This window comes from Papaver somniferum, chromosome 6 (genome assembly GCF_003573695.1).
Source record: "Papaver somniferum cultivar HN1 chromosome 6, ASM357369v1, whole genome shotgun sequence".
In the NCBI taxonomy this organism is placed as follows: domain Eukaryota; kingdom Viridiplantae; phylum Streptophyta; class Magnoliopsida; order Ranunculales; family Papaveraceae; genus Papaver; species Papaver somniferum.
The window spans coordinates 146,234,807-146,306,895 of NC_039363.1; the positions used below are offsets into that span (position 1 = coordinate 146,234,807).

General features: G+C 37.8%; 5 protein-coding genes and 1 pseudogene across 8 annotated transcripts; 4 read left to right on the forward strand and 2 right to left on the reverse strand.

The window, feature by feature from the left end:
- Positions 1–6,422: 6,422 nt before the first annotated feature.
- Positions 6,423–7,687, reverse strand: LOC113291625 (translation initiation factor IF-2-like). Its single transcript, XM_026541137.1, has 4 exons — positions 7,678–7,687; positions 7,126–7,269; positions 6,710–7,062; positions 6,423–6,602 (listed from the first exon to the last, which is right to left on the reverse strand). Exons 1-4 carry the CDS (start codon positions 7,685–7,687, stop codon positions 6,423–6,425), a joined length of 687 nt encoding a protein of 228 aa, XP_026396922.1.
- A 7,698-nt stretch (positions 7,688–15,385) lies between these two features.
- LOC113291627 lies at positions 15,386–19,470 on the forward strand (annotated as a pseudogene).
- On the forward strand, positions 15,482–16,862 carry LOC113291626. Its single transcript, XM_026541138.1, has 3 exons — positions 15,482–15,653; positions 16,267–16,273; positions 16,433–16,862. Exons 1-3 carry the CDS (start codon positions 15,482–15,484, stop codon positions 16,860–16,862), a joined length of 609 nt encoding a protein of 202 aa, XP_026396923.1.
- On the reverse strand, positions 19,106–25,456 carry LOC113289706. 4 transcript variants are annotated; one of them, XM_026539046.1, is made up of 2 exons: positions 23,865–25,456; positions 19,106–19,693 (listed from the first exon to the last, which is right to left on the reverse strand). In XM_026539046.1, exon 1 carries the CDS (start codon positions 25,321–25,323, stop codon positions 23,905–23,907), a length of 1,419 nt encoding a protein of 472 aa, XP_026394831.1. In that variant the 5' UTR covers positions 25,324–25,456; the 3' UTR covers positions 19,106–19,693; positions 23,865–23,904. The 4 variants fall into 4 exon arrangements, with proteins under 4 accessions (XP_026394831.1, XP_026394834.1, XP_026394833.1 ...); XM_026539049.1 differs by having other exon boundaries at positions 19,212–19,488; XM_026539048.1 differs by lacking the exon at positions 19,106–19,693 and adding an exon at positions 20,909–21,034.
- Positions 25,457–25,569: 113 nt separating this feature from the next.
- Positions 25,570–27,385, forward strand: LOC113289707 (transcription termination factor MTERF6, chloroplastic/mitochondrial-like). The gene is made up of 2 exons (XM_026539050.1): positions 25,570–25,705; positions 26,127–27,385. The coding sequence occupies exon 2, from the start codon at positions 26,139–26,141 to the stop codon at positions 27,165–27,167; it is 1,029 nt and encodes a 342-aa protein (XP_026394835.1). The 5' UTR covers positions 25,570–25,705; positions 26,127–26,138; the 3' UTR covers positions 27,168–27,385.
- Positions 27,386–50,690: 23,305 nt separating this feature from the next.
- LOC113289708 (tetratricopeptide repeat protein SKI3-like) lies at positions 50,691–59,412 on the forward strand. The gene is made up of 21 exons (XM_026539051.1): positions 50,691–50,868; positions 50,967–51,179; positions 51,261–51,383; positions 51,505–51,588; positions 51,705–51,755; positions 52,206–52,298; positions 53,070–53,210; positions 53,302–53,382; positions 53,517–53,764; positions 53,835–54,006; positions 54,094–54,209; positions 54,304–54,361; positions 54,907–54,972; positions 55,137–55,349; positions 55,490–55,541; positions 55,876–56,249; positions 56,356–56,450; positions 57,038–57,280; positions 57,573–58,216; positions 58,352–58,555; positions 58,830–59,412. Exons 1-21 carry the CDS (start codon positions 50,767–50,769, stop codon positions 59,009–59,011), a joined length of 3,555 nt encoding a protein of 1,184 aa, XP_026394836.1. The 5' UTR covers positions 50,691–50,766; the 3' UTR covers positions 59,012–59,412.
- The last annotated feature ends 12,677 nt before the right edge of the window (positions 59,413–72,089 follow it).

Below are 72,089 nucleotides of genomic sequence, written 5' to 3' on the forward strand. Positions count from 1 at the left end.
GCTTCCATGATGAATGAAACGTTTACACCATTCCTTCTTGTCACTACTAACCGTCATTTTTCATGACACTTTCTTGTAACGGGCGTATTGCACGCCGCACGCTGTAAACCGCCAGACCAATAACCTGATGTGTATCCTCCATTTTGTGACATGTTTGATGTCTCGAGTGTTTTCGTGGAACACATGTAGCACTTTGCTACGTGTGGCAAGTTAAAATCAAGAGGCTTGTCGTAGGAAAATAGTATGCGATGCTATTAGGCTTGTCTTGGATGGTCGCCTGAAACTTGCCACAAGCCTGTCGGCTCGGTGACAAATTTTGATGGCTGAGATTGCATCTCATGATGAAGGGTAGTCGTCGATTATGGATACCTTCTGTTGGCGCCTGGTAATGGCGCAATGGCACATTTGGTGCATGCCAGAGGCATTGCAGCATGGCTGGCATGGCTCGTGCATGTCAGTGGAACGGTGGTGCAAGTGGTGTCTGGCGTAGCCATGGACACTAGATTTAGGCGGCGGGTCGCCTAAAAGTTGCCACAAGTCTGTCGGTTCGATGGAAAACTTGGATGGATGAGATTGTAATTCAGGAGAGAGAGTAGTCGTTGATTATGGCCACATTCTGTTGGCACCTGTTAGTGGCATAATGGCATAACCGCGGTGTAGTCGCATGCGCCTACGGCATGGCCAAGGCTAGGATTTGGCGTCGTGGCCAAAGTTAGGGCTTGGCGGCATGGCCCAGGATAGTATTTGGCGTTGTGGCCAAAGTTAAGGCTTGGCGGCATGGCCAAGGCTAGGATTTGGCGCTGTGGCCAAAGTTAGGGCTTGGCGGCATGGCCAAGGATTTGGTGTCGTGGCCAAAGTTAGGGCTTGGCGGCATGGCAAAGGCTAGGATTTGGCGTCGTGTCCAAAGTTAAGGCTTGGCGGCATGGACAAGGCTAGGATTTGATGCGGTGGCCAAAGTTAGGGCTTGACGGCATGGCCAAGGCTAAAGTGGCTCGTGGCATGTTACGGACTATGACCAAAAATTAGGGTTTCGGCTAACGCTATTGAAGAAAAAATCTTGTTTCGATCATGAAATCCTAATTGGAGTCCGTTATGGCATGGGACACGAACAGAAAGTGGATTAGCACGTAATGGCATCATTTATGGCACATTGGCATGTTACTGCGGTAGAGTGTCATGTTGGCATGACGACGAATATGTTGTTGTGGCAGGGCGCGTTTGGCTTGCCAGTTAGTATGGTGGCGTGGCAAGGTGCGTTTGGCCTTTAATGTATGGTGGCAAGTTTAGAGCGACTTGATTGGTCAAGAAAAGGGGTCGGCCAAACATAAGGCGTGGCCACACATCTAGTGCTCGTGGCGCATTTTAAAGTGACCTGATTGGTCGGTAGAAAGGAGAGGGGTCGGCCAAGCATGGGTGTGGTTACACTTCTGGTGTTAGCGTGGCGGTTTTAGAGCATCCTGATTGGTCGATGGGAAATAGGGCCGGCAAGTATGGGCCCAGCCACAAATTATGTGCGTGTGGCGAGTCTAAGGCAACCTGATTGGTCGAGGGAAATAGGGTCGGTTTAGGATGGGGGGTGGCCAGTGGAAAATGGCGCCGGTTGTCCTAAGGCATGGCCACGCCTCTCTTTGTTGCTGCTCCTATCCTACGGCTCCTTGTTTTATGATTCTGGGCAACATTTTGCATCTGCTAATCCATGGAGGATTAATTACCTAGTTTGCCTAGGCTTAATTTCGACAAGCAAGGTATGATATACTGCGCAAAGCGCAAAACCCTAACTTTTGCAAATTATTCAGGATAATTGATTGAATTTTATGTGTTGACACAGAGTTCTTTTAAGTTCGTTGCCATAGAGCAGCATGCGTTCTGATTGAATACCTTATGCAAAGACCTTATCCTTGATACTTGGAAATTCGTGTTACTCTGCTGCGAGTGAACAAAAATCGTCATGCCATATCAACATTAAGGGTTCAGCCGTGGAACATAGCACAAAAAGCATTCAAAGAAACTTATATTAATTGAGTGTAGGCAAGGTGCCAAAATTTACAGAATGTCTGGGATTGTTGCTACATGCGCCAGTCTGGATAAATTTCATGTAAAAAAAATATATTGAACGGCTCAATAAATATGCCAGTGAAGAGGTTGACACTCATGGCTCCGCTTCCTTACAGAGTGACGTCACATCAGATGCAAGGTTTTACGATTTTAACCCTAAGATAAAAACCACCATCAAAAATAAGTAAACATAATTCTACTCAGCTGTCGTAGAATAGACATCAATACCCGGAATCAACAAACCACAATCACATGTGAATAAATTAAGAAGATGGACATGGAGATAGGTGTTTTGAGAATGTTGACTAAGGTGGACGGTGTTTCCCAGAATAGAATATTAACAGCTTCACACTTATGTCATGACAACACGGAAATGTTGTAACTATCAAAAACAAAGGATAACCCCAAACCTAGTTTTTAGTACACATTGAAGTGCGTAAAGAACAAAATATGGGGATACTATTGGGACTGGGGAAACATCAACCGCTTCATGCACAATGTTGGGAAATATAAGGATACTATTGGGAATGGGAAAACATCAATTGGTTCATGCACGATGTTGGGAACACATACATCCTCTGGGTATTTAGATGCAAAGTAATCCAACAAAATTTAAGAGGAACACAATACTAACCCTAAATTAGGTAACATTTGGAAGTCTAGGGGTCTAGAAACAATCTATAAGTCGGGTTAGTGATGTTGTGAGATAAATTCATCTATGGAATTAGGAAAATCATCTACACAACCATTTATGCATTTTTTATGGAACTGAGAGTCAGCATGAAACTGATCGTCATCAGCATATAACCTCTGGGAAATCAAGAACTCTCAATCTTTGATCCAATTTAGACGATATCTAGTTATAATACTCCTTATATATTATTTTATGTGATAATTAACTTACCATATTCGAAAAATCAACTTCATAGTACTGGGGTTGATACTCATCTAAATAACCACCCATATCGAAATGACGTAGATTTCAAGTTCCACACCTAAGAAGATTATAAGCACAAATTTTCTTATACAGTGGCCCATATATATATATTCCCCATACATCATCACAGATGACGTCTAACGAGAAGGAGTCATCATTCTCAAAAAGGTACCTGAAATAAAATTCTAAAGTACAAAACAAGTCAAAAGGAAAAAAAAATCTAAAATTAAATTAAATATTGTACTCACTATTTTGATGAAACCAGGGGGTGGTATTCGCCCCATTGCTGTTGGGACTATTTCGAGGAGATTAGTTTCGAAACTAGCCACTTCTGCTGTAGGTAAAGAGATGGCACTATATCTTGGTGATTTTCAGTTTGGTGTGGGTATTCCGTACGGTGGTGAGGGTATTTTGCATTCGGTTAATAGGATCCTAGAGTTTAAAGGTTATCAAGAAAACTTATCCATGGTTCTTGTAGATTTCAGCAACGTTTTCAACTTGGTAGACAGAACGACCTTAATTCTCGAAGCCAGACGCAGTTGTCTTGCTATCTCGAGAAGGATTGAATTTTTCTGTGTTAATCCTGCTCAGTTATATTACATAGACCATGTCCTCTCATATACTCAAGGCGTTCAACAAGGCGATACCGCGGAAGAAAATCGATAGCTTGTGTGACCTAGACCTCCATGCCTGGTATTTGGATGATGGTACTCTAATTGGTGATATCGCGGAAGTCTCTAAAGCGCTTACAATTATTCAAACGTACGGACATCTCAGGGGTGCATCCTAATGTGTACAAATCGGAGTTATTCTGGCCTACAGTTGACCCGCGCAACATTATACCAGGTACCTTTCGTGATAACATTGGTGGGCCTTTCAGTGGGGTTAAGCTTCTTGGCGTGACCGTTAGTCTGTACATCTAGTTTTGTGCTCATATGGTGTACAATACCATAATGTTGATGGATTCATTCTGCATGCTGAGGGACCCTCACAGCGAGTTGCTGCTCCTTCGTAGTTGCTATGGTGCCTCCTGATTATACTTCTCCAGGCGTACTACTTGTCTAGCGGACGTGTAACAAGATCAAGATCATTTTGACAACCATCTTTTCCAGCATTTACACTAATTGATCACTGGTGATGGTCCTGGTTTCGGCCCTTTGCAGCAGCACATTGTTCACTCCCTCTCAGAGATGGCGTCTTAGGTATTTATACCATGGCTGATATTGTGTATTTCCTTGCTTCATGTGCTCAAACTAAAAATCTTCAGGACAATATTTTATGCAATGCATATGTTACGGGTACCAGCTCCACTTTCCAGTCCGCTATTGACCAATACATACAATTTTGTGGCTCTCTTCTTTCTTATTTTAGCATCGTTGACACTGCTCCCCATCTTATGAGAACCCTGGCAGTTCCATACTTCAACGCTGTGAAGAAATAAATGCCTTTAAAGTATTCCATGTCAGATCGTGACTTAGTTTTATGGCAATGCAACAAGAAAAATCATGCGCAAACTATCTCATGGCAATTCCTATTAGTGGGCTTAATCAAAGTATTGGTATGCGGCAGTTTGCCTCTGTCTTATGTTACCGTTTGGGGATCCCACTGTTTGAAGAAGGTATCTCTTGTTCTAGTTGCAGTAAGGAGATGGATGTTCTAGGTGACCATGCCTTGTATTGTGCCAGTGATGTGGGCCTTAAGTTTCTTCATGATCTTGTTCAGGATACTTTGGTTGATGCTTGTTTTAAAGATGGTGTACCTTCTAGGAAGGAAGTTTCCTTGGGATTTATTTCCGATGATGGCTCTGCCTTGAGGGATGCTGACATTCTTGTATACAATTGGGAAAACGGTCAAGATACTTGTTTTGACGTCACTTGGGTTTCTCCTTTCACAGGTAAGGGGGTTCGTGCTTTCGTGCCTGACCTTGCTATCTCTAATGTTGTCACTTTGAAAGCGCAAAAAATATTTGGATAAGTGTAGTGCTCAGGGTTATGGTACGGATGTCTTAGCTTTCTCCATCCTTGGTGAGCTTGGGGATGACATGATGGTTTTTCTGAAAAGATTGAGATTATGCGTAGCTAGTCATGATTTCCATGAAAAACTTAGGAATTTTATTTTCCACAGTATACGGATTTTCATTCAAAAAGAGGTCGGCACGCAGCTTGTTACGAGGTTACCGACCATCTCCATTGTCATTAAAGAATTGGATTAAAAGAAAATAAAAAAACAAACTCAACAAGTGAAAACTGCCAACTCACCCATTGTACAAAAAAGAAAATAATATTCCACGACATTTTGTCTTCTATGCTTGTTCATTTTCTTGAAAGTATTATTTCTCATTCTCAATCTTCTTTTGTGAATAAACTATTTCACTCCTTTAAACACAAAAAAGGAAAATCTGGGTGGTTTGCCTTAAAACTAGACTGTGGAAAAGCTTATGATAGGATAAGTTGGGAGTTTCTAAATCTTGCTCTCCAGGATTTTAATTTTCATCCTATTTGGATTAAATGAATTATGTCTTGTGTTTCTTTCTCTTCCTTTCAAATTTTAGTGAATGGTTTTCCTTCTTCTACCTTTTTTCGTACTCATGGCCTTCGTCAGGGTGATCCCCTTTCCCCTTCTTTGTTTATTATTTGTTTAGAGTATCTCTTTACTTTTGGATAATGCTATTTCTAGCAAAGTTTTAATTGGTTTTAAAGCTTGTAGGGGATCCTTTGATTACTCATAAATTTTATACCGACAACAACATAATTTTTTTGAAGGACACTCACTCAAATTTTGTTAATCTTGCTTCTCTTTTGTAGCTGGTCAGGTGAAAAGATTAATTTTCAGAAGTCTAATATCATTTTGGGATATTTTGACTTTGGGTCACATAAATGTGACCAGCTTTGCGTTTGGGTACGCCAAAATTTTAATTAGAGTTTGGGTCACGAGACCATCGTTGAACGTCTTGACAGTTAAGAAATAATTTATTTTTAAAAATTTATTTTTATTTACTTAACACCGTCAGTTACCATTAACACGTGACTCACACATGTTAACTAGAGTATCATTGAGGTACATCTGACGTTTGAGAACAGATGAATCCAACATTCTTGGTTATTTGTCTGTCATTCAGATCGTTGAGCCCACCTTCAAATCCCTATAAACGCACAAATACTGCCATTTTAGTAACCACTTTTCCAACAACTCATTTCCACACCTGCAGACAGTTTTATGCACATATTTTTGACAGAATCAACAGATCTCAACATGGAAAAACTGAATAAAAGAAGTCTTATAAAAAAGCAGATTAAAGTAACATGTCATGTTTCATCAAAAAAAAAATGTTTGCAACATGAAAGAGTTGGATGTCTGCAAAAGGTCCATAAAAACACAAAGATGTTTCGAAAACAAAAAACATTAAAGAAGGGATTAAACCAAATTCACATCATGGAAGTCCTTCATTCGCCCACTGCTCTTTTGTGCCTAGCCAGTACATCATTCTTGGCCTCTTTCCCCTTCCATATGTAGAAGAAAATGCACCACCTCCTCTCATCACTGGCCCACCTCCCCTACCACCATAAGTACCTCTTAAGAAGGATCCATCTAGTCCTGGTATAGGATTTACCTGCATTGAACAACAAGTTAGATATTGTAAGGTCATAAGAGACACAAATTGCAAGTTCATTACCAACAAGAAATTGTAAATTCAAGACAAAAAGTTAAAGCAGAAACCTGCACTGGTGTTGGTTCTCTAGTCAGTGTTGGTCCCTTATCCTGCAGTATTCCAATACCTACAATTCTCCCATTTCTTCTGTGTGCTGTCTTCCCTCTTGCTCTGCTTCTTTCCCCTCTTCCTCTCAGTGCACCACCCCCAGAATTAGTGGATGAGTTTCCAACACCTCTTCCAAAAGCAATTGTTGTAGATGATGCAACTTGAACTGGAGCAACAATTGACAGTGGAAATAGTGCAGTAGCACCACCTCTGCCTTCTCTAGTTCCTCTTCCACCCCTTCCTCCTCTAGTTCCTCTTCCACCCCTGCCTCTTCCTCTAGTAGTTGGTACTTCTGGTTCATATGTAGGTGGAACTGATGAAGCAGCAGTTCAAGATGGTGCAACAACATTTGAAGTTGATGCATGGGTAGCTCCACCTCTCCTATTTCTACCACCACTTGTAGTCCTTGGTTTGTTCCTTGGAGCTGGTGTTGTAGTAGTTTCATATGCAGACGGTGAAGGTGGTGGTGGCCTAGTACCTGGATCAGGCCTTACATGAGGCCCTGTGTAAGTTTTTGGAGCTGAAACATAAATAAATAAACAAATAAGCCCTATGAACAAATATGCCAAACAACTAAGCCCAATAAAGCATAACATACACAAATGTGAACAATAACTTTACCTTGATGTTGATCTTCAGCTGAAGCTCCTTAACTAGGGCTGCACATTCCCGACTCAACCTGCCGACCCTACCCGTACACGACCAAAAATACTCGCACCCGATTCAACCCACCTAGGCATGGGTCGACTATAGGTGAGGCACGCCAGAACCCACCTATCATGGGTCGGTTGCGGGTAGAAACTTCCGTCACCCGAACCGACCCACCCACCCGCCCAAAACTAACATAGGATTCCTGACCCTTAGATTATCTAATCCTAACCTAGAATGAATTATCACAGCCCTTGAATTGATGAATAAAAGACCTAACCTAATCGCATTTTTCACGAACCCTTCTCTTCCGCGGCCTCTTCTCTCCTTCTCAGAGTCTCAGACAGACTCCATTCTTTTTTCTTCACTTAGTCTCAGACTCTCAGATTCGCTTTGTGGATCATCGGCATCCCAGAAGCAAACCAATAACGGAAGGTAAGATTAGGAACCGCTATAAACTTGTAATTTTTTGATGATGTGATTTCTTGTAATTTTCAATTTAGGGTTTATCTGTTTAGGGTGTTGTTTTTTAATTTCAGTTTGGAATGAATTGGTATGATGTTAGAACTCAGTAATGAAGAGTTTAATCAGTAGATTCTAAGGATTCTTTGGGATGGTTATTGAGAAACCCAAATTGGTTTTGCTTATTTTACTGATTCATTGAGATAGTTAGATGAGACGAATACAACTTGTTTGTATAAATGATAATATCAGGGAGAAGTCTTACTGTGGACCTCGTTGTTAATGTTTATGTGTTTTTAGAGGTGTTATTATTCTTCTAAGCTGCAACAATGAGTATTTGGAATTACTCATTTATGTTCAGAACCAGTAGTTTGATTTTAAATTTTAAGTCAATCTCAGTTCTTTAGTACAACCTAGTTACTTTATTTGGTATTTGAACTAAGTCATGAGTATGGTGTTCAATTCAGTATGGTGTTAGTACTTTCAATTGTTGCAAATATTCAATTGAGTATGGTGTTAGTATGGTGTTTGATTGTAATGTGTTTTACCGATGTAACTTGTTTCTTTTGTGCAGGTTACCATGGTTGAAATCTCAGAAGATGATTCTGCTTCTAATCTTCCAATTATACATGGAGTGGCATCACAAATGGGACCTCCCCCTCCACGTCCACCGCGTTCTGGACAAGTGCATGGACCATCAGCAGGGACAGGGAGTACCGCTGGCTCATCTACACCAGCTTCTGAACCTTCACATGCTTGTGCCGCAGGTGAAACATTAGATAATAATCCTAATGCTAGTGTGAAGAGATCAAAGGTATGGTATCACTATGATATTTATGAAAATGGTGAGAGAGCGAAATGTAAATATTGCAAAAAGGCTAATTACAAGATTGGTAAGATAAATTCGGATGGTAAGAAACATGGGACTTCTAATCTCCAACATCATTTGGATAAGTGTCAGAAGTATAAGAATGAAATGAATGAGGCTAGAGATGACGGACAACAAACACTTGACTTCCAGCCTTGCAAGCTTGGAGAGGAACCACAGTTGGTTGGGGTGTCTTTTTCTCAAGATGCGTGCAGGAGAGCGCTGATTAGATTTATCGTTACCGATGAAATGGCTTTTAAAATTGTTGAAGGTGAAGGTTTTATAGATTTTTGTAAGTATCTTGAGCCTCGATTTAAGCTTCCAAGTCGTATGACAAAATACCGTGATGTGTGCAAGCTGTTTTTGACAGAGAAGGCTAATCTGAAAAGTTATTTCAAAGCAAACAAGGTAAGAGTGTGCCTTACTACTGACACTTGGACGTCATCGCAGAATTACAATTATATGGTAGTGACTGCGCATTTCATTGATCATCACTGGAAACTACATAAAAGAATTATATGTTTTTGCTTGATTGATAGCCATGAAGGTACGAAAATTGGAGAGGCTTTGGCGAAATGTTTGCTAGACTGGGGACTTGAAAAGGTTTTCACTGTGACGCTTCATAATGCGTCTGCAAATAAAGTTGATGTTGACTATTTGTGGAAGAGAGTTCAGAGTTGGGGTTCTGCATTACTCGGAGCTAAACATTTACATGTTCGATGTGCGGCTCACGTACTTGCACTTGTTGTGAAGGACGGTATGAAGAAGTATCATACATCACTTCTCAGGATCAGGGCAGTGGTAAAATATGTCACGAAATCTCCCGCAAGATATAAAAGGTTTACGGAGGCTGCTGAGTCGGAAAGAATAGATTGTAAAAAGGGTCTGATATTAGATGTGAGAACGCGGTGGAATTCTACTTACTTAATGCTTGTTGCTGCTGAAAGATATGAAAAGGAATTTGAAAGGCTACGTGAGTTGGATAAGGCATTTTGTGAAGAGTTTTGCTTTGATATTCCAGTACCAGATAATATTATGGGTGATGGTGATGACACTGTTGATCTTGATGCTGATTATGATCTGGAATCAGACAATGAAGAAGAACTTGATACGACTGAAGAAGAAGATTCTGCTGCTGTCAGGAAAGCCAAGAAAAAAAACAGGCCAAAAGTGCATGCTCCTAAACGATACGATTGGTGCAATGCGAGAGTTATGATTAAGTTTCTACACGTATTTTATGAAGCAACTGTTGCATTTTCAGCTTCTACTTATGTTACTTCTCATTCTTTCTTATTGGAACTTGGTATTGTTCGTCAAGAATTAGAAGAATGAAAAAATACACATGAGGATCCTTTCTTAAGCCACATGGGTGCTTCAATGTTGCTCAAGTACAACAAATATTGGGGAACATACCGAAAGATGAATTCGTTGATGTTTATGGCTGTACTTCTTGATCCACGAGAGAAAGAACATGGATTATTTGTGACTGTTGAAGATTTAATTGTGTATTATGACCCAGCAATGAAGAAAAAACTTGTAGAAAAATGGGTTGAAGAAGTTCTGAAAAATTTTGTGGAGCTGTTTGCAGCTTATAAAGCAGAAAATGTTAGATGTGCAGTATCTTCATCAGAATCTGTGGGCGAGACTAATTCTACTTCTACTCAAAGTTCTTCGAGTTTTGGAAGTACTATTTCTAGCAAGGCCAAGTATATGGCGGGAAGGAATAAACGAAAGCATCAATTGAGTAATGTGGAGGACAATGGGAGATCTGAGGTAGAAAGGTACTTGGCTGAACCGATCTACACACCCACCAATGAAAATGTTACTTTTGATATATTACAATGGTGGAAGGTAAATGCTACGAGGTTTGACATTTTGCCACTTATGGCTAAAGATATATTTGCTATTCTCGTTTCTTCCGTTGCTTCAGAATTAGCATTTAGTACCGGAAAAAGAATTTTGGATCCTTTTCGAAGCTCCTTAAAGCCCAAGACACTTGAGGCCTTAATTTTGTTACAAAATTGGTTACGAACACCAATAGACATGGATTCATCTACCCTTGGAGTCGAGGAGGAGGATATTGATATTGCTGAGTCTGGTATGTCTAAATTTTCCTTGGCTCTATTGTTTTTATTTGATTAAGCCAATATAATTTGATTCAAAATTTATGGTACTTTAGCTCTGCGTAAATGATTAACATACATGTTCAAAAAGTACTAAGCACATTGGAATATTGATTAGTGGACTTCTTTTGAATTTAATTAACCAAACATAATCATCTAAACATATGTGAATTAACATACCTGTTGTTGCCACCTCCAAGGATCAAATTCATAAAGGTTATCATAATTCTCTTCATCCATGTGAACTGAACTAAAAGAAGCTAACACACACCATCCCTTAGGAATCAAGTAACCTACAAATTATTAATTCATAAATTCTGATCAGTAGATAAATTAATAATTAAATTCCTATGATCTGTAAATTATTTTTTACCTTTGATTTGAAGTTTTGAACATCCTTGAGAGCTTTTCTCCAGACCCCATTGATTATGTTTGCCATTCTCAGAGTTTCACTAATCACCTGTAATAATAATTTAGATCCAACATAAACTATAAACATCATTAAGAGTTAAACTACTTTAAAACCATATCTGTTATCCAATTTAGAACTCACATTTTGAGTAAAATGGCAATGACATATAATCAGTCCAAACGTAATCTTCACCAAGATTAGCCTTTTGCTTCTTTAAATCCATATTTTCATCATTCGCTTGCAGAGCTATTTTACTTGTTTCAAGAAATTTATCTACCCTTTCATTCATTCTAATTGTTCATTTCGCTTGCAGAGCTATTCGGTGACCTTGTTTCTTCTTCCATCGTCATAGATGATTGATTCATATTGGCTTAGACAAGGTAATGACGCCAAGGGTCATTGTCAGTAGCTTGATCTTTCTGAGTTCATCTTTGTTACTGTAAGTCTGTAACTAATTTACATACTAGGCTTTAGTATAGTAGGCAATACTCAATAGTAATGCACTCTTTTATCTTTTGAGCTTTGAACAATTGAACTCTGTTCCTTTTTATTGTTAGCTTTATCACTTTGGAGTTTGCAACTTTGCATCAACTTTATTATGTAAACAGTAAACACTATTAAGTAAACACTTTCTAAATCTGTAATGTCATTTTATTTTATGGTGGGTAACCCACCACCCACCCGACCAAACCCGTCGTAATATGGGTCGGGTGAAAACTGACCCATTGTGATGTTGGGTCGGTTGCGGGTGACAACTTCTGTTACCCGCCATCAGTGGGTTGGGTGGTGGGTGAGGCCAAAAACCGACCCAAACCGACCCATGTGCAGCCCTATCCTTTACAAGTGCTCCTGTTATGACCATACACATAACATCTCCCACACATGTATTTTCTGCTATTGCCACCTTCATCCCTGTCCCGTCTTCTTAGGAATCTAGGTCTACCTGGTGGTCTACCACATTTAGGAGGCTTTACCTCCCTTGAATTCTGCATAAGTCAGAGGTTACTACAAGTCTAGGTGATCATACATTAAGATTCAAAGAAATGAAAGTTAAGATTACCTTGGCCCATAAAACTTGGTGATTTAGAGGTTCAATTGAAGGAGCATACAAGTCTCTGTATGTGTCAACATGCATGTAAGAGTGCACATACCTGCAAACAAATGTACATACAATGTAAGAGCATACATATCCAAGTGTAATTAAGTAGTTGAAATGACAAAAAATTATAACAAGAATGTAACTTACTTCTTATAACTCTTTAGTCTTGCACGTAAACTTGCACATATAGCATGCACACATGGTATTCCACATACTTGCCATGAATTGCAGGTGCAAGTATGTTGTTTCAGGTTCACCACCCATGATATGTCCTTCTTTGTGTCAAAAACTTGCCAAATATTCACAGATGAAGGTTGTGTGGTGAATTCATGGTAGAAATACAAGTGCTTGTTAACAATTTGTGTCACTCTAGGGACCACTTCATCATCATGCATTTTTTTACCCACTTGCTCTCTATCATAGAAAATTCTCATCATAAGCAAATGAAACTTCTGAACTAACTTACATACAGGAAGCTTCCTTAAATCAAGAATCCATGAATTAAAAGCTTCACAAAAATTTGATGTCACATGCTCACACTTTGATGACCTATCAAAGTAAGCTCAACCTTGTGATTCTTCTTTACCTCAGTCATTAAGTCCCTGGGCTTGTAGTTTTTATGTGCTTTGAAATATTCAAGCATCACCTTGGATACCCATCTCGCATTCGCCAATGGATGCTTGAGACCATGAATTGCCTCACAAGTGTGGATAAAATGACCTGAAAATTCAACAACAAATATAAAATTTAGTTAATACACAAGTTAAACTGACCTGGACATCTTACATTAAACATATATAACTGGACATCTTACATTAAACAAATTACTAACCTTTTTTGCATTCAAATGTTTGCTTATCAGAAAGTACAGAGCAGTAAACCTTCCATGGACAATTCTCATCTTTACATTTGTATTCTTGCTTCTTTTTCTTGTTTCTCACTTGAACAATGGAATGGTTCAGGTCAAGTGCTAGATCCTTCAAATACTCCCTACAATGTTCTTTACTCAACCATTGCTGCCCAACAAACAGTTTCTCCACAAATTCTTGACCTTCAGACAACTTGTGATCTCCATCTATGTTGTCAGTTTCTATAACATATTCCTTGAATTCTTCAGTTGACTCTACTGTTGCTTGAATCTGACAAGTGAGGTTGATCTCTTCATCGTAATCAATCTCAGGTTCATAAAGAAGTTCTTCATCATCACTCTGATCGGGTTCATCAGGAAAGTCATTTATATTTACTGTCTCATTTGCTGAGTTGCTTTCATTGTACATACATGCAAATATATCTTCATCATCTAGCTGTGAGATCACTTCATTAGGGTCAACAACTGTAGATGCTTGAATTTCAGATGTGCTTGACTCAACTTGAATGGCCTTTGTAGAAGTTTTCTTTGGGTCCAAAATGGGCAGAAAATCCAAGTCTTCTTCAGGTCTATAGTCAGGCATCTTCTCCATGTCAGGATGCTCAGCCCTTGCACTTTTTCCAACAACATAACCACCTTTAGTGGGATAGTATCTAAATAAATCATTCATTGTACCTGCGTTTAAATACACACAACCACCAAGATTAAAACCTTACATACCCACTTGTCTGCAAGAAATTACTCCAATAAATGTACGCAAACTAAACATGAAAATCGGCTAGAACATTAGTCTAAAAGGCCAGCTACTTGGGTGTATGAGTTAGCATAAGGATGTAAACTATAAGCAGATTAAACACGCTAGAATACATACTAATGCTGCTCCTCTCTATTTCGGTATAACAAATTATTCAACCATCTAAAATTAATTAAACATTTAAATTCTAGTATGTACTGTATATGTACCAACCAAAAATGGTTGATTGTTTCTTATCAAACCAGTAGTACAAATTTTTGAAAAGGACATCATCATTGAATACTTTCAGTTTTGGCTGTATATACCTTTTCATACATATTTTAAGTATGGAAGGTGAGAACCACTGCAACTTGATTTTACCAAGACTAAACACGTAAGAATACTTCTATTGACAACAATCACAGTTCCTAAACTGTTCATACAATTATATACTTTAAGCCATCACTAGGACCACAATATCTCTCACCCACTTGTACCAATTTTTATCATAAAGCACCACTCGACAAAAGTAAAAAAGGAATCAAAAAGAAAACCTAAAAAAATTCTAGAACAGAACAAAACCCTAAAAAACAAAATTGACCCATTAAATTACTATTTCTGCAACGAATAACACTCATAGGTATAATTAAAAAGCAGATAAACGAAAACCCCCAAATTAAATTAAGAGATTAGGGAAATTTTTGTACTTACCTCAACTGAAACACAACTTTTACCACGAAATCCTTGTAGATCGGCGATAATAAGAACTAATACTAACTGAAGTCAACCATTTCCACAATAACACGATACACACTCTCAAATTTTAGGCAAAATCTCCTCTGCAGTCACACCAGGAAAGAGAAGTGAAACCCTAGAACTAAAAGCTCGATTTTGGTTAAGTGAGAAAAGAGAATCTGGTTACTTCTTTTAGCCACACACGTTTTAAATCTCAGCCGTGCATTTATTAATTATTAGGAACCATACAGCTGTCAAACGGAATATTTGATGGCTTGGTTAGTAAATAAATCAAACTCTAATTTTTTTTCTGGTCATTTTAGTATTTAACTAACTTTCCAAACGGTCAAGTCGGTCAACGATGGTCTCGTGACCCTAACTCTAATTAAAATTTTGGCATGACCCAAACGCAAAGCTGGTCACTTTTATGTAACCCAAAGTCAAAATATCCCTATCATTTTTTCATTTAATGTAGTTCCCAGTGATGCTAGGTCTTTGGCTAGGCTGTTGAATGTTAAAATTTCAGTTAACCCTGGTAAGTATTTGGGAACTCCAATCCTTTGGACGAGAACCAATATTCAGACTTTCGAAGATGTCTTTGATAGGATTGTTCGGAAATTTTCGGGTTGGAAAAAACGATCCTTAAGTTTTGCAGGTAGAAATTCTTTGATTAAAGCGTCAATTGACCCGATAGCTAATCATTTAATGTCTACTTTTATGTTGCCAGTGGGTGTTACTAAATCCATTGATAAAATGCGAAGAGACTTTCTTTGGGAAGATATTAATGGTCATCCTAAAATGCATTCCATTGCCTACTCTTTGTCGGCCTACTTATCTGGGTGGTTTAGGCTTAAGAGATTTGTCTTCTAACAATCTAGCTTTTCTTGCTAAAATGGCTTGGAGAATCTACTCTAATATGGATTCAACTTTGGGAAAACTTGTTTCTGCAAAGTATTGTAAGTCAGTTTCTTTTTGGTATTGTGAAAATAAGTCTAGATGTTCATACTTTTGGACTAGTATTTTGAAAGGTAGAGATATTATTAGAGAGAGTATTAGATGGCAGATTGGAAATGGCTTATCAGCTAACTTATGGCATGATGTTTGGATTCAAAATGGCTTATCCATTAGCATCCTTCTTGGGTTCAGATTTTGTATTTGATTCTTTTTTAAAAGTTTCTGATGTTATCAATCACTCTACTGGTCAGGAATCTCTCTTGTGTGGCTGGTATTCTCCATTTTATATTCTGAACCTAATGAAATCAATTCATGTTTTATCTTGTTCTTCGGTTCCTGACAGGGCTGTTTGGCCATATTCAAAGTCTGGCTTACCTATGGTTAAGTCTGTTTATTGCAGATGTGTCTTTAGAAAATAAATCTTGGAAAAAGCTTTGGCATTTGCATTGTTCTCAGAAAATTAAACTCTTTCTTTGGCTCTTATCTCATAAAAATCTCTTGGTTAGGGCTCACTTATCAAATATTGGTTTAGCAATAAACCCAGACTGTCCTTCGTGTCGCGTTCAAGATGAAACTTTGGATCATCTTTTTGTTAACTGTCATGTTACAGTGCAGGTATCAGGTATGGATGAAAATTCAGGACTCTTGGAATATTACTTTCCCTCTTAATGAATATTTCCCTTTCTGGTTTGTTGAATACTTGTTCTTTTTCGTGTTTTACTGATAACCCACCTTGGTCTACTTTTTATCCTTATATTCTCTGGAATATTTGGACTGCTAGAAATAAGTTTGTGTTCCAAAATGTTTCCTTTGATGTTGATAATGTTTTACATTTAGCTTACTCTCAAGCTTTGGAATATTGGATTGTGTCAGAACTTCCTAAAGTCTCTGATGCTATTGGAAAGACTGTTGTTAATTTAAATTGGAAGTTTCCTCCTTCCCCTTGGCATAAGCTCAACTGTGACGGTGCTTCATCTTTTGAGTCTTTTTTGGCAGGTGCAGGTAGTGTCATTTGTAATTCCTCTGGTGTTTTTGTAGCAGCTTTGGCTCATCATCTCCCCTCAAACTCTTCCACTGTTGCTGAACTTTGGGTTGTTCGTGATGGGCTTCTTCTTGCTCTCAAGCTGCAAATCTCTTACTTGATTGTGGATAGTGACTCTTCTTCAACAATCTCTTTTGAAACTATTAGACTCCCCGTCATTGGTATTTGAAATCTCAGTGATATTAGCATATTGCTAAGTCCTTTCAGCATGTCATTTTTGATCATAATCATAGGGAAATTAATATGGTGGCTGATGCTTTATTAAAAAAAGCAGTAGACCCGGCTGTTTTTGAGAAGTGGATTGATGAGCCACCCTCTTGTATTTTGATGCCTCTGTACAATGATCTAACGGTATATGGCTTTGCCTCGTCTTGTCAAAGCCGTTTAGAAAAAAGAAAAAAAACTAGCGCTTCCATGTGGGAGCCCCAGGCCCATCTACTCCAACATTCATGTCAAAGTTTTTAATTTGGTCAGTTTGACAGATTTTGTTGTCATCCCGCTGTTTTGATATTTGGTTGGTATTCCTTGATGAAATGGTTGACTAACCACTGAACCTACTTCCCCCAAACCCCATTAAAAATAAAACAATTGCTATCATGTTATTATGGTGTTTCGTGGGTGTTTGACTTGATAAATACTCAGTTCATCAGCATCACTGTCAAAGGCAACATTTTAATCGGGCTCATAAAATGCAGTCCAATAGTTGTAATACTGCAGAAGAACTTTTACAGGAAATTTCCACGCTTGACGTGGAAATTATGCATTTGGAACGATATCTTCTATCAATGTACAGAGCAGCTTTTGACGATATAGTAGCAGAATACAACTTTGTCCCTGCTAACATGCCAAAGATCATGGAGAGTCAAGATGGCGGCGCTGCTAGTAGACCCAGTTTGCAGGATCTAATGGATAACGATCAAATTAATACATACATCAATCCTGCTGATACTCAGGGCTACTTAATGTCTCCTGATAAACTTTCTGAAGACATTGTCAGATGCATGATTTCCGTTTACTGCAAGCTTGCCAGCAATTACTCCACATCCACCACCCCTGCTGCTATCCCTGAAAGTACTAATAATAGTACTATTATAGGATTTTCATCGTCGTCGTCTTTGTCGCCATCTATGCTTTCTCTTAGTCCACCTTTGGGCACCTCCTCAACTACACTTTTTTCTCCTCATCATCGCCGCCATTTTAATCAGGATTACAGCTGGGAAATCGAAGAATATGCTCCCTCTTCCTCTTCGTCTGATTTCTTTCAAAATGGAGGAGCAGCAGCAAGTAGCTTAGCTAGTGGACCATGTACTTCTGATACGGTAGTGGTTTCAAGAGCATGTTTAGAATTAGCCGATGAGAGCAGGATTGGTCATGTTGTTCCCATGATGAGAAAGTTCAGGTACGAGTTATTAATCCCAAGATTACCTCTTGATTAAGCGGTTTATCTATTAAGTACTAATTATTTGTTAATCAGGTCAATGCTTAAATATCTTGAAGACATTGACCCGAGGAAAATGAAACCAGAACCTTCTGGGTCAACATTCACAATGCCTTGGTTATGCATGCAAGTGCTCTTCTCCGCAAATTAATCAATTTTATAATCAACTACAGTATGTGTATGATTAAAGACTGACTTCAACCATCATGATGCAGGCGCATTTAGACTATGAAATTCAGCATCAGAACCACCTAAAAAGCAGTGGTATTACCTCCCTGCTTCTCCTGAAGGTACTAACTGACCGCCCGCTAATTTTCTGGATCTTCACATGAATGAATTGTTGCTCTGCTTATTCTTGCAACCCTTGTTGATAAATTTGATTCACTCTTTCAGGACGCCACTTACAATGTTGGGGGACATTTCACAACTGCCTATGAAATAAAGAGCTCCATTCTCGGGTGCTCACCCTCATCACCAGCTTCACACATTACAACTACTGTGACTACTTCCCCAACGGTATGCCTGCATCAGATACCTTTTTTTTTATACCTACTTAAGCTTGTTAGTGCTTCATCCATCAAGACTTCTCCTGAATTCTAAATAACAAAGTATATATTGGATACAGTGGCTGCAGACATTTTTCACACCAACAGGAGGAATAAAGCTCAAGAAAAATAACAATAAGAGGAACAGTGGCAGTCGTCACATCTATTCCCTTGATTTCCTGGAGCCACTGGTTTATTTTGCCCTTTCTTCAGGAGCATACTCTGATCCTGCGGTATATATATTCATACTTTTTAACAGAATTAGAATCTATACAATCATCAGTCACCAGAAGGTGCTTCACCACTACCACATATAAACCTGTCTTCAGTAATCTGTCGATATGCAGGTTCGAGTATACACATCGAAGAATATATTTGCTGAGCTTAATATCGCCAAGCAAGAGTTCATTCGAGCTGCAACTAGTATTAATACTGCTAATACCTTCTCATCATTATCTTCCTCATCATCCATTTACAACAATAACAACTACAAGCAAAAACACACAAAAGACAGGTGGGGAACAAGTGATGAATATAACAACAACAAGGTAATACTTCCCAAGGTTCTGTATTACTTTGCAAATGATGCTTGTCTAAATTTATATGGCCTCACGGAGATGGTCCACGGATGCTTATCAGAGTCTCAACAGAAAGCTATGGAAATATGCCAGCAGCAGCTCTCTATCAATAGCAATAAGCGACTGATTACAAGGATGCTGCAGCCTGATAAGTACATACAATGGTCACCTTATAATTCAGCTTTCCGCTACATCATCCAAACTAAACAGCTATAAGTTCTCAGAACATATGATCTGTACATTTACATCACACATGAATCATTTAAACACACACACACAAATGTATAAAGACGACCAAGATCCCTAAATTCAAATAATGAAGTTTGCAGCATTTTTCTGTTTTCATTTGCTATGTCAACCATGGATCCTGCAGCTCCTCTCCAAGGCAGCTTTATGTGTATATGGACAGTGTGCTATCTAGCTGTGCATGCTCTGCTATCTATTATATATAGAAAGGCAGCAATATTAAATAATTAGATAAATGGTTGCACATGGCATGGGAATGAGGACAGTGAGATGAGAACATTAACCATTTGATTAAAAAGAAATATAAACGAGAGAAACAGAGAAGGCATCAAAGAATCTACATACAAAAACTGATTAAAAGATCTGGAGGGCATAAAATAATCTTAATTAGCTGACAGACTCATCTTACTAGCATACATATATATGGGATCGCTATCAAGTTTGACTTTGCCCATCAACTCACCTGATAAACTATTTCTTCTCCAACTTCTGAACAATCAGAATTATTGAATGATAAGAGTGGCTACAACTCTGCCTAACTAAAATTTAAATAGTTGATACAATCTCATCACCCCTGGATCTATCTGTATCTATCAAAATCTATTTCCTAACTGATTAATCAGCCCATAGTAACGTAGCTATATATAGCTAAGCTAAAAATAAAATGAAGTCAATTTTCCACATAAAAATTTGAAATCCACACTAGTAAAATCAGCTAGAATGCTAGATACTCATATACTACGAAATTCATCCATGAATTTAGGAATTTGTGATTATTTTACTTATAATTTATTTTTGGTAAAAAAAATCAATTCATCAAAATTTCTATGTATAACTTACACTGTAAAAAGAAAAAAGAAAAGGCAGAGAGAGAGAGTAAAGAAGATGAAAAAAAAGAACACGACCTATGGAAGGAACACTAATAATACCACAGTGCTTAGCTAGGGCGAGTAGTACTATACTCGCCTATATATGTATGCAGTGTAGTACTATATATACGGAACAACGGCCAGATGTAATGGATGCTATCGCAAAAATGTGCACTACTCAGTACTGATACTAGAAGAACTGGAGCAGAAAACAGAGGACCTACAGAGTGGGCAGGTGAAGTGGTCAAGTTGCAGCCAACTCTTGATGCACCTTCCGTGAAACACATGCCCACATCCAGATAGCTTCAGTCTCACCACCTCTTCCTCAACTTCTTCATCCCCTCCACTTATGGTTTTGCTTCTGCTTAGGAATAACTCTCCCAAACAAACTGAGCACAATTCATCCTCATCATGATGATGATCTTCACCATCGATTCTGCCATCTACAACTACTACTAAATCATGAAGATAGCCTTCCAAGTACTCCTGCTGCTGTCGATAATGGTCCAGTTGCCAAGTCATCTCCTCCAGGCATTCTGCTGTCACTACGATGGGTGATGATGATGAGCTCATCAGCATCTCCATCTGATGTTCATGATGACGATGAAGATAACTACTGCTAATACTAGCAGTACTGCTACTGTTACTATAGGATGACCATCCAGCTGCTGAGTAGACATGCAGGGTTACATAGAGAAACATGCTACTGACAGATTGTTTCATACGTTGGAATGGGATCCAAATGCAGGTATAGAAAATAATAGTAGCAGCACATAAATGGGACTGGCCTGAGAACAACTCAAGACAAAACATCTTAGCGATTTCTGATACTGGGTTGGCTGGTTTTTGTTGAAAGTTATCAACTATGTCTTTGTGGAGCTGAGTTGAAGTTGAATGAATAAATGAAAGATGGAAGTGAGGGGATCCATCGTTTATATAGTACAAAGGAAACCGAGTTAAAATGGAAGCAATGCTGGTATATGTTTATTTAATCAGACAAGGATTAACGTAATTATCAGTGAGTAATATTAAAATAATTAAGCTGTTTAATATATTAATTAAAATTAATTAATTGTTGTTGTTTAACGAGTTCGATAATATGCCAAGGTGTTTAGTGGCTTGACTTTTTTTGGGAGATGGATCATGGATAGATGGATTTGGGTGGTGTGGGGGCGGGGAAGACTTACAGAGAAAGATTTTAACATTAAGAACTTCAAGAAAACAGAGAAGATGATGGCTAATAATAAATCATCGATCCGTCCCCATTTTGAAATTGAATTGACTTTCTATTATGAATATGAAGAGGGTCGTCCTAATTAGTATTATTGATATTACTCTATGAATGATTGATCAATGATCCATCATTATCATCATTCAGCGTTACTAGTTCTACTTGGCTGCTAGCTAGCTAAGATATTCATAAGGACGGCGCCTACCCCACAATTACGTATCTTACTTAAAATATAATAATGCTGATGATGATAATAAAAGATATAAATTTTACCACTAGCAACATATTATTTTCCATTGAAATTAATTGAACTTCTTAGAGAGTTATCAATTTGAAATTTCAATTTCAATACACATGTATGATGAATTGATGCATCCCCTGTACCAATCAAAAAAAGTATTTGATGCATCTCCCTTCTCCTACTCCTACACACCTCCTAGGTCATCCAGTTTGTCAAAAGTCAGCGCTTATACGATTTGTACACGTGACATCATCAAGACAGGTGGCTTCTATTACATCTCCACTTATGTTTAGTTTTTCCAAAAAGGTTTAGCTGGAACGCATAAATTTTGTTATGTTTGTACCAGATATTACCTATTTCACCAATAATATACTAGATATTACCTTAATGGCTTAATCTATCTCTGTGAAATTACTAATAGGAACTTATCGTACCTTAATCTATCTCTATACAGATTTATATCAACAGATGCACATTTTATACAGTGAAATTCACATACATGCAAACAGATCAGAAACTTCGACTCACATATAAGAATTAAAGTCCAGCAGCTTATTACCTCATTCCATCCCATCCTGGTAGATGATGATGAATTAATTCATGATGGCATTCACTATCTTTCATTATTTATTTGCTTATTGAATGAGAGTATATCATACATGGCCATGTAGGAGCAAAGAAATGCATTTGAGAATCATCTTTGACTTTAAAGAACAATGGGACCGACCAAATCCTCACAAAAAGATCTTCTCTTAAAACTTTGAATTGTTTTCTGGTTTTGGAGTTGGTGGGTGGGTGGATCTCTGACACATAATACAACACCATTTTGCTAGCCTAGCACCATAGCTTAGACAATAATTAATCTATTTCTCTCCCTGTAGGAATTAAAACCAACTGGGAAACCGACCACTTGGTGGTAGCAGTAGTAGTAGTACTGTAGCAGCTGTGGTAATGCTTAATAAATAATCGCTCTATTTTTTTTAACAGTACTAATTTTTAATGTAGCACTTGTGTTTAAAGAAAGAACGACAGCTCCAAAAAAAGAAGACAAAAAGAAGAAAAAAGAACAGAAATACACGAGAAGAAAAAGAGTTAGTTTCGCTCGACGATTTATCTGAATGCTTCGCGACCAGAAGCGAAGCCTGGCCAGACTCCAGAGATCAAGAGATATCAGATACTTTAACTCGCAGAAACGGAAAATAATTTGCACAAATAGAAGTGGTAACCCTGGTGTGGTGCAAAGGAGACACATGTACAAATAGGCAACAGATGAAGCTGAGCCAAATCTGGCAAGTGGCAACGGTACATATCCAGTGGAGACATAAAGTAGAAGAGCTAGCAAATGTTCGTGACCAGAACTAATGTTTTCTACCATGGTCATGTACGTTGAATATGTATGCGCCTGTAAAGCCTATCAGAACCAGCAGCATGGGTTAGGTAGTGGTGATGGTTCTAATCATATATTTTTCATTGGTTCTAAACAATGAGACACAATAAGATGCTGGGAAACCATGTATGGGACAAGAACAATTTACTTCTTGACATGGTTTCTTAGCTCGAATGCCTATTTACTTATGACACAAGTCCCTAGCAAACAACAAATTCATTCTTTACCTTAAGGTAGATGAATTTCAGAGACTGAAAATTTTAATACTATTGGTTGTAAAATAGAATTAGAAACACATTCGAAAATCATGAATAATGACCTTCTTGTGTATTACAGTATTTTACAATCCATTCAGTTGTGTGTTACTCAAACCAAAAAAGCAATGGCCCTAGATCCCAGTTTAATTATTAAAGCACTGCAGTTTGTAAGAAATGTTTCAGAACATGCAAAAATCAAATCCCAAACTGACTAATAAAAAAGCATAGCATCTAATATTGAAACACTGTATATTTCCATCTTTGAGCATGTACGCAAGGTCAAGATCAAAAAAACGGACATACCCTAACAATATTGACCTACAATTTCCCAGCAGAACAGTTCAGAGTAAGAAAATGAGTAAAGACGAGAAGAACTTACAAGTTTTCGAGCAAACTACTAACGATAGGAATGAAGCTGTCTAGAATGGCCTCTGTGAAATTTTCTTTCCAAAGATAGCCTCCCAAACAAATGAAGAAAAAGGCCCCTTCTTGTCGAGGTGTTCTTTGACTGCTTTATCATTAACAGAGAAACCTTTCTCCCTTAATCGTCCGATCATACTGTTAGCTTCTCCCACCCCCTTGTCCATGACATAACCTTCTACCAAACTCACAAATGTGATCACATTCGGAGAATGACCAGCTTCCAGCATCTCAACACAAAAATCCAGTGCATCCTCTAGTCTGCTTGTCATCCCTTCACACTTCTTCTTAGTAAACGGCAGTAGTCCCTGGATCAAGACTGTGTAACTGAATGCATTTGGAGAAATCCCATTGTTCTGCATTTTCTTGAATATCCTCTTTGCGTCATCAAACTTCTGAGCTTTGCAGAATCCTTCAACTACTGCAGTGTAGATGACAACTTCAGGAATAGTAGCTTTCTCACGCATCAAACCAAAAAGTTTCATGGCTTCTTGGATTAACCCATCTTTACAGAGGCCATCAAGCATGGCTACAGCATTTGGGATCATCCCTGTTTCCTTCATTTTCTTAAAAATCTCATCCGCATCCTGCGGTGGTGGTTGTGGTGTAGGGTTTGCAGGCGCTTCCACTTCTTCCTTTTGTTCTGGCGACAATGATGCTGCTGCTTTGGCAACGATTTCTGGTGCTGCAGGTGTATTCTGATTTTCAATGAGGGGGTCATGTTCCCTCTCGTCGTCATTACTGAGGTTGAACTTTTCAAACAAACTACGAACAGATTCTCCATCACCGTTAGCATCATTAACTCTCTTATCGGCACCCATGGTTTGTTTGTTATTAGATTGTTGAACCTGAGAACCTCTCAAAAAGTGATTCATATCCTCTTCCTTTCGAGTTCTGCCACTACTACTTTTATTAGGTCTGACTAAATTTCTACTACTACCACTACCGATGAACAGATCATCAAGATCATCACCTTCTAATGAATCATTTCTCGGTCTTCCTCTCATAAAAGAAGATGATTTATTCTCTGTGTAACGACCCTTTGGAATTTGTCTAGATTCTTTCGTTTTAAAACCAAAATCTTCATTAATATGATCCCTACGTCTTTCTCCTCTCAAAGGTCTATTAGGAATAGGGACTGGAGGATCTTGATTAGCTCTAGTATTCTTCCCAAACGTTTTGTCACTATCAAAATCATCATCAGAATCCATGTTTTTAGGGAAATAATCTTGAGAAGAATTGTTTCTCATTTTTTCCCTTAACTTGTGTTTAGAATAACTAGAATAAGATGAATTTGTGTTAAACCTTTCTAATAATGATTCAACTCCATAACGATTCAGTAAATGAGGAAAATAGGGTTTATAATTGAGCAAATTCTGCTTAAATACATTAAGTTTAGAAACCCTAGTACCTTGCATCACGAATAACCTTGAGGCCGGCCTCTTACCACTTATTTTCTCCTCCTCCTGGTGATGACGATGATGATACAGAGGGTGAAAAATTAAGGGTTTAGGGCTTTAGGAGGAAACCAGGAGAAATGAAGTAAAAACTGTAAAAGGGTTGTCTGGGGAAAAAGATAGGGTAGTGTTGTCTTTTTAAAAAGTTACGAAGGGTAAGGTTGGGAATTGATAATGGATAGCTTCACTTATCAAAAACATAGATAAGGCATTTTCCCCCTTCAAAATTCTATTACACGCAGAGACGGACAGACTCTCTATCTCTGTTTCTTGAACCCCAAATATCTTGTGCTGTCATGGTTGGATAAACCTATTGCTTCAATTTCATAGAGGTATCTACTAGGTAAGCATCACTCTCTGGGAAGTATGAACTTGTCAATTGTTCATGAAAATGTTACCATTTCTGGTTTTTGTTTTATAACTTGAAAGCAATTTTTTTGTGAATTCTCGAACTAATTATTTATGTTATCCCGCATTGTTAGTTGAATCATTTTCTCCGTTGAAAGCATGCCCTTTTCCTTGAAACCTTATAAAGAGGAAGATATATTTATGGTATGGACGTACGGTGATAAGAAATGGCAAATAGTTTGTGTTTGTTAAGTGTTTGATTTTATATCCCTATCGATAATTCAATGTGGTTTAGTAATATTAGCAGTTACACTACCGCTTTCTCACTTTTAGCTAGTGATGCTCCAATTATTTATCTAGCAACTTGCAATTGATACGTCATTGGTATTATGTTTTTGTGCTCGTCTGGTTCGCAGGATTAGAAGAACATGGAAGTTGTTGGATCTCAAAATGGTGGTATCGGTAGTGTTAGTAATAGGAGTAGTATGGTCGGGTTCTTCAAGGAAAAAGGTTTCGACGATAAAAACATTGATGAGTTGTTTACTAAATGTAAGCGTTTAGAAGGTGCAGAAAGAGAGACAGCATCTCAGAATTGGGCTTATCTGAAGAGTATCGGTATTCAAGAGAGGAAGTTACCTTATGTTGTCTCCAAGTGCCCAAAGATTCTTACGCTAAGTCTGAATGATAAGCTTGTACCTATGGTTCAGTGTCTAACTACCTTAGGAACAAAACCGCGTGAAGTGTCGTCTGCTATAACAAGGTTTCCTCACATACTGTCTCACAATGTGGAGGAGAAGCTTTGTCCACTGCTAGGCTTCTTCGAAGCACTTGGGGTTCCTGAGAAGCAACTGGGTAAGCTGCTGTTGCAAAATCCTAGGCTCGTTAGCTATAGCATTGATACGAAACTGACACATATTGTGGAATTTCTTGCTAGTCTTGGCTTGAGTAAGGAAGAAGGAACAATCGGTAAAGTCATGGTAAAAAACCCATTTATTATGGGTTACAGTGTAGAGAAAAGGCTTCGGCCTACATCTGAGTTTCTCAAATCAGTAGGACTCACACTGGTAGATCTCCAAAAGGTTGCAATGCACTTCCCAGAAGTTTTATGCAGAGATGTTGAGAAGATTTTGAGACCCAATTTATCGTTTCTACAGAAATCTGGATTCGGAGATGGACAAATAGCATCTTTGGTGAGTGGGTATCCCCCAGTTTTGATCAAGAGCGTGCGGAACTCTTTGGAGCCGAGGATCAGGTTCTTGTTAGAAGTTATGAAGAGACAGATCGAGGAAGTAGTAGAGTACCCAGATTTCTTTAAGCATGGTCTAAAGAAGAAACTGGAAGTGAGGCAGAAACTTTTGAAACAGAGGGAGATCATTGGCTGTAGCTTAAGTGAAATGCTGGAATGTAACGAAAGAAAGTTCCGTCTCAAGTTTGGTGCTATTAAAGCAGTTAACTAAGTCAGGTTTACTTTTTTTGTCAAATTGCTCCCTTCTCTTCTAATGGAGATAGATGTGCAAGATGTTCTTCCACCCACCAACCTTCTTCTTGTTCTGCGGTATTAATCAGTTAAAGTAATGAGGGGTTAAGCTTTTGTATCAGTTTGGTTTTATGTTTTCCTTTAGTTTTTGTAAGCAATTTATTTCGAATATATCAGTATGCATTTCTTCTTTGTCCTTTTCCTTGCCTCTATAATTTTAAGCAGCAGATTAGCCATGAAGTGTTGATATAGTTTAGTCATCTTTGCGACAGCTAAGTGCAATTCCTATGGGAATGAACGAATCCATTTTTTTGTTGAGCCAAGTGGATGGCCAAACAGGTTTCTCCACTATGGAACATCAATGAGCGGTTGAACAGTAAGCGGTCGGACTAGGAACACACGCCAGCTTGTGAATGTCAAACGCCGGCGTTGAAAGCACAAGCGCCAACGTTCGAAACATAAACGCCTTGTTCAATCTTCGAGCGCTGGCGTTTGTAGCAAAAACGCCACCAGGTAGTTTTTTTAAAATTCAAAATTCACTTTTTACCTCTATAAATTACCATCATCTTCAAACAATTCACTTACACCAAAATTCACTTCTCTTGAATTCTCTCCTAAAATCTATTTCATTTTTTTAGTTTATTGTTGGTGAAATGGCTGAAAAAGCAATCACACTTTTTTGCGATGCAAAACCTGAAGCTGATGTTTCTAAGATATGTGGGAGTTTTAAAAAGATTGAAAATTGTAAGAGGGAAGTGCAAGTTTTTGAAGTTGCTCCAAGAAAATGTTCCGATAAAAAGCAAAGAAGAGCTCCAGTTTTGAAAGTTAACAACAAAAAATTCAAAAACAAAGGTGAAACTATCAAAGAGCACGTTGAATGGAAGATAAACGTCAAATGAAGATAAACAGGAGGCCAAAACTTGTACTTGATTTTTATTGAAGTTGTTTAGTACCTTTTACTATTTTCTAAGTTTATATTTTGTAAAAGAATTGGCAGTAATAACGATGAATGAAAATATTTAGATTTTAAAATAGATTTCCACTTCAGATTAAGCGAAATCTATTACAATTTAAACTTGCAAATAACATCAAACTACATTTTAATAAACCACAACAAAAACACCAAACTACATCAAATCCGGCGACATTGTCTCTGTAGAGTTCATAGCATTCAAAATGCTTAAACTCTCTTCCGCTTTCTTCAGTAAACTTGGTTTGAGCGACGGTTTTCTGTAAAACAGATAAATAACAAGTTCAGATATTTATGATGCAGTTGAGTCCATGAGGACAAAGGTAAGATACTCACCAGCTCTTCGTTGAATAATCCAGAATTGCTATGGTGAACCATCCACAAAACTTCTGTATAATGTTTGACTTCCTTAGTGATGAATGCAACTCTTAGTTCTTAGCTCTTACTGTTTCTTATGGTTTCGTTCCGCGATGCTACAAAATGTCACAATACTCTTTCCCGGAAATAGTCATTGTTCATTGGTCTCATCGTACGATGTAACCAAGATCGAACAAGAGTAACATCTTCTTCCATTATAAATACCGGGAGAGGCATTCGAGTGCAGTACAGATGTGCTTGATATGGAGCATCTTTTAGAATTATAAAACACGCTTCGTAACGAAAAGGTTCACCGTTGAGCTTATTTATGTGATTTTCCATTAGTAAAGCGATGAATTCCGATACATGACTACTAATTGAATTAAAACGATGCGACAATAAGTGAGGATCACGCCCATTGATGTTTCATGTTTCAGCGGCGAACGTTTCATGAATTTTCTTCCACATCGTCGATTGGGATGCATTCCTACGGATAGCGGCAACATCTTATGTGTGAAAAACGTAGGCTATGCAAATAGCTAAATCCTCTTGTTGAGTGAATCTAACACCACGAACTATGGGAGGCATTTTTGTAGATGATTTGAGAGTGAAGAATGTGTAGAATGTGTGAATTTAGAATTGAAATGAGGAATATTTATAGAACTCAAAAATTATAGCCGTTAGATCACAAGAGTTTTCAGCCGTCCATATTCATCCATTGGCGCTTTTATGAATAACGCGGCGCATTTAGAAAAAATGCTGGCGTGTGAAGTAACAACGAGCGATGTAAGGACAAGCGCCAATGTTGGTGCCAATCTCTCATAGTCTTATATCGCGTGCGCGCTACATGTTCCATCTCACTCAACAAACCAAAATCAACAAATCCTTGTCTTGTTGAGTCCATACGAACTCCTCTAACTAATGCATAAACAACAACAACTGCCCCACCTTTATCCCCAACCAAATTGGGGTTGGCTAGAAATAGAAATGAAACCCATGTCAAACTAACCAAAATAAATAAATAAAGAATAATGGAAAATAAAATAAAGTTAGAAACGAAAAACCCTACTAAAGGTCCACAAATTAACTATACTAATAAATTCTAAGGACCAAAGTCCTATGCTCCAGGTGCTTGATCCTGGGATGCTAAACATTGTCCTGGCCTTTAAATGTTATCGTAAATAAATTTTAGTGAAACTTCATATGTCGTGGTTATGGTACGTGGATCGCTAACTACCACGTGTTTTTGTCTACAGCCAATTCTTTGGACGCATTTTATTCTTTTAAGTATTTCTTAACCTCCTCCACGTTAATTGTGGTCGGCTTCTACCTCACTTTATATTTACGGTACGACTTACGGATCAGAATGCAACGGTGCCTTCGGAAGTCTCCGCCGGAGATGTCCAAGTTGTCTCAGTCAGTGTCGCATAAGCTTTTTATCTATAAGCGTCACCCCAAGTTTACCGCATATATCATCATTTCTAATTTTATCTTGCCTATTGTGTCCACAACTTCACAACAGCATACGCATCTCTACTACACTTATCTTTTGAATGTATTATCTTTCAGTCGCTCAACATTTTGTACCATACGACATTTCCAGTCTTATCTCGTCCTATAAAACTTGTCTTTAAGCTTTTGGAGAGTTTTTTTGTCACATGGGATGTCGGTTGCGTGTCGCCATTTCACCCGTGCCACTCGATCTTACGGCCAATATCCTCATCAATTTCGCCATCACTCTGCAGCATCGATCATAGATTTCGAAAAGTATCCTTCCTAGGTACTATTTTTGAAAATTAGAGGGTATCAAGCAATGTAGTTGATTTCGGATTCCGGTTTGTTTCGGTCCCTAACAAGACAGTGGTACAACGTTGTCTCGGAGAGATTCCGTTTCCAAATCTCGGTATAATTTTGGTTCCAACTTCTATATATAAATAATTTTTATATATCAAGATATAATGAACACAAAATTGGTTAAAAAGACCAAAATCAAAAATTCTTGGATGAAAAAGACTTGTACATTGATATTGTTTAAATGGACAAAAATTAAAAAGATACTGTTCAAATGGACAAAAATATAAAAATAGCCAGGATGTAACCAGTTTCATCCTACCCATTTTCAAATATTTTTTCTTATTTTTAATTTATATCAGGATGCATCCAGTTTCATCCTTGCTATTTTTTAAGTTTAAGCCGCGATGAATCCAGTTTCATCCTTGCTATTTTTTTTTGTCCATTTCACCCATACTAATTTTTACTCATCCATTTAAACCATGTTTTAAATTTTTTTGGACAAATGACCCATTTTCCGTATAATGAAATGCTATCAAATTAGCCAAAACAAAAACTAATATTCACTAAGAAAGCACAAATATTCATTAAGAAAACAACCTTTATACTGTATAACTAACACCTGTAATCCAATACATAATTCTCATGTACCACAAGTTAACACCTGTTCGCATGCCTTTCTGTTCATTTGAAAGGAAGCACCGTTGTTAGCATTAAGAAAATGAAGGAGAGGAATGAGAAGAGGGAATATACAATTAACTGTCTCATTTTTCTTTACAACTAAGTGTCTCTCTTTCTTTCTTCGAACCCTTTCACATGAGTAATTTATACGGAAGCAAACAGAACTAGATATTCTAGGTAATATTTTCCACACTTAATTTGGTGGATATATGTAACAATATATAGAGATTTACATACCCAAAATAGGGTCAATTTACAATGAATGAGAATATTACAATTACACAATTAGTTGTGTTAATTGAGGCATGAGAAGATAAAATCTTGCAGAGGATCAGCTACAATTATGTTGATAGCTGTATCCTTAACATCCCTTCTCAAGTTGTGCATGAGTTTGCCGAATGTTCAACTTGTTGCGCAACGAATCAAACCGTGAGTTAGCCAATCCCTTCGTAAAAATGTCAGCAACCTGGTCTTTGGTAGAGATGAACTTGACTTGCAGCTGTTTATTCGCCACTCTTTCTCTGACAAAGTGGTAATCAATTTCAATGTGTTTCATACGAGCATGAAACACAGGATTGGCGGTTAGATACGTGGCTCCAAGATTATCACACCACAACGAGGGTGATTGAACTGTAATGCCTAGTTCTTTTAGAAGAGATTGAAGCCACATTAACTCAGAAGTAGCAATAGCAATACCCCTGTATTCAGCCTCCGTGCTTGATTTTGAAACAGTCTTCTGTTTTCTGGCAATCCATGAGACAAGATTTCCTCCAAAGTAGATGGCAAAACCACTACTTGATCTTCTGTCGTCTAAATTACCGGCCCAGTCAGAGTCGGAATAAGCATGTAATTGAGTGTCAGATGATGGTCGTAACACTAAGCCATAAGTCACAGTGTGCTTTAGGTACCGTAAAATTCTTTTCACAAGCTCCCAATGTTCTTCAAAAGGATTTGTCATGTATTGACACACTTTATTGACAGCCACAGCAACATCTGGACGGGTCAGATGAAGATATTGCAATGCTCCACACACACTGCGGTATAAAGTTGGATCTGCAAATCGTGTAGTTCCTTGTCTGCTGATTTTTGCATTTACTACAAGTGGTGTAGTTACTGGCTTTGCTCCCTCCATTTTCGTACGTTTGAGAAGATCAGAGACGTACTTCTGTTGACTGAGTAGCACACAGTTGCCTTGTTTGATCACTTCTACTCCTAAGAAGTAACTGAGTTCACCTAAGTCTGTGACTGCAAAAGCAGAATTCAAGTCAGTAATAAGTTTGTTGATAAGTGACTGATTTGAACCTGTGATGATGATATCATCAACGTAAATAAGCACATAGGTGATCTCATTATGTGATTGTCGTATGAATATAGAGGTGTCTGCAACTGATCTTTTGAAACCAAGGCTAGTCAGATGGGTGCTGAGCTTGGAGTACCATGTACGTGGTGCCTGCTTGAGCCCATAGATGTCTTTGTTCAACTTGCATACATGATTTGGATAATCTGGATCCACATATCCAGATGGTTGCTTCATAAACACTTCTTCTTTTAGTACCCCATGGAGAAAAGCATTTTGAACATCTAATTGACGCATATTCCAGCCATGTGTGACTGCAATGGACAGAACAAGACGAATAGTGCTAGGCTTTATGACAGGACTGAAAGTGTCTGCATAATCAAACCCTTCCCTTTGATTGTAACCCTTAGCTACTAGCCTAGCTTTTCGTACATCAATGGTGCCATCTGGTTTTTGTTTTACTCTAAAGACCCATTTAGAACCTATGATGTTCATCCATTTCTCATAAGGAACTAAACTCCACGTTTCATTGCGTATACGAGCATTGATTTCTTTGTCCATTGGAGGTCGCCAGTTAGGATCTTTAGAGGCTTCAGTGTAACAAGACGGAGCCATAAATTCAGGTAGCTCCAAAGGATGTTTTGTTGTAGCTAGACAGAGTTTCTTAATTGGTTTTCTGATGCCATCCTTTGCTCTTGTCACCATGGTGTGCTGCTGTGGTGGTCTTTGCGACTGAACAACTATATTCTCAATTACCTGTTGCTTGGCAGCAAATGGGAATTCTGTTTCAACAAACTTGACATGATGAGAGATGTAGATCCTGTTTGTTGGTACATGAAGACATAGATATCCTTTGTGTGCACCACTATATCCAATAAACACACAAGGAAGAGATCTTGGTTCTAGTTTGTTTGACACATAAAGCCTTAGAAATGGGTAACATAGACAACCATAGACTTTAAGAAGAGAAAAATCTGGTTTCTTGTTGTGTAAAAGCTCTAAAGGTGATTTAGATTCATGTTGTGAAGCTGGGATACGATTAATAAGATAACAAGCAGTGGTAAAAGCATCTGACCAATACGACTTAGGCATGGAAGCATGAAAGAGTAAAGCAAGACCTGATTCAGTGATATGTCTGATACGACGTTCGGCAAGGCCATTTTGAGCGGATGTATTAGGACATGAAAATCTGTGGACAACACCTGAGATGTTTAGGAAAGCTGTAAACTTCTTATACTCTCCTCCATTATCAGATTGAAACACTTTTATTTTGTGTTCAGTTTGATGTTCTATTAGCTTTTTGAACTGTATAAACACAGGCAACGCATCTGACTTTCTAGCTAGGGGATATATCCAGGTATAATGAGAAAAAACATCAAGTAAAAGCATGTAATATCGATACCCAGTTCTTGAAACAGTTGGGGAAACCCACAAGTCAGATACAACTAAGCTCAAAGGCTTATCAAAAATAGAAGAGCTAATGGGAAAGGGAAGTTTATGGCTTTTTCTAACATGACATGAATGGAAAAACTCAAACTTTTTATTAGAAACAGGAAGAGAAAAATTCTTGATAACTTTCAAAATCGTACGCAGCATTGGATGGCCAAGACATTGATGCCAGATTGGAATTGTAGGTGAGACAAGAGCAGTTGGTGAAGCTTTAGCAATCTCTCGTACACCATCAAGTATGTATAACCCATTTCTACTGCTGCCTCGCAACAGGATTGTCTTGGTGAGTAAATCCTTCACAAGAAAGAAACTAGAGTGAAACTCAAAATAAACTTGATTATCTTGGCAAAATTTTGAAACCGAAAGCAAGTTTGTTTTGATTTCAGGGACATGGAGCATATTATTGAGGGTAAAATTTCTATTATTATGTGAGAATGAGGCATTACCAATATTTTCAATATGTAACGCATTACCATTACCCACATGGACTTCCTCAGTTCCATCATATTCATGACGAATATCAAGATTATTAAGATTTGCAGTAAGATGGTGTGTTGCTCCAGTGTCCGTAACCCAATTGTTGTCAGTAGCTCCACCAGGTAGAGCAAGATAGGCTGTTGGACGACCATTTTGTGCTGGTCCATTGTTTTTATTGAACCAACAGTTGTGTGTAGCATGATTTCTCTTCTTGCAGACCTGACATGGTCTGTCATCATCTCTTTGATGATTGTTGTTGTTGTTTCCCTTGGAATAGCTTTGTCGATTGTTTTGAGACTGATTCCTTCTCTGATCAGATCGTGAAAAGGATCTTGTGTAGCTGGAAGAAGCCACATGAGCCATTGGTTGTTGAAGCAATGCAAGTTGCTGTTCTAAGCGCATATCAAATGACAGAAGATGCGCATGAAAAGTGTCCATATCAGCAACTTCAATCGTGCTGAGTGTAGTAACAATGGGGTCGTACGCCTGATCTAGGCCACTTAGGATAGATTGCTGCATATCTTCCTCACTTAGAGGGTTACCAGATGCTGCAAAAGCATCAAACAACTGCTTACATTTAGAAAAATACTCTTGCATTTTGATGTTACCTTTTTGGAGACTGCGGAGTTGTCTCTTGAGATGCAGAAGATGAGATTTGGTCTTTGGGGCATATCTTTTCTCTAGAGCGTCCCATACTGCCTTGGAAGTTTTGAGTCCAGTGACCCTTCCTAGAACACTTTCTGTAAGAGATGAAAGAAGCCAACCGAGCAGGATTTGGTCCTGTTCTTCGAACTTGATATAGGCTGGATTTACTGCTTGCATGTTGGGTAGATGTTGTGGTGGTTTTTGGTAAGTACCATCAACATATCCTTCCAGTCTGTAGCCTTTCAAAAGAGGCTGAAACTGAGCTTTCCATAGAGTGTAGTTCGAATCATTAAGCTTGATATTGATTAAATGGTTAACATGGATCTGATGCAGAGTTGAAGTTTCTGGACCTGACATTGAAACTGAAAAATGAAGATGAAGGTGAGGCGTGGTTTTTAGAATCGATTTGGCTGATACCAAAACAGAACTAGATATTCTAGGTAATATTTTCCACACTTAACTTGGTGGACATATGCAACAATATATAGACATTTACATACCCAAAATAGGGTCAATTTACAATGAATGAGAATATTACAATTACACAATTAGTTGCGTTAATTGAGGCATGAGGAGATAAAATCTTGCAGAAGATCAGCTACAATTATGTTGATAGTTGTATCCTTAACAGAAGCATTGGGGTTAAGACTTTGGTTCTGCTTACTGAGATCTTCCATGGAAAAGCTCGTTTAATGGATAATGGGTTTGGAGAAATTAAAAAGAGAATATAAAAGGAGATCAATGAAACAAGATTAGTGAGATATTTTTAATATCAACAGGGTTATGACGGTGTTAAATTAGAAGAAATCTTCCTCACTGAAACATACGAAGGTCCTGCAATAGAGGTTTCTAGTGGGGTTCATCGATCTGGAAGTGGTTATATTGATTCGTGTATGGTATTTTTTTTTGATTATTTTTGTCTGTCTATTTCAAGAATATTAGTATTATTTGACTTTTAGTTCAAAAAATAAAATAAAGGACTCATGAAAACCATGATACCGTCAAATTGAGGAGATTCAATTTAATGGAAACCATGGAACAGTTAAAGGTAAAACGAAATTCCGTCCGAGATAGCAGCCGAGATTGAATAATTCCGGCAAGATTCCCGGTGAGATATCGTCTCGGCGAGAATGTGCTTATCGGCTGTCCAATGGCGGAAAACGGAAAAATCGCCGAGATCTCGGCCGAGACGGCCGAGATTGACTACACTGGTATTAAGTACACCATCAATTATTTTTTTCGGTAACCTGTATGGACATAACCTAATACAATTGCAAACATACAAACTTAATGATCCTTGACAATATGTATATAAAGTATATATCTCCATTTATTTTTAATCAGAACATATAGACTATGAAGTCTGTGAACCTGATTGTTAAGAAGAGTACTTGTACGATATCAAAAATCAATATCTAAGATCAACTAGTCGTATCCAAATAATCAAATCGGAATTCTGCCAAGTAATAAACTTGTTATCTATTTTTCAAGATGCGAATTCTACAAGAAACAAGTCTCGTAATCGATCATAATTATATGGACGTGTCTAATAAGATTGAATACGTACTACTTGTGTATATACTATTATAAATATAAACAATATAATGCGGAAACGTAAAAACACATGACACCAGAAGTATTGTTAACGAGAGAACCGCAATAGCAGAAAAATCCCGGAACCTCGTCCAGACACTAGCCTATTATCTAACTTCGTACTGGAATGTAGTTGAGACCGAATCCACCTTCCAAGAGATTCAGCTACAGTCGCGCGCCTTACATCTCTTGAACCTCGCAAGGCTCTATGCAATTGATTCCTTTATCTGACATCCTTTACAGACTAAAAGTTGCTTCAGCCAAAGTAAAGACTTTTGATACCAATCTGCCTCTAACAGATAAGCCTATTTGATCTCCATTTAGATCAAGATCAAGTCTTGAAAATCTGTTTGCAATAGACAAAGCTAGCAAACCTCACAAATACGGAACGCTTACACTCACTTAGATGAAAAGCCTGGATTTTTTACCACCTTTCAAGAAAAATCTTCAACTTATCAATTAAAAATAGTTTTCATATATCTATCCTGAGGAATCACAAACTATGAAACGAAGAGAACTTTGCAATTCCTATCTATCTTGTTAGAGCATTGCTCGGTTGAACCCGTAAATTTTGCTATCTCAAGATTGTCAATGTTAGGTGATCAAAACTACATCTTGATTTCTAGTCTACTACGTCAAGTTTCGGATAGGTTAAATTGTAGTTGAGTATTAGAGATCACTCTTGAAAACTGAAGATCGACGAAGACATTGGAGAACTTCTTTATCAGGTATGTGAAAGCTGAATCATTATATTTTACTCACCATACCATCATTCTATCTATTAAGACTACGTCCTATGACTTATACTATATTAAAAAAGAAGATGTTTCGAGGCAAGCTTGTCTTGTGAAAAATCTCGGAATATGATTTAGTGATTGGATGTTCAAAGGTCCTTAATAATATTAGTTCTATTAATTAATTTGCGGATCAATTGAAAATTTCCCATTCAAATGATTATATCACTTGGGAATGTTCAAGCGTCAAAAGAGAGAAATATGAACTTACTGAATTTTTACTCAAGGTAGGTTGGAGAACTCAGTTAGCAAACCATAGATATCTGAGATTCAGAATTACAGAAAGGTTGGGGAACCAGTTCGCAAACCACAAATTCATTTGGGAACAGTTCACGAACCCGGTTGGCGAACCGTGGTGAACTGATTTTATATGTTGGATTAATTGGCTAGCAGTTGGCGAACCCGGTTCCCGAACCGAGGTCAACCGAGTGGTGAACTGATTTTATATGTTGGATTAATTGGATAGAAGTTGGCGAACCCGGTTCACGAACCGAGGTCAACTGAGTTCGTTAGTCTAGTAGGTTTGGCGAGCCCGGTTCACGAACTGTAACACCCTGACTCGTGAACAAGATTTGCGGTTGGAAAACTGTTGTACCAACTGTCTCAACAATGTTTAGCATATGCTCAAAGACTTATTATTTTGATATATTTAGCATTGGTAGAACTCTCTTAAACACTTTAAGACTTCATTGATTTATGAAACACTTATGTGTTTGAATCATGATTAATTTCTTAGGTGTACTTTAAATGAGCATCAAATTCCTTTTAGTTCTTTGGCTAACTTGCCAAACTGACCAGTCAGCACACACGTTTCAGTAGCCGAACCTATGTGTACAGTCTTCTATTATAGTTTGAAGACATATTTCTTTTTTTGCTTGATTCTCAAGTTATCTTAACTTTAATTCTAAGCTAACCTTAGTCTTTGAGAACTATAAAGAGAACATCTATCAACTAGGAAAACTAATTCCTAACACTTTGTGTCCTAGGTGATTCTAGAGTCGCCTCTATTGACCTTTTAGGTCTATGACTAAAAAGACTTCACTTGGGGATTCGTGAAGCCAGGTCTGAATATCTTTACCTTGATAGTTCGTGAATCATGATCTTGCTTTCTGTTATCGGGGTTTTTGTAATCTCTTTCAGGCAAGATAGATAGTAATCACAAAGTTCTTTTCGTCTCAGACTTTGTGATTCCTCAAGATAGATATCTAAAGACTAATCTTAGTTTAATTTTTCGACGATGGTTCTTGAGAGGTGGTTAAGAATATAGGATGCTCTTCGCGAGTCGTAAGTTCCGTATTTGTGAGGTTTGGTAGATTGTTGTTGCAAAAATATCTCCACACCTTGATCTTTGATCTAAACGGAAATCAGATAGTCTTATCTATTACAGGAGGATTGGTATCAAAAGTATTCACTTAGGTTGAAGCAATTCTTAGAATGTAAAGTACGTCATCTAAGGGAATCAAGTGCGTAGAACCCTGCGAGATTCAAGAGACGTAAGGAGCGCGACTGTAACTGAATCGCTTGGAGGATAGATTCGGTCTCAGCTACATTCCAGTCCAAAGTTTGATATTAGGCTAGTGTCTGCAGCATATTTATATAGTGTGGTGTTCAATCTAGACGAGCTCCCGGTTTTTTTCTGCTATTGCATTTTCCTCGTTAACAAAATTTCTGGTGTCTTGTGTTCTTCATTTTCCGCATTATATTGTTTATCTTTATAGTTGGATTTACGCAGGTTTGTATGTATGCAATCAAAGTAGATACGTCCACTTAATTGTAGTCGATTACGAGATTGGTTTCTTGTAGAATTCGTATCTTGAAAGATAGATAACAAGTTTAATCACTTGGGAATAATTCCTATTGAATTATTTGGATACGACTAGATTGATCTTGGATATTGATTTTTGAGATCGTCTAAGTACTCTGTGAAAAAGCGGGGGTATAACACCCACACCCAATAATTCGTTCGACAATCTGTATGTACTAACTCCAATACTATTTTAAGAGCACCAGCTCAACCAAGAAATGTATCAAAGAGTTATATCTCAAATTCTCAATACAATATGCAATCAAACAAATAGAAATCTGTCAGCCCGATTGATATGAGAAATAACTTGGACGGTACCAAAGACCAATGCCCAAATGTTAATCAATTTATATCCAACAAACAAAGGTCGGATTTACCAATTGATTGAACTACTCATAACCTGTGATATTTCAACTATATAAACAAATATAATGCGAAAAAGAAATAATACAGACACCGGAAGTTTTGATAACGACGAAACCGAAAATGCAGAAAAACCCCGGGACCTAGTCCAGATTTGAACACCACATTGTATTAGGCCGGTACATACACTAGCCTACTAAAAGTTAACTTCATACTGGATGTAGTTGAGCCCTAACAAAGTCTCACACCGATTAAGGTACAGTTGTGTTCCTTACGTCTTTAGAACCACGTCGGATTCTGCGCACTTGATTCCCTTAGCTGATCTCACCCACAACTAAGAGTTGCTACGACCCAAAGTCGGAGACTTATAAACAAATCTGTCTCCCACGGATAAGTCTATTCTAATAGATAAATCTGTCTCCAACATAAGTACCTATGAAGTTTTTTGTTCCATCTTTTGATTAATCAAGGTGAATAGGAACCAATTGATAATCCGGTCTTATACTCCCGAAGAGCAGCCTAGAAATATCAATCACCTCACAATAACTTAACTATACGGTTGTAAAAGAAATCAACAAATAAATTATTTCCAACTAAACTCGTCGAGAATATGATGAACATAGTTAAAGCAAAAAGCTTCCAACACACATTTCGAGAAATAGATAAGCGAGATAAACTCGACTCGAAATATCAAATGTGTATAATATAAAAGTCTATATAGCTATACGACTTAGTCTCGTTAGGAGATAGAATATAATAGGCTTCTGAGTGATAGATAAGTTTTAGTCTCTGCATACCTTTTGTTGATAAAGTTCCTCCAAGCTCTCGTCAGTAGATCTTCGTCTTCAATCGATGAACGTCGTGAAGTCTAAAGCTCAACTACACATTATATCCTAATCCGGGACATAGTTATAAGTAGACTAGAAATCAAGATTATAGTTTTGATCAACTAAATTACAAACAAGGTTGAGATAGCAACGCTTACGAGTTCGACCAAGCAGTGCTCTAACACTCTGCTTAACAATCAGGTTCACGGACCTTGTGTCTATATATATAATGATTGAGTAGAGGTTGAGATATTAACTTTATACAAATTTTCAAGGATCATTAAGTTGGTCTACTTGCAATTGTGTTAAGTTTTTTTATACGGGTTGGTGAAGGAAAAAGTTTGGTGTATTTGGTAACCCTGCGTTTTCATATCTTTCCTGAAAGATATTACGAGAACCTCGATAACAGAAAAGCAAGATTAAGATACACGAACTATCTAGATAAAAGGTAGTCGGACCTGGCTTCACGAATCCCCAAAGCGAAGTCTTTTAGTCGTAGACCTAATTATGTTTCTCAAGGGAAACCTTGGTCAATAAAGGACGACTCTAGCTTTCAACTAGGACACAAAGTATCAGGGATTGAATTTCCTAGTTGAAAGAGCATCTCTATTCATAGTTAGGGTTGCTTGGAATTCAAGCTAAGATAACTTGAAAATTAAGTAAACACTTTCTCTGTTTAGTTGAAACTCTGATTAGGGTTCCAAGTAAGCATGTGAGAATTAGTCTTGAAATCATATTAGATAAATATACACAGTAGCCAGTTACAAACCGTGTATAATGACCGTTTTTTGGCAAATATGCCTTACGAACTTAAGAATTTAAGAATTTAATCATGATGCACACACACAAGTGTTTCAGTGATCAATGATGTCTTAAAGGTGTTTAAGAGAGTCATGACAATACTAGACATATTTAAAAAAAATAAGTCTTTGAGAATCTACTAAAATTCACTAGTCATGAACCGTAAAGCAACCTCATGAGTCAGAGTTCTACCGTTCATGAACCGGGTTCGCCAACCCTACTCGGCTCGAGAACTCAAATGGATACGGTTCGTGAATCGGGACCGCCAACTATTAGCCTATTACACTAACATGAAAAATTCAGATCACCACGGTTCGTGAACTTTCCCCAACTGAACTTGCGGTTTGCGAACTAGGTTCGCCAACCTTCCCTGTATTTCTGAAACTCAGATATCTATAGTTTGCGAAGTGGTTCGCCAACCTACCCCGAGCCAAAATATCAGAAGTTTTGTATTTCCATCTTTTCATGCTTGAAATATTCTCATATAATGAAATCATTTACTTGGAAAATTTTCAATTGATCCAAAAATTAATTCTTGAAAAATAAATTGTTTCAAACTAATATTTTGAATGACCTTTGAACATCCAATGCATGAATCATATCTCGAGATTTTTAACAAGACAAGCTTGACTCGGAATTTCTTCTTTACGATAAATCTATTATAAGTCATACGACATAGTATCAAAAGATATAATGGTAAGATAGCGAGTAAAATACAATGGTTCAATCTGCACATACATGATTGATGAAGTTCTCCAAATGTCTTCATCGATCTTCAGTCTTCTAGGGTGATGTGTGATACTCAACTACCAAATTTTAACCTAGTTCGAGACTTGATTTAGTATACTAGAAATCAAGATATAGTTTTGTTCAACTAACATTGACAACAAGCTTGAGATAATAAAACTTGTGGGTTCAACAGAGCATTGCTCTAACAAATTTTCTTCCAAAGTGGCATCGCCATCCTTTGGTCTGGGATCACTGAACTCACACCTCGTTATTCTCGATTTTAGTCATACTAAGGGTAAAATCCTTATATTTTAGAGGTGTCTCGACAACTCCAGTTGCCTACCAATCATTACCCTATTCTCGTCAATTAACACTACATCATCAACAAATAACATGCACTAGGGTATCTCATTTTTTATGTCCCTTATAATTTCGTCCATCACTAGAGTGGAAATATAAGGACTGAAAACGTCCCTTGGTGCAATCCTATCCTAATAGGGCAATCACTAGTGTTGTTATTTCATACTCAGACACTGGTCAAAAGTCATCATACATATCCTTGACGAGAGTAATGTACTTCGTGCTGAATTTATTCTTGTCAAAAGTCCATCGCATGACCTTTCTCAATACTTTGTCATAAGTTTTATCCAAGTCGATGAATTCCATATATAAATTATTCTTCTGCTCATGGTAGCTCTCTGTAAGTTGTCTTGTCATGAAGATTGCCTCATTAGTCGACCTCCCATGCAAAACCAAATTGGTTATTTGTCACATTTTTCATCGTCCTTAAGTACTGATCAATGACTCTTTCCCATAGCTTCGTTGTAAGGCTCATGAGCTTAATTTCTTTGTAACTTGTACAACTTTGAATATCTCTTTGATTCTTGAATATTATTACCAAAATACTTCTCCTCCACTCATTGGCATCTTATTTGACTAGAAAATGCTATTGAATAACTTAGTTATCCAAGTTACCCCTACATCTCCACGCCTCAATAGGGAGGTTATCAGGCCCCATCTCCTTCCCTACTTTCATCCTTTTTAACGTCCCATTTATCTCAGACTCTTGAGTTCTCTGAAAAATCGTTTGTTGGTATCATCGAAAGAGTCGTCAAGCTAGATAATGGTATTGTCATCCTCCCTATTGAAGAGATTATGAAAGTATTATCTCCATTTGTTCTTTATCTCACCGCCCTTCACTAAAAGCCCGTTGTTCTCTTCTTTGATGCATTTAAATTGATCTAAGTTTTTATCTTCTTCTTTTGGTGTTTGGTTATCCTATAAACGTTTTTTTATCCTCCTTTGTGCCCAGCTTCTAGTGCATGTCTCCATATGTGCGCCCCTTGCTTCATTCACTATTATCTTTTCATTTTTTCTTGCTAATCTATAATTTTGTATGTTATCTTCACTTATTTAATGATGCAAGGATATTCCTTCATCTATTGTATTGCCTTTTTCACGTCCTCATTCCATCACCAAGTGTCTTTGGGTTCCTGTATAATTCCTCTTGTTACTCCTAACAACTCTGCATCCACTTTCCAGATGCAAGTTGAAAATGCAGGGGTCTAACAATCACATCCAACAATTCGTTTGGCAATTTGAGAGGACTTACTCCAATATAATTTCTAGAGAATCAACTAGACAGTCAGACTCAATCTAGAGTAAGGATATTAAAGAGTTTAATATCTCTAACTCTTAATTCGATCCGCAATCAGCAAATAGAAATCTGCGAGCTCCATTGAATATAAGAGGAGTAACTTGAACGGTACCAAAGACCAATGTTCAAGTGCCAATCAATGTAAATCAACAACCAAAGGTTGGATATTATAATTGATTGATCTTAACGCACAACCTGTGATATTTCAATTATCTAACAAAATATAATGCGGAAAAGAAATAACACAAACACAAGAAGTTTTGTTAACGAGGAAACCGCAAATGCAAAAAAAACCCGGGACCTAGTCCAGTTTGAACATCACGCTGTATTAAGCCACTACAGACTCTAGCCTACTACCACTTAACTTCAAACTGGACTGTAGTTGAACCCTAATCAATGTCACACTGATTCAAGGTACAGTTTCGTTCCTTACGTCTCTGATCTCTGCAGAATGCTACACACTTGATTCCCTTAGCTGATCTCACCCACAACCAAGAGTTGCTACGATCCAAAGTAGAAAACTTGATAAAAAAATCTGTCTCATACAGAAAAGTCTATAGATTGAATGAATTTGTCTCCCACATAAATGCCCAAGATTTTTTGTTCCGTCTTTTGATAAGGTGAACAAGAACCAATTGATAAACCAGACTTATATTCCCGAAAAATAGCCTAGTATTATCAATCACCTCACAATAATCTTAATCGACTAGCGAAACAAGATATTGTGGAATCACAAACGATGAGACGAAGATGTTTGTGATTACTTTTATCTTGCCTATCGTATAAATTAATCTCGAGTCAATTATTTCAATTGTACCCAATACAATAATACCGGGCAAGATCAGAACACGCAACTACAAAGAAAATAGTTGGGCCTGGCTTCACAATCCCAATGAAGTCTTTGAAGTCGTTAACCTACAGGGTCTGGAAGAAACCTAAGGTTAAAGGAGAATCAACTCTAGTTTATGCAACTAGTAACACACATGAGGTGTGGGGATTAGTTTTCCCAGTTGCTAGAGTTCTTCTTTATATAGTTTTTAAATCAGGGTTTGCAATCCAAGTTACCTTGGTAACAAAGAATTTAATATTCATCGTTAGATGAAAAAACTGATTCAACCAAGCTAATCTCTTTCAACCATTAGATCGAACTTAGATTGTTACACACAAATGAAATGTACCCTCATTTAGGTTTATGTAACCGTACCCAAACGTGTACACCGTGTTGGTTCACAAATAGTTAACTGAGGTTATCCATATAATCATATCAACCTGATTCATCTTAACCATAACTAGTTCAAATGACTCAAATGAAACTAGTTAAAGAGTTGTTCAATTGCTATATTCTCGTAGAATTATACAAGAACACAATTGAAGAAAAAAAAAAATCGGTTTGATTCACTTGAATCAATCATGAACATTATATCCACGGTTTGCAAAGATTGCATTCCTTATTATATAAAATTTATGTTCATGTTGATAACCGGTTTTTAGAACTTTAACCTTCAAGTATGCAAACGGGTACGCATACTTGAAATAACCGGACTAAGATTGGGTTTCGCCAGTACGCAAACGGGTACGCGGACTTTCAATCCCAGCAGAAATTCTCGGACATGAACCTATACGCCAGTATGCATACTTAGGATCCCGGATTTCTCAAACCAACAGGTACGCAAACGGGTGCGCATACTATGGATCCCGGACATGGATTACATATGTGCAAGTGTTAAAGCATAACTCGGTTGAACCCACCAAGCGTTGGTATGTTAAGTTTGGTTGTCATATTTTAGTGAGACAAAACTCATTTAAAGAGTCGCTTGATTATGTACTAGAGTCAACTTCGTATAGGTTAGCTTGAAAGTATTAGGATATGAGACATTACAAATATTGCGAAGACTTGAAGAAGTGAAGAAGCAAGGAGCTACAACGACAACATCATCCTTCCACTTAAGGTTAGTGATATTTGACTTGAACTGTTTCATTCCCTAACGTATCTTTCAAGGCGTGCATATTGAAACCAAACTACGAAGCATGAATGATTATACTCTAGTTAGACATAGTATTAAGGAATACAATACGAGGTTTATTGTTTAACCATTAAACTTTGTATATAAGACATCGACATAACCGTTTAAATGTATTGTGATTATGTATGGGTATAAGGTGAAGATTTCATCCTAGGAAATAATATTTTACATTTGTTTTAAGGAAGTACATTCATGAACTTGTTTTGTGAATCGAAAGATAAATCGCCAGGCATTATTGGTATTGTTATTCATTGCATATCTTTTGAACTGCCAATATGTGTGATTAGTATAACCTCTCATGACTTGTTTATGTTCTTGGTAAAACTGTTCACAAAGGCCTGACTTTTGTATTGGCATGACTTTTATTAGTGAAACTGATCTTAAGTAATCACCTGAGATGGTATGATCGATTTTGTGTTATTGGTATGACCGACTCTGGGTAAAGGGGAACCGATTCTAGTAAGAGGTGCAACCTATCACAAAGGGAAATCGATCCTTGTGATGTGATTTCAAAGTTGTTGTAGTAAGAAAGGTTGTCGTTCACTCGGACTTTGTTGAGATTGATTCCAGGATTAAATATAAAAAATAATAAAAAGAATAAAATATGTACAAAATATGTCACGGGATGAAGCCTTCACCGGGACTCGGGATTTCACTGTTTTCATATTCAAGTGGTTCAGAAATTAATCCTAAGCAATTATAGCTCAAAACAAAAGGAATATTAACTCTATTCTTTACCAAAATAGATTTCGTAAAACATCAATTGCAAATTACAAGCATAGTGTATCAAAAGCACCTAAGACTAAGCATACACTATCAAACAAGATAACAATTGATTAATATAAATCATAAATCATTTAGAATCGGTGCAAAAAGTGAATAAGGAATTAATTAAATTACCCCATGGATGAAATACAGCTTCATCCGTTGTCCCAATGATGGGGTCTAGCTCCACATGGTGAAAACACACTCAAAAAGATAAATCATTGCTCAAAAAGGTGTTTTTATTGCAGAATTATTATAAAACAGAAATTCGTAACGCTTTATAGATGTTACAGAACCTACTGTTACAATTGAGAAACTGTTACAAAGAAAAGATGACAGGCCAATTTGTATTGTGATCTATTCTTCGTCGTCTTCTTCACCTGAACTCCGAGCACCACTCTCTGCAGCCTTCTGTGCTCGATACTTTCTACCCCTAACTCTCCCTATCTCTTATGTGATTCCAGTAGCCTTTATATACCCAATTGAACCGAGAATAAATCCTCATAACTCCACATAATCTCGGCAATCAACCAAAACTATTTTCTTTTACTTCCATGCAAGATACAAGATTTTATTTGTTATTTCAACTCCTCATGCAGATGACTTGTGTTTACACACTCCAAAAACGTTCCTAGCACCTTTTAAATTGCAACCAACTGCTTCTTCCCACACACAAACATCAGCTGCACTCGGGACTGAGAAGGAAAAGAAAAACCGTGAAACCCTACTTCTCTGTTTTGCCAAAACTTCATGGATAACTCTGTTTCTTCGATTCAATGTCCATTACCAAGCCTGTTTGATCGAAACAGGCCTAAACCAACTCGAAACCATGAGAAAGTCCAATAGAAAGCTCGTCCAAATCATAACCAGGTGACTTTTTCGGAGAAGATGAACAATCCCGACCAAAAATCTTGTTTACCTCCCAACCGTCGATATAATCAATTCCAATCGAAACGAACACCACTACCAACCCTGTTTACTCCATTAGAGCAAAACATGTCCAAATCATAAATTCCAGCCCTTTAGTCTCCCAAAACATGCCCAAATCATAAACCCTAATTCTGCCAGTTGAGTGCTTCTTTTCCCGCCAGTGGGTACTAATGACAAATTTGGGCTACACATAGTCGTGGGTGTCCTTTATCAAAAGTAGGAGTCTGTATAGCAAATGTCCTCCGAGGGTGCCCCGAGCAACTTTTCAAGCCGAATTTTCCAAAAATGTTTATTTCCCCAAAATACCTACAAACACATAAAACACCATAATAAGTACGAAATCGAGTACCAACAATACAGAAAAATGAGGACAACTTAGACACAAAAATGTGTCTATCACCTTGTATGAGGTGCATCAAGTTTTTAGTAGAAAGGGGAACCGATCCTATGGACATGTACAACACGTTTTTAGGCAAAGGGGAACCGATCCTATGGACATGTCCAGTAAGTATAATTTAGATACCATATATATGTGGGGAACCGATCCTAGTACTTTGTCAACCGAATTTTGGTAACTAGCTGACTATGCAAAGTACTCACATGGAGGTAGAACCGAAACCTGTTTTGGTAGAACCGTGAAACCCATGTTTGGTGATTGAGTGTTCTTGATCAATCACATAGTTCTTGAAAGTCAGATGAACCAATTCTAAACTTGTTTGGAAGTGTTGCAAACCGGTTTCAAGATTGTAAGTATGAAAGAGGACTTACAAAGTAAGGATGTCGACATACTTTGAACATGTGCAGTAACGCTAATCTTTAATTGTTCAAAGTTATTCCTTAATAGCTAAAGGAAGAAAATCCCGGATCGAATAAAATAAATTGAGAATCTTTAATTTAAGGTTTTTAATTTTATTTTAGGAAAATGAAAATTAGTAATGTGCATTTACTAGTTGGAGATTTTCCAAGAGATTTTCGGTCAATATTTGGACAAAGCATTTCCAGGAATTATGGAAACCGAATCTGGAATATATTGCATATATTGAGAATATTTTCGGTTTTGAAAATTCGTCGGTGTCCAAACTTCCTTGATCTATAAATATGAAAGTTTGCATTTCGAGCAAACTAATCCTCGGAGATAGCAAAACTATCTCATTTGTGCTGCTACTGGTGAAGCCACCTATTCGGATTGGAGAGTAACTTAATTAGGCGAAATCTCTTATGGCCGCTCAGTTTAAAGACTTCTTTGGGATTGAAAATCTCTATCATTACCGTTGGTGGGAAACTAGATAATTGCGGTTTATCTTTTGTTTTCGATTGATTTGATTGACTAACGGTGGTTGAACTTTGATTGTACCTAGTCTGTTTATGCTTGAGAATCTTCTCTTCTGATATAAGATTCACTAAAACTAGATCGAAGTTTCGACGGGGATCTTTAAACTGTTTGTAGATCTAAAGACGTCTTGTGATAATCCATTGTTAATAGACTCCGTTTTGTGCGTGATTGATCACAAGAAATTCAAGTTGATTGTGTGCAAGTGTTTATTGAAGATCTAAGAAGATTTGAAGACAAAGAAGACTTTGAAGATTTCTAATTTGGGTTCATAATCTTTGGTGTGCACAATACTTGTTTCGGTAAAAGAGGATCCAACTATAATCGGTTTATCCTTGTGGTAGATTAGATTGATTAGTTGTGTAGATCAGCATCAATACAATTCTTTGTGATTAAAAGTATTGATTGCAAAATCTTAACAATTACTTTGGTAGTTGATAATAAGATAGATCTAAGAACCTGACAAAGGAGTTTATTGAGATAAACAGAAGAGCCTTTTGTCGAACTCACATTACTTGGTTGAAAAGAGTTGACACCAAACAGATTTGTTATTCCTTTAATTTTTGGAATATGAACCAAAAGAATTGTTCCAAATACATGACTTATTACAGGTCGGAGGCGTGGGAATACAAACGGAACTAGGTGAACTATAGGTTTAGTTGCTTGGTCTCAACTATACGAAGTTATCGTATTATCGCAATTTTGTCCATAACCGATCACACTTGGTATCAGACTTATAGGTTGAATTAAAAAGATTGTGGTGTATTTGGGTACCCTTATCTTTCAGAAGTGCTTAACCTCTTTACAACCCAAAAAATCTTCATTAAAAGCCTTATTTCATTGGAAAAAGAGAAGGAGGTTGTGAATCCATATAAAACGCGAAATGATTTTGCCCTCAAAAGTTAGGGTTACAGAAACCGCTCATAAAGGAAGTCATTAGCCCATCGTCGGTGATAAAAATGGAAAACGAAATGGTTTAGAACTTGGGCGTAAAACCATTTCGCGTTTTTTCTTCACAATTCAACGATCGAAAAAGTCAGTCCCAGATCCAAACTAACGTGAAAAGGGGATGTAAACGTTGTGAAAAACAACCTTTGTACCCAGTCTAAGTATAATACCATCAAAATAAATATTAACACAAGTATTCCTTAATCAATGATGTAGACAAACATAAAATGATCACAAACTTAGAATCTATCACGCCATGCTATCGAGGATTTTTTTTTTCCTTGCAAGCTACTAGAGCATTTTTTATCTAGTGACATCACAACCAACCATGTTATCTGTGGTTAGTTATGATGCAAAAACACTAGATCCCTTGGGGGCACTTTGAATCATATAAACTCTTTCTTTAAAAAATGACAACATGATCAATAGGAAAATTAAAATGAACAAAACCTCGAGGTTAAATAATAAAACACCCCCACTAAGAAATCATGTAAGAATCTACTTAAAACATCTAGTTATTTAGTAACTCAATCATGAGTTACAACCAACGTAAGCACAGTAGTAGGCTTCACTACTGGGTTTAAGGCTACATTGAAGTCTATATTTTCTTATTCTTCAAAGATATTTACAACCAATCTGTATTTGTGTTTGTAGTTCAATCTGACTTCGCCTTTACTTTATTAATCCATTTGCGTCCTAAGATATTCATACAATGAGGTTTAAGAAGAATTCACTTCCAAGTTTTAACTTTAACTGAAACATGATATTCCTCCTTACAAAACCAACTTTTTTGTTAAAGCAGATTTGAAATCTTTCGGCCCAGAGGTGACAGTTACCAAGGAAGTAAAGATATATAGAAACCGATATTTTATTGAATGATATGTGACATAATCCATAAATATTTTTTATTTTAAAATAATTCTTTGGCCTTGTAACCACTATACTAGTATAAATTAATTCACAAATAAATTAATATGAAAGAAAAACACTTTTCTTATAATGACATGAGAACATTTTTCAACGAATACTTAACATCATCGCTCAATGACATTCTTATCGCTATATACTTTTCCCATAGTGGCACGCCAGGCCATCTGACAGATAATATTTTTTTGGCACGCAAAAATGCTATGTGGAGGGATGGAATCAATTTTCATAGTGCCACTTTTAAGAGCAACAATGCGTCCTTGGACTATAATCAACTTCCGTTGACTAACCCTAAAAGAACAAAAAAATAAACAAGCCTTCCCCTCCTGTCCGGTACTTCTACTTCTTCCTTTCTTTCTGGTATTACTGGTTCTTTAGCGTTTCCGTCCAGAGAGTGAGAAAGGATTTTTCAATTTAGAGATGAAAAGCGAAGATAACGAAGAAGAAGGTCTTTTATTATTGAAGCAATTACAAGAATTCGTTGATTCTGATCCCACCAATGCATCTCATCACTACAATCTCGTAAGCTCCTAACTTCTTCAACTCTTCGATTTCAGTTTTTTCTGTTTTCTTTGTTTCAAATTTTAAACTCCAGAACTTGTTTCATTACACACAAACAGGCACTATTCATATTGGAGAACAAACAAGAAGAAGAAGACAAAGCAAAAGCCGTTGAACATTTGGTTATCTCTGCTAAGTTAAACCCTAATAATGGTTCTGCATTTCGATTGTTAGGGCATTATTATAGTAGATTCTCTATCAAAGATACTTCAAGAGCTTCTAAGTGTTACCAAAGATCACTCACTCTTAATCCTGATGATTTTGAAGCTGGGGTTTGTGCTTAAATACACTTGTTCTTCTTCATAAACTAATTTATTGAGAAAGTTATGGATTCTTACTAATTTGTTGTGTAGGAAGCACTTTGTGATTTGTTAAGTGATGATGGAAAGGAAACATTGGAGGTTGCCGTTTGTCGGGATGCTTCAGAGAAGTCACCAAGGGCCTTTTGGGCGTATGGACGATTAGGATATTTGCTGGTGGCGTTTCTTTACGATTACAGAACATTTCTTTTGTATTTGTGGTTTATGTACTTGTGGATCTCTGTTGTTACCATTGCTGTGAACACGTTAACTGATATATTGTTATGTAACTGTCCAGGCTCATCAGAAAAAATGGACTGAAGCAGTACAGAGTCTTCAGCAGGCTATACGAGGTTATCCTACTTGTGCAGATTTGTGGGAAGTATGTTAACCGTAACCCCATTCTTTGAGTAATGGGTTTGTCCATCTTATATTTTACTCTCTTTCTTTGCGGACGTTTTCCATTTTGTTGATTGATTATTGGTTATGTTTTTACAGACTCTTGGTCTTGCATACCAGCGGCTAGGAATGTTAACTGCTGCTATAAAGGTACGCTTTCTAATTCTGGAAAGTGTGATGTTCTAAACTTTTAAGACAGAATATCACATCATTGTTCTGGCCTTTGCTGTTTCTTAGTATGGTGCTGCAGAACCTTTGAAAGTATGATAAGAATTTGAGAATGTGATCAAGTATTTTGCTACCCGATACTCTTGACCAACAACATATGATTAATTAAATTGTTTTTAACGAAAAACAACAACAAATCCTTAAAGTTAGTAATAACAATAAAAGAGCCAACTGATCATCAGCAACTTGTATGCTGCAAATACAAATGTGAAATGCAACGTCTCACTTGAATTAATGTCAACTGCATTTGCAGCATGGGATCGTAGATCCCCTCAAATCAGAGTTTCTTTGACATCCTTGCTTATGCCTTTGTAATCACTACTAACCATGTTCCGAGACAAAGTTCTTATATGTATGTCTCTAATTTGACAGTCATATGGGCGAGCAATTGAGCTGGAGGATACAAAAATCTTCGCGCTGGTTGAAAGTGGAAACATATTGTTGATGCTTGGCTCCTTCAGAAAGGTTATATTTATGTTGTAGTTTGCAGATTGAACTTTGTGGCATCTCTTTTTCTCCTTTCTGCTTCTTTTCTTTGTTAGTTAGTCAAGCTATATTTAGTAGGTGGAACGTCCGCAATTTTGGTTCTCCAGATGGTGGTGATTGGGTAAGGGTTGTGATGATCAGTAGGTCATCCAGTATTCATGACAGTGTTGATAAACTTAAATGATTGAGTGGTGTGACAGTGTTGGAGTTTGGTGGCAGTCCAGCGAATAAGTTAATAGTTTGTCAGTTGAAGCAAAAAGCATATGCTGAAATTCGTAGCATAATAATTTGTTGGAAATTTCTTACGAGGTTATCAAATTAAGTGTTAGAAGTAATCCTAGATGCCCATGTAGGTTACTTGCCATGTTTAGATGTAATAGCTTTTGTTTGATGTTTATATTTATTAAGTTTTGATTATAGTCTTATCATTGCATATGTGTAAGCAAGAGACTGGTTGTGTCTTAGGTTCCCGTTACAAAGTGTGCCTTGCATTGTTGTTTACTGGATCGAAATAGTAGGGCTTGGGGTGATCAACTTGATTAGGAAAACACACTTGTGCATGTAATGGGGATTGAGAGAAAGGAACACGGAGAGAAGGAGGGCTATAATTGGTCTGAAAATGTTTGTCACTGCGTTACTATCTGCTCATGTTGAACTTTTTCAAGTATGTTTACCCATATCCGCATGTATATCAATACGTTTACTTAGACACACCTATTACATTTTAGCTTAAATTGCTTTCCTCTACAGGGCATTGAGCAGTTTCGGCAGGCATTAGATATTGCACCTCATAGTGTAGCTGCACACTGTGGGCTTGCTTCGGGGATGCTAGGGTTGGCCAAGGAATGTGTAAATTCTGGTGCATTCGCTTGGGGAGCATCACTATTGCAGGTTTACCTTCAGCAAGTATACCTTTGTCTGATAAATTTGCTTAGTAAAATGCAACTAACAAAGAGTAGAAGTGTCTGTATGATGGTTTTAGGAAGCATCTGATATTGCAAAAGCAAGTACTGGCTTATCTGGAAATGCTTCTTGTACGTGGAAGTTGCATGGTGATATTCAGGTATAGTCATATGAAGGTGTTTCTTGTGGGTATCTTCTCAATCTGTAAGAATTCAAATATTAAGATAGTTTCTCAAATTATGATGACTCAAATGTTGTCTGACTTCTGAAAGAACAAATTTTCATCTCTGTCAGCTTACACTTGCAAAGTGTTTTCCTTGGATGGATGGAAAGATGTGCATAGATTATGATGAGGTGGCATTCAGAAAATCCATCACTTCCTGGAAAAGAAGTTTGTATCTGGCTGCAGTTTCTGCTAGTCGTTCTTACCAGCGAGCATTGCACTTGACCCCATGGAAAGCTAATATCTATGCTGATATTGCAATCTCTATGGATTTGATTCGTTCAATGGAGGAGAGAAATGAACCTAAACCCTTTGCTTGGTAAGATATCTACTGTGTCAAGCATAGCCTTCTTCTTAAGCTATTTAAACTGACTTTTTATGCGCACCAGGCAGCTACCTGAGAAAATGTCGTTGGGTGCCTTATATCTTGAGGGAGACAGTAGTGACTTCTGGGTGATTTTCGGGTGTTTATCCACTCATTCTCCAATGAAGCAACATGCTCTGATTAGGGGGTTGCAATTGGATGCATCTCTTGCAACCGCATGGGCAGACCTTGGGAAGGTAATAATCTACATGCTGTTTCTGTGTGGGTCGAGCAGAATTAATTTTCGTATTTCAAAGTTTGAAGAAGTGTGTTTTCTAGAACAGCTGTACAGGAAAGTGGGAGAGAAACAATTGACTGCACAAGCCTTCGACCATGCTAGAAGCATAGATCCTGCACTTGCATTACCATGGGCAGGCATTTCAACAGAGTTTGGATCCGGGTAAGTACTTATGCCCTTGTTGGTATGTTGATCTATTAGAAAGCTTGTATACGTGATGTATGTGAGTTAAAGTATATTTTATTTTATTTTTTAGGGGATGCACTCTAGATGAGGCTTATGAAAGCTGCCTTCGGGCTGTGCAGATATTGCCTGTAAGTGTAGCTACGCTTTTATGAGCTAATCTTTCCTGTATATTATATATATGGCAATGAGTTATAATTTATTAGTTAATGATTTTTGACTTTTCCTCGAGTCTGGATGCATTCTTCATCAAAGTCATAGTGTTGCAAGGATAGACCCTGTTAGACTCTTAAAAGTAAAACACTTCTAAATATAAAAGAAAATGAAATTGCAACCGAAAGATATACAGGAAATTTAGCGAGTCAGATGCGTGGGATCCGTGTCTGCGCATGATCTGCATATCGCTCATAATTTACATCTGCTTGTATGTCTGTTGTTGTTCTGATTTGAATCAGAATGTAAGTCGTATTTGCATAAGTTATTCGGAGTATTTCCACAACAAATTCTCTGTACTTCTCTGCATGATTTCTCTTGTAAAATTTTGTGGTTTTAGATGTTGGAATTGCAAGAATCTTTCTTCTTCTTGTTAATCTTTATAAATGCCACTAACATGAAATGGGTTTGGAGTGGGTACTTCCTTTTTGTATTCTCAAGATCACGTATCTATCTCTTGCAGCTTGCGGAGTTCCAAATTGGTCTTGGAAATATTGCTTTTCTTTCAAGGCATCTGCAATCCCCACAGGTATAACCATATATTGGTACTTTGTTCTAAGCGAAATTATCTGGAAATTGTAAGCTGTCTTGCTTAAAAGTCGGTTCATCTAGAGACATGGGAATTATTTGTTGCAATTTGCTTCCACAGATGTTTAGTTTTGAAGCCATTTGTTCTGACAATTCATAATGCAGGTATTTGGAGCCGTTTGCCAGGCCGTGCATCGTGCTCCTCACTGTCCTGAATCACACAATTTGAATGGTCTCGTACATGAAGCGAGATATGATTACCAATCAGCAATCGCTTGTTACAGATTAGCACGATATGCCGTTAATTGTTCTGTAAGAAAGACGCCCGAATCCCATCTCTCTGATATTTCAGCTAATCTAGCCAGAGCGTATTATATGGTAAACAAGTTCTTTCAATTCCTGGTACATTTTGATTTCAACCAAAATAAGAACCCTTTAGCTCATACATGATACATGTAAGAACCCTTGTTTTTTTGTTTGTCAACTTAGATCTGTTAAAAGCCTTTAATTTGTTACAGGCAGGGAATGCTGTTGATTCTTCTCGCGAATGTGAAGGTTTGAAGAAAGAAGGTGAGCCGACTGGTTAATTGCATGCCGTAGGTTGCTTCTAGATCAACTTTGCATGTCAATCATGTTGCGATACGATGTTTGGACAAACCTTCCCTCATCATTCAGAAAATGTATCCTTAATCCATTGTTCTGAAGATTTTACAATCATCGATAGGTTTATCAGGCATACCTGTGCATCTGTTTTTACTATCTACACGTGAAAGGGTTTCCAGTAGGCCGTCACTTGTGCACCTAATTTAATTCTTGCTGCTGTGGCGGAGCAGTAACTGACAATCTGTCAAGTGTTAACCACTCAGCTGCTGACTCGCTCTACTTTATCTTGTCAACATTGCAGGTCTTCTTGATATCAGGGCACTGCAGATACATGCTCTCTCTTTGTGGAAACTTGGGAAGAATGAGTTAGCTCTCTCTGTGGTTAGAATTCTTGCTGCAAGCATTTCAAAGATGGATAGTGATACTGCTTCTGCTTCTATATGTTTGGTATGTAAGTTGATGTACCACATATCAGGGCTCGAATCAGCTTCATCAAGTATTCTGAAAATGCCAAGGGAACTGTTAAAAAGTTCAAGTATGAGTTTTATCGTATTTGTGATTCATGTTCTCGACCATAGTAATCGTCTTGAGTCGGTCATTCCAATTGGTCGTGAATCTCTGACATCTGATGAAGAAATAGCTGAAATGCATTCTTTAATTGCCCTTAGTAAAGTTGTAAGTTTCTCCTTTTGATTTCAAAAACCATTTCTTGTATTTTGCCGCAGGAGCAGTTTGTGGTTTGTTTGGTCAACTGAACTGGTTATTGTTTTGTATTTTGCAGGTCAAAACTGGACTAGAGCAGATCACCGATATTCAGAAAGGTGTACATCACCTGAGAAAAGCTCTTCACAGATACCCTCATAGTAGTTTGTTAAGGTAAATTTTTATGTAACATGGAACCATTCGGTGGGCAAAAACCTTTCAAAGAAGATTCACTAAAAACAGTCTATCCTATGCGCCTTAGAAGCCCCAACAGAAAAGTGGAACCACTTGTTGAAATTAGATGGGTTTGCAACTGCAACTGCAGTTTGCAACTCTAGACTCAATTTATCAAAAGAAACCTCTAGGCAGAAATTGGTTGCAGAAACATGATTCTTGATGGACCAGTTTAGATGCCATGAGTAACGAATTTGTAAGCATAATGCACTCGGATGAATGCTGAAGCCTACATAACATACTATAATGTGTAAGACTAGCCCTCTTTTGGTTCTATGTTCTAGTAACATTTATCTCTTGACCAATATTACTCCGCAAGTTCCACCTTTTCAAAAAGTTTAAGCTCTCCTTTAACTTTTCTCCTTTTTGTTTCCATTTTGTTGCCGGGTGATGCCTAAACTATCGCAGGAGACCATAACCATATTGTTAAATTGGTTGATGTTCGTGAAGTAGTTTTTATGGACTACTGGTAAGAATTCTTTTGAGTTTTTTCCATTATTTTTTCTTATTTGCATTTGCACTTGCAGGAACCAACTGGGTTATGTTTTACTATCCAGCAAAGAATGGAATGATGTTCATACTGTGCCAAGGTGCACTGTTGTAGAGTCTCCGGGTTTCCATGTGGTTGATGGTCTAGTATCAGCACCTGAGATTCTTGGTGCTGCAGTTGTTGCATGCAACTCCAGCAAAAGCACCAATTTGAAATTATCTTTGGCAACATGTATAGGCCCCTGCATGCATGGGAGACAAACAATTAGTCAACTTCAGAGGTATAATAGCTAGTATAATTTATATTCTTATATGAACTCTTTTCGATTATGTCATATAATTTATTTAGGAAAAGCCTGCAAGATTGAGCACTGATTACAGTTCCTATATATTGGTTTTCAACTCCTACTTTATTCTTTTGCTTTTTAAATAGATGTTGCTCATACGAAACTTCTCATAAACCTCACAAACCTAAATACCTCCTCAAAATTAAACTGTTCCCTAGAGAATTTATTGGTTCATGATTAAGAAACTTCAATTAACGTCTGTGCATGTGTTTTGATTTTTGGACAGATGGTTGCATCAGGAGCCTTGGAACCATACTGCACGATACTTGCTTCTACTTAATTTTCTGCAGAAGGCTCGTGAAGAGCGGTTTCCTCAGCATCTTTGTATTATACTTAGTAGGCTAGTTTGTGTAGCTCTCTCTTGTGAAATGTATTCAAAGAAAGATGTAGCTTACCAGTATCAAAAGTTCCAGCTTCTACTCTGTGCTTCTGAGATCAGTTTACAAAATGGAGCGCACGACGACTGCATTGGCCATGCTCTGGATTCGTTAAGACTTACGCTCCCTGATAGCACCCGCTTTTTTGCGCACTTGGTACTATGCCGCGCCTATGCGGCATTGGAGGATTTTCCGAAATCTCAGAAAGAGTATATGAAATGCTTGGAGCTAAAGACAGAACATCCAGTTGGTTTGATAAGCCTCAAACTTCTGGAGTCCAGATTTAACCTACATATTGATACGAGTACCGTGAACTTGAAATTCGAGGAGTGCTTGAAAGAAATCGGAAGCTCAAGAAATATGTGGATGGCAGTGTTTCAGTTAGTGTTGGGTCAGAGCTATATTTGGGATCAAGATCTGCTTCATGCAGAAGAGGCTCTTGCACAGGGTTGCTCATTGGTTGATACCGATAGTTGCCTCTTTCTCTGTCATGGTATATAGTAATAGTAAATTTGGCTCTTATTTTGTTTGTTTCATTTTCCGCTTTCTCTAAACATTAATGCATTGGAGCTCATAATTTCTTATGTCCTTGTTGTTGCTTTTCTTCCAATGTAAACCTTAAAAACAGGGGTTATCTGTATGGAGCTTGCTAAGCAACAGTCTGGATCTCAGTTCTTGTCTCTCTCAGTTTCCAGCCTGCGCAGAGCTCAAGAGGTATCACCCATTCCTTTACCTATTGTCTCAGCATTGCTTGCTCAAGCAGAAGCAAGCCTTGGCTCCAGAGGGGAGTGGGAGAGAAACCTTCGACTCGAATGGTTTTCTTGGCCATCAGGTATCTTTTGTTTTGCGAAGTGTTATATTGTTTAGTTTGCAACCAAATGAAATTTCATAGTACCAAAGGAGGTTGGCCCTTGAATGATTCAATCTCTCCCTTCTAGATCAGAACCGTCAAATCATTCTGCTGGTTTAATTTTTGAGTTTTATGAAGAGGATAACCAGTAAGAACGTGACGGCCAATCGTTATGTTTCAGACGTTATCTTTTTTCTTCTTGATATTTCTTGTTGGTTCTTTTGGTATCTCAGACTTTGCTTTGTTTCTTACATAGACACGAGGCCTGCAGAATTGTACTTTCAAATGCACTTGCTCGCACGACAGCTGAAAGGTGGTCCTGACTCATCTCTTGGTGTTGGTTTTCATCGGACCCCTCAGACATGGATTCTGCGAGCGATACATGTGAACCCATCCTGTTCCAGATATTGGAAATTGTTGTACAAGACGAAGGTTTGACCTGTGTACAATTAGGTGCTTGTATGTGTAGCTATTAAATCATGCAATTTTCATTTTATAATTCGGAATTGCCAAGTACTCGAATGCATCCTCGCTGCCACTGCTGATTCCTCAACTTGGAGCAGATAAAGTAACCTTTTGGCACCCAAGAGTAGTTTGCAAATGAAGGCTGCTGTCGACGCCGATTTAGTTATCTTGATAATTTAGACCTTCTGTATATTCCATTCGAGTAAGAGTAACCTAATATAGGATTTGTTCAAAAACTGTTTATATCACTCAAGGATTTCCTGTTTTCTTTTAGTTTCTTTTTGGCCTGGATATAATTCCCAGGTTACTTGGTGATGAAGTGGAGTTTTGGACCAAACCCTGAATGGGAGGTACTTTACAAAGAACGATTTTTTGGGGACCATGATTTTTGTGGGATCATTGTTTTATTTTGGGTAAGACATTAGAAATAAATCTAGGTCACCCCTTATCTAGATATCTATATTAATACCTAAATTATCCTCCTAATTAATTTTGGGTAATGATTAGTTAGTGTTAATAATAGTTAGTGTAATGATTAAGTAAAAGATAATTAGTGACATTAAAAAATCAGATGAGTTTTTTTCTTTAAAGGAAGTAGAATTATTGAGAGAGTAAAGTTAAAGAAGATGAAGAAGGAAAACATGAAAAACGATGGATTTTACCAACCACAATTGGAGGAAGAGTATTTGGGTACCCAGATATGCTTCAAACTTAGATAATGTTGGTTGAATTGTTCCAAATTTTCAAAAAAATGTTGAATTTTAGATTAGATTTGGGCTTGTTCGGTTACCTTATGTGAAGAACAGGTTACCGAACTCATCTGAAAGTGTAGTTCGGTTACTTTTTCCAAACACGCAGGTTACCGAACTCGCTCTTTAATAGAGGTTTTTAGCCGTTCGGTTAACAAACATGTTACCGAACTTTGTTTATAGGATTTACAGAGTCATGTTCGGTTGGTTCGTAAACTTTAACGTAACAACATAGCTAACCGAACTCCACATGTATGCAATTAGTGAAGAGTTCGGTTTGTCAAATTTTTTGCGAACAAACCGAACATAGTGGGACAAGTTCGGTTAAATCATAACTCAACATAGTGGGAAAAATAACACAGTTCGGTTACATTGGTTTTTTTTTTTTTTGTATTATGGGTAGAGTTCGGTTACTAACTAGTTTTAGAATTTTTTGCGAACCAACCGAACAGAGTGGGAAAGTTCGGTTGAATGAGAACTCAACATAGTGGGAAAAATAGCACAGTTCGGTTACATTGGATTTTTTTTTTTCTTTTTGTAATATGGGTAGAGTTCCGGTTACTAGATAGTTTTAGAAACTTTTGCGAACCAACCGAACTCGCAGTTCGGAAACCTAATTTTAAATCCTATTGAACTGCACTGTTCTTCATGTTCTTCCTTTCAGGAAGTTTGGTTAAGAAACTAGGATTTTTGTGAAACCGAATAAAGCACCGTAACTTCCATATGAACCCTATTTTGATGATATCTATTCAATTAAAAGTAATGGGGAAGAAGAGAAGAACATGAGAAAAGAATAATTTTCAATCGAACGAGGAACGTCAAGGAAAGAGAGAAGAAGAAGAGAATAATTTATTTTTTTTCAAAACTAAAATTTTTCGATTCCCCTCCTATTTTTGTTTTTGATTTTGATAATAGATTCATTTAGATTAGATGTATATGATCAGATTTATATAATTATTAGGTTAGTTTTAATTTAAATTAAAGTAAAGGGTAAATGTGTATTTACCTAACTTTTAGGACACCCCTTATAAGTAAAGGGAGGTTGGCCTAATAAGACCATGATCCCCCAAAAAAAACCATGGTCCCTAAAAAATCATTCTTTACGAATAGGAAAACCTACGGCCCAACACTGTTGGCCCACCGCCCAATAACGAGCTTTCTTCTGTTGTTTAGTGACAACAATTAGACAAGCAGATGGATGGAATTTGGATAACATGGTGATGAATCACCTCAGAGACTCGGGCCTAAATCCGTGCTTAGTAGCTAAAGAAGAGTTTCTCTTACAGGATTAAGTACCAATAAATAACCCTAGCTAAAACTCAATGGATGCAACGTGTCACAATCCTATTCCTCCAATCAACACTCGATTGGGCACTCAACTGAATTACTTACCGGTCCGGTTACGATGGGCATGGGGCGCATATTCTAAGTCTCTTATCTGTGTGACACCTCACCATCTCAACCTAACATTAAAACTAAAAACGGGTTTCATTATTATTTTCAAACACAAATCTTTATTTTACAGTCTTGTCCTTCAAATTTAACTGCTCCAGATAATGTTCAATGCAATGGAGCTTTTATTACCGAATTTCATGGATGAAAATTTCCTTTTTCATTACAGTATAGCACTCATGGATGTTGATTGATTAATTTCTAATGAACTTCATGAATTTTTATAATCACCATGATCAATAAGGATGTTGATTTTTTTGATCGGCAACAAAAGGGATGTTGATTAATGATCAACGTACCGTCAAATATGGTGATAGTAATCGTCATTATTTTCGCTGGTTACGATCCTGATCGCTACAATTATTTTAGGAGGGAAGCAATTTTTTTTTGATACGGTGTTAAAATCTCTTGCAAATGCAATTGGTCTTGGTTATGATCTTTAACATGGCTTGATATGGTATACCCAGATTAATGGGGGTATACCTAATGAGACAAAAGGTAGGTCATTTTGAAGTAAAAGAAACCACTCCTTAACCATGTTTTTTCTAAATGGTTAAATTGCCCCTGCAATGATTAACACTAATTTAATTGAAATGATTAGATTAGTTAGTTGATTTATATGAGTGGATTTGGAAATAATTGATAGTAAGAAAGAGTATAAATTAGTAGAGGAAGTTTTGGGGGGGAAAAGTTAGGGTTTTTGAGAAATTTGTGATATGCGTGAGATGAGTGATTCTAATCCTGATTTTGGAGTGGGGGAGTCTTCTAACTTTCCTCCTACAGATGAGTACTTGTATGATGATCTACCAAATCATGATCAAATTGATTATATGCATGATCCTCACTTTTATTTTCCTCAAACTCAAGATGGGTATGGAAGTGATGAATGTCTTGAGCCAAGCGTAGAATCCAATGACCCAGAAGAAGAGAAGGGAGTTGCAAGTAATCAGGTACACAACTTACGTGCCTAAGATTGTGATTTTTCCATGCAAATGATCGATTTTGGTTTGTTTTATTTTCACTTTTGCTGTCCAGTATCGGCAAGGTCGACGATTGTCGATCATGCCGACTGTAAGCGCCGGCGTGTATGTATTACCAAATGCTCTGACTTTTCATGAGCAATATTTAGTCGGCAAGGTCAAAAATATGAACCCTGCCGACTACAAGAATTTTTGCAGCATAGGAGACGGATTTGAAACATGCTTAAGCCGGCATTGTAGTGGATACGAAGACCTTGTCGACTATATATTGGTCGGCACTGTTTTATTTTTCTAACATGCCGACTGTTCTTTAGTAGGTGTTTTTTTATATATCGACCATGCCGACTATTGTATTGCGTATCAACTAACTTGTGATGTTTTGTAGATTGCATTGGTACCGATAACGGATCAGCCTCAAGCTCACAATGTTAAGGGTCCTGATACTTCCGCACATTATGCTAATGATTTGGAATGGAAGGAAAAAGACGACCCAGTCAAGTGGATTGTTGAGAAAGTAAAAGAGAAGATGTCCGTTCTAGTGAAAAACACCCAACAAAAAGATTCGCGGTTTGAAATGGCATGCGAGTGTAATGGGTCGCCGGACTCAAGTCACAAGAGAAAGGGTTATGTGTATGATAAGAAGACGACTAGGGTGTACAAGACGAAGTCAAAGAAGTGTGGATACCCATTCAAGATTATTTTCTGGAGGAACAAATAAACTGATAACGTGTGGAGAATGAATAGAGTTGATGTTGGTTGACATAACCATAAAGATCCAGAAAGTCTTGTTGGGAACTGCCAAGTTGAAGCCGCACGAGTTCGAACAAGTAAGAACAAGTTGGGGAATTAAACCAAGCAAGCTCCTTAGTAAGTTCAAGAGGGACGACCCGGATAACCTTTCTTCATTGTCTACAATTTATGTGGCCAAGGCAACTATCAAAAGAATTAAATGGGATGGAAGAAAGGTAATGGAAGAATCACAATGGTTTGCACACAAATCCAACTACACGGTGAGACACCATGATTCATCGGAGGGGAAGGTGGATCGTATTTTTCTTGTGCATCCCGATATGATTCAATTGGCGCGGTTCTTTTACCAAGTTTTATTCATGGATTGTACTTATAAGACGAATAGGTACAACATGGCTTTGTTGAACATTGTAGGAAAAACCTCGGATAAGCAATCGTTCACGGTGGCATGGTGTTTTATGGATCGTGAGAAGGATGATAGATATATTTGGGCATTGGAAACTTTGAAGATTCTCTACCACGAAGACGAGACTCCCGGGGTTGTAGTGACCGATAATGAGCAAGCAATAATGAATGCCGTGAGGATAGTACCCAATGCACAAAATTTGCTTTGCACTTGGCATATACAATGCAATCTTATAAAGAATTGTAGGAATCATATCCAAAATCCAAAGGCAAAGAAAATTACTAAACGTGAAAAAGAAGAAGATGAACGTCTTAGTAAACTAACTAAAGAGGAGAGAGAGGAAGAGAAGAAGAAAGAAGAGGAAGAATGGAAAAAGAAGGTGAGATCAAGTTTGGGTTATTCATAAAAGCGTGAGATAAGTTGGTTTGGTCGATGAGTATGACAAGATATGAGATAAACTTGAAGGAGTTCGAGGATAATTGGGGGACTAATTACCCCAAAGTAGTGGAATATTGCAAGAGACAATGGTTGAGGCCACACAAAGAGAGGTTTGTGTATGCGTTTACTTACGACTATAAACATGTCAAACTTGAATCCACAAGTATGGTAGAGCAAGCTCATGGTAGACTAAAAGGTCTACTTTTCACAAGTCAAAATGGGATTGTGACGGTGCAACATGCTATCCATGAGTACACTAATAATGATATCAACAAGATAAAAAAGAAATTCAAAGAAAGTAGGTACCGGAAGTTGAAGGAGTTTAAGGAGGATAATTGGTTGCTTGTTGGTATACATTGCAACGTCTCGCATTGGGAAATACATTTTATGATGAAACATCTCAAGTTGTACCAAAAGTATGACAAGCCGAGCACTCCTTGTAAGTGTAGGATAATGAAGGCTATCAGACTTCCTTGTCTTCATATGCTTGGTAGGTATAAAACTCCCATTCCTATTGAAGATATTGATCCTTATTGGAAGCAACTATCTTTCAAACCGGCTCCAAGAGAAGATCCCGGTGAAGAGTTTGGCGCCATGGAACTTGGGAGAATAATCCTCGACAAGTACCCCACGTTGAATAGGTTGGACAAACAAACTATGAAGAACAAGTTGATGCCGATTGTTTACCCTTTTATGGAAGAACTTCAAGAACCGTCGAAATAACATCCAACGGGCAGACCACCTACCACAAATACAAGAAAGGTAACAAATTAAAGAGAATTTCAGTACAAAATGTGATCCATCCGGACATGATTATACCGAGGCGCAATACAAAGAGGAGCTGGCTAAAAAGAAAAGAGGTCGTCCGAGGAAAGAAATAACTACACCAACCGTTTCAAACTTGAATCCAAATAGCACTCCACCTATTGAGAGTTAAGCAAGTGTGGAAGTTGTTGTAAATAAAAGGGGTCGGCCGAGGAAAGAAACAACAACACCAACCGTTTCAAACTTGAATCCAAATGACACTCCACCTCTTGAAAGTCAAGCAAGTGTCGAAGTTATTGTAAAGAAAAGGGGTTGGTCGAGGAAAGAAACAACTACACCAACCGTTCAAACTTGAATCCAAATGACACTCCACCTCTTGAGAGTCAAGGAGATGTTGTGAATAAAATAGGTCACCCGGAAAAGGTAATAGAACCGGTGTTGGAAGAGTACCACGTACAACTCCCTCAAATTATTCAAGAGTTCGTTATTGGTACTGACGACGTCCTAAAGGATGGTAATTGTGGGTTTCACATTGCCTCCCAATAATTGGGACACCTAAGTGGAGCGGTTGAGGGGAATCTCACATAATGTCAATACATAAGAAAGAAGATGGCTGCCTGATGAGTGCTAAAAAGTGCATATTTCTATATATTTTTCTTGGCATTTAACTCATCTTTTGTGCATTAATTCTACATTTTATCCCATATTCTGTGTTTTCGTTGTTTTCAAGAATAAATACTTTTCTTAATTAATTTTGCATTTTTAGGTACTAAATAAAGCCTGGTTAACTCACGGAGCAAAAAGAGCAAAGAAACGGCAAAGACTCTCGCTAGGAGGAAGCGAAGAATGATGTTTGCAAGAGCCGGATCAACTAGAAGTGGGCTTGAAGAGGAAGAATTGTTCTTAAAGAAGATATGGGCTTGGCATACCCAAGACCCAAGACCCTTACCCAAATCCATTTCCATTATCCATACCCATTTCCATGAGAGCCGTCAGATTGGATCCATCTCATCATCCAACGGTCGCCTCATCATTGTGCATCAAACTCCGAAAATCCCGTCAAACACTATAGTACCTAACTCCATCTGAAGCCGTCAGTTTTGTTGTATCTCATCATCCAACGGTATCTTCTATCGCATCGTTGGATCATTCCATCACCTTTTCATCATACACTTTCGCTTTGCTGAGCATCAACCTTTGATACACCCGCCTCACACCCTAGCATCAGAACCCTATACCCCTAACCAAACGGACCCTTCTTCTCCATCGAGTTCTTCTTCTCATCTTCCCCAAACTGCAGAGAGCTGCTCCACAGTTCTGCAACTCCATCACCTCCACCAGCTACACCTTCTTTTCGAACCACACAACCACCGACAACACCACGACATCTCTCCCTAGCCTAGACTTCTTTCCAAATTCACATCTCTGAACCCTAGGTGTGGGTTTGACAAGAAAGCTCGAGCTAGGGTTTCACCAACAGCGAGGAGAAGACAAAATTGAGGGCAGGAAAAGCTTCAGAAGAGCAGAGGGGACATACCCAAAGCATGGGTCGAGCTCAATTCAGGAAATTGGTGAGAGAATTTGATTTTCCCCAAAAAATTAGGGTTTCGAATTAGGGTTTTGTATTTTTGAAAAACTATAAAAGGGAAGCTGTAGAGAATGCAAAAGGGGTTCTTGGGTCATCCGAGATACCCTCTAATTGGGTTAATTTCATTGCATATCTTCTTCTTATCCACTGTTAATGTGTGTTGTGTGAATGTTCAATTGTTTGTTGTCTTGTGAATCTTCTACTGTTAGTCCTCTAATTCCCCTGTTTACTTATATGTTCTTGTTTTGAGTCTTAATGCTTGACAACATGAAAGCTCCTAACTCCAGCATGTTCTGATCCATCACTAGGGTGAGAAGACCCTTAAGCCTTGTTGGTTAGCCTTTAGGTTGATTCTTGTAGAACTCAAAATAGTCTAGGCTAGCTAAATTCCTAAAAGCCTCACTGACTTGTGATTAGTGGTGCTGTAAAAAGACCACTAATGCTAGGGGTTAGTGGTAGCTCTAAGGGATTAACCAGCCATATTAGTTAGAGACCTAGAAACCTAAATGACCTGTGATTGTTTATGCTTTAATCAGATAGGCAATGTTAGGGGTTAATCTAAGGATTTTAGGTTAGATAACTTGCCACATGAATTTCCCTGGCCAAGAGACTAGCTTGAACTAGACCCTCTTGTCCATTAGGGACAAGGATTTATCCTAGGCTAACTAGCTAGGTGAAAGAGAATTCTCATCCATCTCCATACACTTCCATTCCCACTGTTTTCAGTTTCTTCACTGTTTTCTTTCACTTGTTTTACCTTCATTGCTCACTGTTTTAACCCTTAGCTCATTATCAACATCTTCATGTCACTTATTGCCTCTGTCTCTGTTACTTTTAAGTTATTATTTTTGCTCTTGCTCACCTCTGTCAATATCTTCACTTTTACTCACTGTCAACATTTCTGTCTTGCATCACTATTCACTGCCTTCATCCATCACTGCTCACTACCACTCTAGTTCATTGTCACTGTCACCATAGTTTACTGCCCTTAGCTCACTGTAGGATAACTTTAGCTAGGAATATTTCAATCACACTCAAGTCCCTGTGGAATGACCCTGTTCTTGCACACAAGCTACAACTGACCCTGTGCACTTGCAGGTATCACTGTAGGCATCCATTTATTCTCTTATTTTCACATCTTTAAATGCCTACCAAGTTTTTGGCGCCGCTGCCGGGGACTCGGTTGCGGCGCATATGTTGTTTTTCTTTCCTTGCTCATTTGCTTGCTGCTGCTCTTAGCTTGCAGCTGCACTTGCATCATTTGCTGTTTACAGTGCATTCTTGCTGTTTGCATCTTCATCTATTTGTTTGCTTGCTGTTCTTGCACAGCATCAGAGCATCTTCTTGCCTGTTGCTTTAGTGCACTGCTGTGAACTGCTTAGCCCATTTGCACCTTTGTTGCTGGTTCTGCCTTGAACCTGGTGCTGCTGCTGCTTGCACTGCCTCTGCTGTTGCTGGTGAACTGGTGGAACTGAGGCTATTACTTTCCCTGTTGCTGCCTGCTGCTGCCTTCTGCACCTGTTGCTATGTGACCTGACCCAAAGCCTGCTGTTGTGCTGTTGCTGCTGCTGCTGATCTGCTCCTGCTGCTAGGCCTGAAGTGGTGCTGCTGCCATTCATAAGCCAAGCCCAACTGGGCTTCAACAAAAGCTTAGGATGATCCAGAGCCCAACTGGGCTTTTGCAACCAAACTGAGCAGCTGGGCTGTGCTTAAGCAAGTAAGCCTAAACCCATTAAGAGAACCCAACCTGTGGGCTTCCATTTTTAATTTGTGGGCTTGTAATAATTTTTTCCATTTTTTTGTTGGGCTTGTAATTTAAGTTAACTTTTGGGTTTGTATTTGAGCTTAACTGTGGGATTGTCCCTATCAAAATTTTGGGTTTCAAAAACCCAACAAACAACCTAAACAAGTTTAACTGAACCTACCAACTCAGCTGGGCTTCGTTAGTTTCTGGGCTTGCTGAAGTCGTTAGTGGGCCGTTACCCAAACTCTAGGCCGAAAGTTGGGCTCTGTTTCACAACAGTTTTTCCAAAACCCAACAGTGGGCTTGGCCTTTTATCCCATAAAACCAAAGTTTTCAAAACCCAATAAACCAAAGTGTTTTCTTATCCCAATAAGAACCAAAATTTTAAACCCATAAAAACCAAATGTTTCCCATCAAAACCAAATTTTTCCCAAAAATCCAAACCCATTAAAACCAAATAGTGGGCTTTGTGTCTTTTCAATATGGGCCAACCTCGTGCTCTCCATGAATACATGTATCCCACAATAACAATTCCATTATCATGTATTGTCTTACCTCAAACCAATAACCCTTTTAAAATAAATGCAAGCATGATACAAATACTTCCTTTATTTCGAGGGTTCGATTCTGAGAACCCCTATACTCATGTAAGAGCGTTTGAACAAATTTGTCGGACTATGCAACCTGATCATATGTCCGAAGACTCTCTGAAATTGCGTTTGTTTACATTTTCTCTAAAGGAAAGGGCCAAAACATGGTTTTACGGTTTGAGACCACAATCAATCAACACTGGGGACCAACTCACAGATCTATTTTTCAAAAAATTCTTTCCACATCATAGGACCATCGCTATTCGTCAAAGTATCAATTGTTTTGTCCAATTGGATGAGGAAACTGTTTTTGACTATTTTGAACGTTTTAATGATTTGTTGAGCGAATGTCCACACCATGGATTTGAGAAGTGGAGACTTGTCGCTATCCTCTATGAGGGACTAGACTTTAAATCTCGAGCCATGGTTGAGTGTAGGGATGCACATACCCGACCCAACCCGCCGACCCAACCCGTACCCGACCAAAAATACCCGCACCCGACCCAACCCGCCGAGGCATGGGTCGACTATGGGTGAGGCACGCCAGAACCCACCTATTTTGGGTCGGTTGCGGGTAGAAACTTCCGTCACCCGAACCGACCCACCCACCCGCCCAAAACTAACGTAGGATCCTGACCCTTAGATCTAACCTAGGATGTTATCAGAGCCGTTGAATTGATGTATAAAACTAAAAGACCTAACTTAACCTAACCTAGTCGCAATCTCCTTCTCTTCTCTTCTGCGGCCTCTTATGAGTCTTCTCTCCTTCTCAGACAGACTCATCTCCATCCAAGTCTCCAACTACATTCTTTTTTCTTTGCTCAGTCTCAGATTCGCTTTGTGGATCATCCGCATCACCAGAAGCAAACCAATAACGGAAGGTAAGATTAGGAACCGTTGTAAACTTGTAATTTTTTGATTTAGGGTTTATCTGTTTAGGGTGTTGTTTTTTAATTTCAGTTTGGAATGAATTGGTATGATGTTACTATGTTAGAACTCAGTAATGAAGAGTTTAATCAGTATATTCAAAGGATTCTTGAATGTTTATGTGTTTAGGAAGCGCTCAATTTATCTGAATCTAATACCCTTTATTTTATTTTCCATGTTAGGGTTTGTCAAGATTGAAGAACTGAAGTTCAGTTCATTCATTGGAGCTTGAAGAAGAACTGGTCAGAGTTGGTTTAAGAAGAACTAAGAAGGTATATCCAACTATGAAATTGTTTTGATTATTTAGGTTCCTTTTATATGTCCTTTCCATTTTATGGTTTGTTGTTTATCTGAATCTAATGTTTTTTTTATTCCATGGTAGGGTTTGTCAAGATTGAAGAACTGAAGTTCAGTTCATTAGCATTTGAAGAAGAACTAATCAGAGTTGGTTTAGGAAAACTAAGAAGGTATATCCAACTGTTTTGCTTATTTTGGTTCCTTTTATATTGTTTAGGTGAAGTTTGATAGAATCTCATTGAGCATGATAAAAATGGTCCTAGCGGTGAATCGCAAAAGCTACTTGTAGCTCATTCTCTCTTTGTTGAGAGGATGTTTCTGTCGTTAACATAAGGCCTTCGGCAACCCTACCGCTAGGACTCAGTTGAAGCTACATGTTAGAATTAAATTGGTGTACTTCAATAAATTTTGTAACACCCTAGGAATCATGAGCATTTGTTTGTCTCCTTGGTGCAATTCCCAATGGATAATTAATTCTTTTATACCTGTCATTCCCATGTGTTTATATTGTGTATCTATGTTGTAAGGTGTCGGTGGGGTAGTGACTTATGTAACAAATTCAACTAATCAGAGTTGGTTTAGGAAAACTAAGAAGGTATATCCAACTGTTTTGCTTATTTTGGTTCCTTTTATATTGTTTAGGTGAAGTTTGATAGAATCTCATTGAGCATGATAAAAATGGTCCTAGCGGTGAATCGCAAAAGCTACTTGTAGCTCATTCTCTCTTTGTTGAGAGGATGTTTCTGTCGTTAACATAAGGCCTTCGGCAACCCTACCGCTAGGACTCAGTTGAAGCTACATGTTAGAATTAAATTGGTGTACTTCAATAAATTTTGTATAATCTCTTAACTTAGAAGTTTTTATAAGTTGTATGGTCTGAACTTAAGAATTTTTATAAGTTTGTATGGACTGAACTTAGAAATTTTGTATAATTTCTGAACTTAGAGATTTTTATAAGTTTATATGGACTGAATTGATTACCTAGCAAGTTCTAATTGATTTTTTAAATCAATCTCAGTTCTTTAGTACAACCTAGTTAATTTATTTGGTATTTGAACTAAGTCATGAGTATTTTGTTCAATTCAGTATGGTGTTAGTACTTTCAATTGTTTCTTTTGTGCAGGTTACCATGGTTGAAATCTCAGAAGATGATTCTGCTTCTAATCTTCCAATTATACATGGAGTGGCATCACAAATGGGACCTCCCCCTCCACGTCCACCGCGTTCTGGACAAGTGCATGGACCATCAGCAGGGACAGGGAGTACCGCTGGCTCATCTACACCAGCTTCTGAACCTTCACATGCTTGTGCCGCAGTTGAAACATTAGATAATAATCCTAATGCTGGTGTGAAGAGATCAAAGGTATGGGATCACTATGATATTTATGAAAATGGTGAGAGAGCGAAATGTAAATATTGCAAAAAGGCTAATTACAAGATTGGTAAGAAAAATTTGGATGGTAAGAAACATGGGACTTCTAATCTACATCATTTGGATAAGTGTCAGAAGTATAAGAATGAAATGAATGAGGCTAGAGCTGACGGACAACAAACACTTGACTTCCAGCCTTGCAAGCTTGGAGAGGAACCACAGTTGGTTGGGGTGTCTTTTTCTCAAGATGCGTGCAGGAGAGCGCTGATTAGATTTATCGTTACCGATGAAATGGCTTTTAGAATTGTTGAAGGTGAAGGTTTTATAGCTTTTTGTAAGTATCTTGAGCCTCGATTTAAGCTTCCAAGTCGTATGACAATATACCGTGATGTGTGCAAGCTTTTGACAGAGAAGGCTAATCTGAAAAGTTATTTCAAAGCAAACAAGATAAGAGTGTGCCTTACTACTGACACTTGGACGTCATCGCAGAATTACAATTATATGGTAGTGACTGCGCATTTCATTGATCATCACTGGAAACTACATAAAAGAATTATCTGTTTTTGCTTGATTGATAGCCATGAAGGTACAAATATTGGAGAGGCTTTGGCGAAATGTTTGCTAGACTGGGGACTTGAAAAGGTTTTCACTGTGACGCTTGATAATGCGTCTGCAAATAAAGTTGCTGTTGACTATTTGAGGAAGAGAGTTCAGAGTTGGGGTTCTGCATTACTCGGAGCTAAACATTTACATGTTCGATGTGCGGCTCACGTACTTGCACTTGTTGTGAAGGACGGTATGAAGAAGTATCATACATCACTTCTCAGGATCAGGGCAGTGGTAAAATATGTCACGAAATCTCCCGCAAGATAAAAAGGTTTACGGAGGCTGCTGAGTCGGAAATAATAGATTGTAAAAAGGGTCTGATATTAGATGTGAGAACGCGGTGGAATTCTACTTACTTAATGCTTGTTGCTGCTGAAAGATATGAAA

Excerpts from the sequence above, each read along its gene's own strand:
- LOC113291625 (XM_026541137.1), bottom strand. Across the intron at positions 7,063-7,125 it reads TGGTGGTAGAAATAGGAGAG|TTCCACCTACATATGAACCA; the intron begins GTGGAGCTACCC and ends CTGCTTCATCAG. Across the intron at positions 6,603-6,709 it reads GAGAACCAACACCAGTGCAG|GTAAATCCTATACCAGGACT; the intron begins GTTTCTGCTTTA and ends TGTTCAATGCAG.
- LOC113291626 (XM_026541138.1), top strand. The coding sequence starts at position 15,482 with ATGGTCATCCTAAAATGCATTCCATTGCCTACTCTTTGTCGGCCTACT.
- LOC113289706 (XM_026539046.1), bottom strand. The coding sequence starts at position 25,323 with ATGCAAGGTACTAGGGTTTCTAAACTTAATGTATTTAAGCAGAATTTG.
- LOC113289707 (XM_026539050.1), top strand. The coding sequence starts at position 26,139 with ATGGAAGTTGTTGGATCTCAAAATGGTGGTATCGGTAGTGTTAGTAAT.
- LOC113289708 (XM_026539051.1), top strand. The coding sequence starts at position 50,767 with ATGAAAAGCGAAGATAACGAAGAAGAAGGTCTTTTATTATTGAAGCAA. Across the intron at positions 54,362-54,906 it reads GGGCTGTGCAGATATTGCCT|CTTGCGGAGTTCCAAATTGG; the intron begins GTAAGTGTAGCT and ends TATCTCTTGCAG. Across the intron at positions 54,973-55,136 it reads GGCATCTGCAATCCCCACAG|GTATTTGGAGCCGTTTGCCA; the intron begins GTATAACCATAT and ends TTCATAATGCAG.